A 72,089-nucleotide genomic window follows, 5' to 3' on the forward strand; every position below is an offset into this window, starting at 1 on the left:
TTATATAATTAAGTGTTACATTAAAATACAAAAAAATGACATTTTTGAATGCCAAAGAAACTATTTATATATTTGGTTTTAATTGTATTCTTTAATTTGACTTAGAGCTAAACTAGATAATTCAACAATAGAATTATTCATTCATTGAATTCTTCAGGTCATAGATTATTTGTTAAAAAATAATTAAGTGTTACTTAAAATACAAAAAATGGCATTTTTGAACAACTCACAATAAGCTTATTTCTTGAAGAACATTTCAATTTTCGGAATTTTCTCCCCACTATGGCTAATAAATTTTCAATTGGGTTTATGTAAAGTTTTCTTATTCTGGCTGCATGTTTTGGGTCGTTAACTTGTTTGAACGTATTTTGAATCAACTGTATCGACTTGGTGTCGCGGACCAGATTCAAACCACTTTGCAATACTTTTTCCTGTTATGATGAAATAAAAAGTTATACGTTCGATATCAGAGCTAATACAGTTCAGAAGCCGGAAAAGAGTAGGCAAAAGGTACGCCTTAAGACATTTTTTCAGTCTGATCATCAGATTTTAAAAGGGGATTATAACACACAAAAGAATTGTATTTTGCATTCAATTCCTTCATCCCTTTTATTTAATATAAATATTGTCAACTAAATATTAATTTTTAACTAAAACAACGAAATTGTTATCTCTGACGGTGTCTGAAGACGTTAGCAACATCAATGTTCGTGTCACGGCCCTCTTGCAGAATGGGAAACTTGTTTTATTAAACTTGAAGGGATTAGTGGCTAAACCTATCCAATTACAATGATACATGGAATAATTTTAACATGAAGTTAATTTTTAATTATATCGTTAAGCAGCTCGTACACATGAATTTTTTAATTCCAAGTTCAAATTGTTCCGCTCAGTTAATGGCTGGATTTAATTATTAAAACTTTCATCGTAAATAAATGATGTGATTCTCCGTACGATGGGAATATGTTTGTATTCATAATTTAATCCTTTTTCACTTTTAAGATATTGAACAATATTTGAGTGGGATTTTCAATCAAAATAGAAACTCATATTGAAGAGGTCAATTTGATCGATAATTAACACAAACACTTAAGCCATAATAATTACACTTGAAAAACGTCTTTAGTGTACCAAATTAAGCGAGAACAGAAATTCATGAGTTTTTAATAAAAAATTATTTTCTTATGAAGGTTTGAAAGAAATGTGTGGTGATTAGTGACCGTTAATCGATAATTATTCAGAAATCGTGAGATGCGGTCTGGTGTGATGTAGGTTTCAGAAAAACATTTTCTTTATCGTNACACACACACACACACACACACACACACACACACACACACACACACACACACACACACACACACACACACACACACAATCAGCCAATCACGTATATCTTGTCTTTTCAAAAATTCAGTTCAAGTTATTTCGAGTTTATGACGAATCGGCATCAATTGAAATTCTGCTAAATAAACTTAGATTCCACTTTTTCTATATTCAATGATTTTTGACTAAATAATTAAATTCTTATGTATAAAAAAAAATTATTAACAGAAAAAATTAACTTATCGGGTACAGTTTGTCTGCACAACCTGTATCTATATTTATATAATTAAAAAGGTAATAAGGTATAAATGTATTTTCCTGCTTACGTTTAACACTCAATTAAGGGCGCATTTCGTTTGAAAATGAAAGTAACAACAGCATCCCAAAATGCTTTGGGATTTACTACGGTTGATATAGTTGTCTTTCGTAGAGTAGTTCTTTTCTTTGTAATAGGCCTAATAAATTTCCACCTGAAAGACAGTGGCATATTGCCTAACGCTTATATGAGTTCTATTCCTTATATTATATGAATTCCTTAATTCCACAGATACTATTCCGGACCTACACTGGTCTTAGAGCCATCTGTATATCTATCTTCAAATTATGCAAATTGGTGAAACCTTGTTTTATCAGAATTTGTAAACGGGGGGGGGGCACTCCCCGATATGTGGTCTCTAGGGTCTATACCTCTGGGAAGTTCACCTACCCGGTTATGTGGCCGGTCGCTACTATAAGCCAGTTGTCCAAGAGATCATCGCTTCCCAACCAACGGGAGATTAGGCAACAGCAGGGGCTGTACAAAAAGCCAGATTATTTCAGCCCAAACGCATGCAAACTAAAATCTAGCCTAATACATACTAAATAAATTCGGTAAGACAACCGCACAATTAAATACATTCATTCATTGCCTTCATTCTAGTCGGTATTAAAATCCTCCATCAACCTACACACGGTATTAATAATCTAATCTAAATTAGGGTTGATAGGGTACTTTTATAAATATTTCACATAGACCCTAAACACACACACACGCTGCTGGAGGGGAGATAATAACGGTATGTTGCACCATCATCCCTCACCACTCACATTAATAAATACACGCCCTCAAACGAAATATATAATCACAAAACACATAAAACATTTATATACAATAAAAAACCAACCTCCAAAAAGCGGAACATGGGACCCAGACATTCGCTACCATGTCCGAAAACAATTTCTTAAATTCGTTGGCATGCCTACACGCTCTCTGTAAGCAACCAAGGCATAACAAGCTTCTATTATATGGGACACAGTGAACCGTGTAGGAAATTAAATTTAATCACTATGAAGAGTAGTTCAAATCAGAGCCTATAAAGCCATATTTATAAAATGTATATATAAATGTATTATACCTATTTTAGTTTCTTTTAATCCTATTTAAGACTTAATTGGCTTTACAAAGGTTTAAGGTCGTTGAAGTGGAAAATTGGTATACATAAAATTCTCATAACCATAAAAACAGTGCAAAAATTTAAAAGCTTGCAATGTTTGCGTTTAAAAAATAAAAGTCAGATTTAATCTGAGGTTTTGTTTCGGCCTTTTAATTAACCGAAAGTTTACAGGAAGCGACGTTGTTCAAGACGGGGGGACCTCGTAAACTTCGTTCATCTCCGTACAGGGGCAATTCATAAAACTCACTTTGAAGACAATTTTTATATGAACTTTGCCAACTTTTTGATATATACCAACTTTTCGTAAAGCAATTTATCATTTTGGATTTGTCCCGCCCTTTTTATCATTCGAAGTAAAAATACTTTCTTGAAGCTCAGGTAAGACAATGCCTAATATAAATGGAATAAAGAAAATGATAAATATTCAAAGTTTAACATAACGTTTTTAATAAGAAAAAAGTAAGTCATCTATTTACTTTTTAATCAATATTATGACTTTATCATTATCTATCATTATCTTTATTGATAATTTTTTTGTTTGTTGATAATATAAGATGGGTTTTTATATATGTCTGGGCTCTAAAATTTTACACAGAACGATGTAGACTGAGGTAAACTGGGAAGTGGGTCTACGTTTTATTTTTTCTTCTCAAGTTCTCTGGTGTCCACGCGACGGTAGCCTCCCTTTCTTCCACTGCGACCCAGAAACCGTACTGAATTGACCCTTCTTTATATCCATAAAGTGCACGTATTTGAGCACTTTCCGGGGTTCCTCTTATAGTTTATTTCTCTTGGAGTTAGTGTCGCCTTTAATGAATTTTTTGTATCATTTCCGGGCTAACGCTTTGCAGACACATAAGAAATGTTGCATTGTCTCTTCTGTTTCATTGCAGTCGGCAGGGTTATATCTCTGTTTTTCTAAGATGGTAATTAAATAGGCCAAAGGCTAGTATAAAGGTCTAGTGTCTTCCCTTTTTCCTGCCTAGAAAATTTTGGTTTTCCTGGTTTAGCAATAGAGAAATATAAATATTATTTAGCACACGGTGAACTCATCCGATGTGACTTTTTTTTCTCCGTTTATTCACTACCTGTTTTAGCATGCTATGGTGTTCCGATTTGTGATTCAGATCGAAAAAGTTGTTCGAGGGCTGTTCCTCCTTTTGCTATTTTGTCAGAATGCTGATTTTCTTTATTCCCCTCCTGTCTTCCAACATCCACAATAGAATTGCCTGACTGTGTTTTAGCCAGGAGTTTAAGATAAGTGAGGCATTCTCAGAACAGTTTGAGTTGGAGGTGGAGAAGTCTCGAACCATCAGTGTTACTTTTTGTGTTATGTTATTTTGGAGCTATTGAGCGCTGTGGAATTTCGTGCAGCTTTCAAGTAAGTCGGTTGTCGAGTTAGCGATGAGTACGATTCATTACTGCTGTTAAAGGACTCTGCTGCTTGTGGCTGGTGTTAGCGGTTTACTTCTTTAGTGTAGAGATCTCTTCGACGAATTTGGATGCTCCCTAGTTCCTAAATATTACCAGAGGAACGCTACATGTTCATTGGTGGCTGCTTGGAAGATGGAAGTATTGTTGAATTGATGGTGCCACGTGAAAATTTGACTAATTATGCAGTTTCCCCGAGCTATTAGGAAAATCTTTAAAAAGGAAGAATGTAAACTCCAGCAAATGGCTTTTTGCGATGATTGTATTTTTTGCAAATAGATTTCGTAAACTATCATTTTTGTTATTTTTTCTTGTTTATCTTCACCACGTTTCCAATATCATTACTTAACAATTTAACACGTTACTAAGGGTTTTGATCATAACATAACTTGTTCAACTAAGTTGGGAGTCTCATTAAAATTTCAGCTCAAAGAGGTCGAGAGACGAAGTACTTCCGAGGGGGGCTAAAATCCAGCAACATGCAAACGTCGTGTTCTCGCCTAATAAAACAACAGGCAATAAAACAAACAACGTAAATATAAGGCCCGTTTTTTACCATTCAGCCTAAATTGGAAAAAGTCGATTTGGCAGGAGTGACGGTTTATTGCCGCACAGTTCATTTCAAACGAGCTTTTAAAATTCACAAATCATGACATTTCTCTTTGGACCTAAATAAAAAGTTTATATTCGTTAGAAAAACACGAGATTAGCCCAAGATATCACAATTCTTCAATAATCGATTGAAGTAAAGCAATATAAATAATTCGTTTGATATTACAAAACATCTGCAGCAGCCACATATATTACAGAATACCTCAAAATTGAGAAAAAACGTTTGGGAGTTGAATTTTGAAGTCAAAATTATTCATATATAAGAAAGCAGAGGAACATCGGACATGATCTTTAGAAAAAAAAATTTAAATATTCCATTGCATAGCTGCAACTGAGTTTACATGTCTCTGTTCTGTAATTAATGCTGTGTTTATCTCTGTTGATGTAAACCATTTCTAAAAAGTTACGTTTATGTTTGTTTTGTTCTGTGTAATATTTTTGGATTGTTGAAGTCGAAATGGTGCTTGTGTTCAAAATGGTGAGTAGCCAGTGCTGTAGAATTTTGCTTCGGTTTTTTGCAATCACAGATATGTTGCTTTACTCTCTTATCCAGATATTGGGATGTGATACCAATGTAAGTTGCCGAACAATTTGAACATTTGATTTTGTAAATTATGTCAGATTTATTTGTTAATCCTTTCACCTCAAAGAAGCCGACTCCTCATATGAAAATATCTTTCTATACCGAATTCCTTTCCCACCCCTTCAAAATCCAACGTATATAAACATAAAACAGCAATATCTCACTGGCACTCTCAACACGATACATAAGAATGGCACAATTACACAGAAAACAAACACTTTGAGTGAGTAAAAATACTTTGATTGGATATAAAAAATATATTTTTTTGCATTGTATAAATTCACTTTTTTCCACATCCTACATGTGTTCGTTAAATTTAAACAATGGTTGTAAATCCCAGGCCCTGAAGAGGATTTCAATGTAGATAAAAACGTTGGCACGATAAAGAAAATGTTTGTCTAAAATCTACGTCACACCAGACCGCAACCCACGATTTTTGAATAATTATTTAATTAATTTTAATCTATCAATAAATGATTTTCTGGTGTTTTGGTTAATTGACTTTCAATCCATCATAAATAAATTTTTGTTATCATAACAATGAACAATGAATTTATGATTAATTTGGTTTACATTAAAATATATTAAGTATTTTGTAAATAATATAAAGAAAAAATATATACATAACAAGAGTCTAATTTTTTCTTTGAGTCTATATTAAGAAACTTAAAACCGGCTGATTTTAGGCTTCCAAAAATAAGATGTAAACAAAAAAATTATTTGGGTTAATTAACGGAAAGCACTATGCAACTTGGATACAAATATAAATTTAGTAAATAGCTGGGAACAAATTTTAAATGAACTGACTTTCAGGACACGGTTAGAGGAAAATCGAAATGAAGATATAAAATCTAGAAACGGACTTTTCTCTAGAATGTTGCTTACTTAAATTCCAGGTCATTTAATGTAGTTAAGCTAATAATGAAAGCAAGGTGAAAAGCTAAATTTAAAATTTTCAGATTTGTGACATAATTTTTAATTATCTAACATTTAATTGAAGATACCAGTATCAGTACAAAAAGACACTATTATGCCCTATTTTAAAGTCATATGGAATAAAATATTTATAAAAAGTAAATTGGTAAATCGTATGCTGAACTAATATATTATTATTGAATATTTAAACACCAGAAATTGGGATTTATAATTTAACTAATTTAAAAAGTTATTCTTTTGTTACATTGAATAGAAATAAATTGAATTAAATTCTTTCTTAAATTGAAGATCAGTATCACTACAAAAAAATACCGGTATGCCTTATTTTAAAATAGTATGGAATAAAATATTTTAAGAAAAGTAAATTATCATATAATATCATATATATTATTGAATATTTAAACAACAGAAACTGGGATTTATAATTTTACTAATTTAAAAAGTTCTTCTTTTCATTTTTATATATATATATTTTTTTATTAAGGAAAGTTTATTTGTTATAACGGAAAATAAAAAAAAGCAGAAATTTTATATTGTAACTCTGCTAATGGATTAGTATTTCAAGCAAGAAATGTTTTCTTTGTAATATTTTGTTTTATTTTGTAAATAATCATATCAATAAATATTACTTTTATTATTAATGATACTAAATTATATATGAAGCATATTTAAGGAGAGCAGAGAAATGTTTAGTTATAACAAAAATAGTTCACCCTTAGCAACAGGACATTTACAAAATTATAACGGGCAAATTACTCAGCATATAATTAATTTTATGCTATTTATTTTAATTAATTTATAATTAATTATAAATAACTATATTTGCAATGAAAGTTGGCTTAATATTTGTTGGTACAAGTGCGAAAAACTAGGTTGCAGTGTAACAATCTTAGTAAATTGGGAGGTTATTCTACTGTTATACAACAATGTTTTGTTTTAGTTTCTTTTTATTTAAATAATTAGTATGAAATATTCAAACGATTTGCCACAAATGGAAGATCAGGTATGGTCAGACCTGATCAATCTGCCAGCAGATCCTCCGGAAATGAGGGACATCTGTTCGGGCTGCAGGTAAAAATAATAAAATCTATTTTTTTTTATTTTCCACCTAATCATTTTTGTCTTGTGATATTTTGACAGAAGACCTTTCGTTGTATGTTGGTGCGCTTCGTGCCCTTCGCCACCGCTCTCCCCCAAATGCAGAGTTGTCATACTACAGCATCCTGCCGAAGAGAAGCGGTGCCTCAGGACTGCGCCAATGCTCATGAAAGGCCTGCAGGAGGGCAAGTGCCTTCTCTACAAGGGGAAAAAGTTTCCCCAGCTTAAGTAAGCCATAAATATTAAATTGTATTGAACTAAAACAATTTTCAATTGAGTATCGAAGTATCGACCAGCTTTACTGACAAAAACTCTTGTTCAAGGTATGGTCTTGAAGAAAAAAGCAAATTCAGATGTTATTGCCAAGCTTTTGACTTATCTTAAGGTCATCATCAGGGCAAAATAATCTCAAATATATCGACAATGATTATTTAAGTTTTTTTTACAAGTTTTTACAAGTGATCTCAAATTTCCTTAAAGACCGACTCAGTCCTAATGTTGCCAAAGACTGAGTCAGTCGAAATTTGAGATCGCCTGTAAAAAAGTTAAAAATGTCTAACTGTATACATATTTAAGATTGTTTTGCCCTATTGAAAGCTTGGCAGTAACAACTGAAATTGCTTTTTTTCTTCAAAACCAAAACTTGATACAGACAGTACATGAAAAACTTAATTTTCAATGGTGGTTGAAATCCAAAATGATATTGTTTTTATTTTATTTGTTTTTTTAGGCATATAGGTCTAGCAGATATAATTACTGACACGAATACAATTCTCCTGTACCCTTCCAAGGATTCAGTTGATATCAATTGCCTTCCAAAAGTTGATGACATAGAATCATATTATAACTTGATTTTAATTGATGGAACTTGGCCTCAAGCAAAAGGCATGTACAACAGCACTCCCCTACTTCATAAAATAAAACAGGTAATTACAGCAAAATTTGGAAACATTTTCAATTTAACAGTTACACATTTTCCAGGTGAAATTGACCCATCATACCAAAAGTGAGTATGTGATACGGACTCAACCGACAGACGGATGTCTTTCAACTTTGGAAACTGCTGCAGAAGCCTTGTCCATACTTGAAAACCAAAATTACAGAGATGCGTTGCTCCAGCCTCTTAAAAAGCTGTGTGAATACCAGTTGAATCATGGTGCAGTTATCCATGACAGCACTGAATACAAGGTTAAAAGCAGTACCTACCCAAAAAGGATAGGGAAGAGGTTAAATAAATTTTTAAAAGTCTTTGATGAAGTTTGATGTGTTTTGTTGTCTATCTTTTTTTTTAAACTAATAATCAAAATGTAAAAATTAATACATTATGTTAAAGGACATTATGTTAATATGTTCAATGTTAAAGGTGCATTAAGCCTTTCAGATTATTAAATTTATGCTGTTATCGTTCCTATCTGCATATAAATCAAATATATAACAAATATATATGTTAAATAATAAATTAACACGCTGACTACAAACTTTCTGCCAATTTTTTCGTCTTTTTTTTCTAGAGAATCTATAAATAAATTATTTGTTATTTACAGAGGATCCGTAAAATCAGAAGGTACGTCAAATCTGAATAGTTATCAGTTAGTCGACAGAAAAATATTCAGTTGGCAAACTGTTGTTTTTGTTTTTTTATAGTTAAGTTTAAAAGGTATCAATAGTTGGTTATTTTGGCTTTGCCCCTTCCAAACTTATGATGAACTGTTGAATTGAAAAGGCTGCGAAGTGTACGTGTATTTGGTCCTTTCTGAACAATTTGGTCTGTCAGGTGCGTTTAAGTTTGTCGTCATCTTCAGAGTTCGGTTTTTACGAAAATTCTTATACAACAATAAAGATGGCAGCAGCCAAAAAGCATCTGATAGAATGAAACCGCGGATTAAAATGATTAGATTACCCTCATCCAGTATTTCAAAACTTCCAGCTTATTTTTCAAAGTAAAAGTATTTGACATGTTTTGCTAATGCGAATTTTTACTAATCTGAGGAGAGCTTGGTTCCAGTTGATTTGGAACATTGGGACTCTCCTGTATTCACAATCTATTGATGTTTTGAGTTTTTTTATTTATAACATCAAGAATATAATTTTATGTACAAATAAAGCAATGATTCCATCCAAATATTACTTTTTCACGCCAAATATTGCAAATTATATTTTTTTTCCACAAATGCCCCTAATCTAAAATCCTAACCTAGGTAACCTTCCTCTGCTCCCATCCCACAATCCTTCCTGCTTTGTCTAGTCCTGTTTGCTGCCCGTTCGCTTCCAAACACTCCACTAGTTAATTAGCCTCCAATAATTATCCAATTACTTCTTCTTTTTTTTCCAAGAAGAATTTCATTTTTACATATTGAGAATTATCGTATCCAAAACGATCCTTAATACAACACATCATCAAGGGTTTGGACAGAGCCCCGAAGGTAATTAATCGACTAGGATCGGCGGGTTCACTCTTCAGTTCATGTCGAGTGACATGATTGTACCATTCAAACTCTTTCAACTTGATGCTGAACTTTAAGCTTGAAATGCGGAAAATTGGAAACAACAAACTGTGAGTAAGAACTATATTTTAAAATGATTAAACAACATACTCATCCACCTTTATCATTTCTATGTTGTTTGTGTGTGTTGCAAAATATGGCAACTATTTAGTATTCATAATTGTATGGTAAAATCAAAGAAAATACATTATCTATGATAGAAAAGAACTTACAAAGGTTTCTGCAGACTTGTTGAATGTTATGGGAGAATCAAACACTAAATGCGCTTTAGTAACATATTAAATTACTTTTAAAACAAATTGCTGTATATCATCTTGAACCGGTACTGGGTCTGTCTCCATTGCGCCATCTGCAGTAAGGAAGTAGGAACAGATTATATAAAGTGCCTTCTAGATTATTACTACTAATACATTATACACCATGCAATGACAGATTTTCCTTTGCTTGATGTTTCTCTTGTCTTGCCTTAAAATAATAACTCAACTTTTGTGATATTTTATTATTATAGTTTATTAGTTCATTTTAACTAATTAAGTGGAATGTTGAATATTTTACATCAATAGCTTTTTATTTATTATTATTTTTAGTTAGTAGTAATTATTAGTTTTCTTTTGCTTAAGGTAAAACAAAACTGTCTGTTTGACTTTGTTATAAAACCTGAAATTAATTTTTTTTAACCAGTATACATCACAGATCAGGTCCGATGCTCCTCTGCTTTCTTACTTTTGCTTTCTATATATATATATATATATATATATATATATCACACAACAGTCTTCAGTAGCATCATGCAGCTTGTTCTTCAGTAGTCATCTCTAACATGTGTTGAAGGTCCTAATTCAATAAATATCATATTAAAATGTATATATATATATATATATATATATATGTATAGGGGAGTAAAAGAAACTTATTCTAAACCTAACCTAACTATACTCCCCCTCCAACCCGTCCAAATGCACCCATGCTAACAAATTAGCATCTTACAAGTAGATGGTTAGGGTACAAGTAGATGGTATCTAATCCCGACTTAAATCCTATCGAACACCTTTGGGACAAATTGTCAAAGAGGGTAAAAGTCACCCAATGACACCAGATAATTTGCAGAAATTATGAATGGCACTGTTGGAGGAGTAAGAAAATATTCCAAATCACTACATTCAAAACTTCATAAAATCGATTCCATGTCAAATGCAAGCATTGATCAATGCAAGAGGAGGAAAAACTCCGTACTGAATTGAATATTTTCTTCATTGTTTCCATAGCAAATTTTTGGTAAAATTATTTTACTCAATTTAATTTTTTATTTAGCTATCTTATATTTTTCATTAAAAATATCCAGTAAACAAAAAAAATTATAACAATCGCAAGTATTTACTTAAAAATAAATAAATACAATACAAATAAATACAAGACAGCAAATTAAAGGTGTTGTTTACTTCAGTACAGTTAATTATTAAAACTTTATCTCTCTGTAATTGCGAAGAAGAAGTACGTGGTACAAGTACCACTCGCAAAGCTGCAAAAAGTTATCTTAGTAACAGTGAAAAAAGAAATTTTGTAAACTTTGGACTTAGTGTTGTAAACCTCATTGGGTGAACTGATTTAAATATGCTAAAACAAAAAATACAAAAATAATAAACAACAGCAAATAAACGCAGATAATGGTTTTTATTTTCATTATTTACATTTTGAAAATAATAAAATTACATTATTTTACAGTGTACATCTCGTTGCTACCATGTCAAACTATGATATGTGAAAAAAAAACTTTCTTTAACAGTAAATCTTAAATAAATTAAAAAATCTCAATTCCAAAATGCATAGGACATTTATAAGAATGGTTGTTTTCAAGATTCACTACTAAAAGCCTTTTTTATTCTTCTGAAAAGTACTAACTTTCAAATTCAATAGTTTGATGATACAACGCAAAATTTGTCATATTCTTGATTCCGACTATAATATTTCAGAATGTGTGATATTACTAGTATTTTTTTCATATTTGCATTTTTAATCATGTTTTTTTTTCTGAATAGTAGAAAATTTAGTTTCGACTTGAAAGACTTTATCGGAAATAAGTGTGTTCTTCCTAATAAATAATTTCTTCAGCAATTGGACATCGATTTCATCCTTTTGGTACTCAAGGATTTCCAATGTTTTCAATATATTCTACAAATCACCCAATGGAAAGAATTAAATGAAAATTATCATATGACAAGATATAAATTTTTACCTCGACTTCCATCAAAACAGTTTCATTCCCCTCAACTTTGAGGTTCAAAGACAGGAGTTGTATTATGGCCAATTTCAATTGGTAGCATATGTGGATTTCATTGCATTTTATTTCAATAAACGAGTCTTTCAGCTCAACAGAAGCGATTTTCCCACCAACTGCCAGCTCTAGGAGATTTGCAGTGCCTAAAAGGTGGGGAAAAACTGGAATTAAATTTGTAACTAATATTTGAATATTAAAATTATGATGATTGCAGTTACAATTACAGTGTTGCACCGTATAATAAACAAATAACAACTTCACTTCTATGCTGACATGGCATGTAATCCAAGCAATAATTACTTTGTATTTGTATGCTTCACTAATTATATATTGAATAGCCCAGATTATGGGTCTATAGAGAAAACACTATGGATGGCTAAGTTTACCGACTGAATCCCACTCGGCTGCTCTCCACAATGATTTTGAATTATTTACTAATTGTATCAAAATTTCTGATTTCAACTTGCTCTTCTTAATTGGCACTCGAACTGTACAAAAGCTCTGATTTTGTTCTTCCTGATGTTCTTTGGAATCTGTGTTTTCCTTGGATTTCAATGAGTTCAAAAAATCTTTTATACTGACATTTTTAGACAAGTGCAACCTGTGAAATGGAATTGTCGATACCGACTGTAAAAAATATGTGATATTGAGATTCCTCTAAAAATAAAGATTATAAATTAAAGAAAAGAATAATGTAGTAACTATAGGGTTTTGTTTTTGTAAAATATACCTTCCCAATATAAATTGTTGGCCTGTATTTTCCAGCAGAGAGAAATGATGTGAGGGAGGCATCTATTTCCAAAAAACGATCATTCCCATGAATTGATACATTGCATAATTGTTCAAGCGGCTTTTCTTTAGAAAAATCTGATTGAAGTTCCTGTACCAAAGATTCGTTTATGTCGGACGATGATACAGATAAAGCCAAATGCCAGACAGTGGCTGGAAACTTTATGCCTGGGGTTTCTGTCTCAATAAGTACTCTGAATGTGTGTAAATTTCCTGCAACTAAGACACCATTTGTAATGATTTTGATAATAGTTACAAATTATAAAATTATGTATTTACTTGAAACTGTTTGAACGCTTATATAAAATTTAAAATTTTGACAATTTGCACTGTATGCCATCGCGTTAATATATCTGTCATGGCATCCAATATCTTCAGAGAGTTGTTCAAGATATTCAGCAGATTGTAACAGCTGGTCGAAAATTGATAAGTGGGGCATTTTAAATTTTTTCACTTCCTTGTTAATCGCGGGGTTGAAGTTGTAAAGTGCCCTATGCCTCGTGGAAATAAGGATGTTGTTTGAATTTGGTATTTTGCAAAACCCAACCGCACCTTATTAAATAGAAAATGTTAATTAAATATGTTTTGTACAGAAATGATGGTTTACACCTTTGATAGGGATCATAACACCTTCACACTTCTTAGACAAGGTGGTTGTGTAACAATCACAGAAGTTAGTACTGAAAAGATTCGTTTTGAAGATGTAAACGTTTTTGACGTTATTAAGTGGGTAATGCAACGTGTGCTCTCCATATGGCCCCAAAGCAGCAATACTTCCACCAACAAATGAAATAACAAGATATCGTGAAGATTCACCACCTAAATAAAATAATTTAACACATTAAGAATCATTTTTTTAACCGTTAATAGATTTAATATCGATTTTAACATGCATCTCAGCAAAACGATAGTTGTTGCCTAGGTACTCAGACACATAGGTCTGCAGGGTAAGGAAAAGGCGGATGAGTTGTTGTCTGGGTCCCCTGTTACAATTCTTGGAGGAAACAAGGTTGTTTTATTGTATATAGTTTAGTTAGCTGATAGTTTTATGCCCTAGTGTGTTTTTAGAGGGAATGTATTTAGTGGAGTGAATGTGAAAAGTGTATGTAAAAGTGTAAAGTTTGTAATAGGTATAAAGGGATGGGGGAATATAGAGTATCACCCAAACTGATTGAATAGGAAAGAATGTATTTAAGAGTGAGTGAATGGGTTTGGATTTAGGAACTGATTGCATTTGGGGATGAACTGACCTAGTTGTTGATAGCCCCCAGAGCCCAACTTCATCGGCTGGATCGATAATCTTACATATACAATTATAAATACAACAAATAAAATAAAACTTGACCTTGTAGTGTTAAACTAGTCCAAGCCATATGCACTGCCTGAAATGGCCAGCTAAAGAAAAAATATGGTTTTAAGACATGTCCATTTAGGAAAAGTGAGCAGGTGATCGTCTCAGGGAGGGTAATAATGAGAACACTTCCTGAAACATAGCTGTTCTCTGGAAGCCAATGTCTTAAAAAGTCAACCCTCACATTTTCTTCATCTATAAAAGTAATATGAGTACCCTTTGGCAAAAAATTTTCTAGAGTTAAAAAAGAATTAAATTTAAAAATAAAATATGTTTACCTGATGTCTTTTAATCAACGGTCCATTGTACTTGTGTATTGTAACTTCTTTTTGAGCGTTTTGATCATTTAGATAGTGTACTTTTAATATAACATTATTATCTTCTTGGACAACTAACGCAATGCCATTATTGATCTGGCAACATGCCAAGATCTCCCCTTTGTCAATTAATTTACGAATCGTTTGAAGTTCCCAGTGCAAAAGGTATTTGGGCGAATCTCCAAATAGATCATCGTCATAATCATCTCTAAAAATGAGTGTGTTCATTAAAATTTGACAAGCAATAATTGGCCTGCATGTGGAGGTCGGGGATTTGTTATTTGCAGTAATGGATAAAGTTACGATTTTCTAAATGAAATTTTTGACGAGGTATGTAAGATGAAAAAGATGTAATTTGGTCATTCCAATCATTGTAGCTGGCTTGGTTGACATCTCACTGAAGATGGTGAAAAGCCTAAAATGTCCCTGGTTAGACTGAACCAGCAACAATTTTTTTAAATTAATTTTTTTTTTTGGGGGGGGAGGTCAATGATTCCAACTTTTTCCCAACTGTGACCTATATAACTAGTCTTGCAGTAAGTTCTGTCACAACCTTTGGATTTCTAGATTTAAAAAAAAACACCTTACAAATACCACGTTTAACCCTGCAGCAGGCACATGAAAATTATAGGGCAAATGTCTACATTCTGAGCATGCTAAAGATGACTTCTGCATTTGATATGGCCCAACAATACGATTTTGACTAGGTCTTCATTTTGGGGATCATTACGTTATCTTGATTGAAACAAAGATATATCATTCGGAAGATTTTTATATTGGCTCTCTCTTGTAACTGATTCTTAAGCAAACGTAAGCCAATATATTTGAAAATTCTCTTTTTAGGGCTGTATTTGTAGGGTTATTGCTTTTAAAAATAGCATGAACATTGATTCAGTGAAGGCAAGAATTCTAAAAAAATGAAAGTGGCCTCCTTCTCTTTAACAGCTCGATAGCAACTGAGATAAAGAAAACTAAAAAATGACACATGTCGCTCCCCTTTCTTAAAACATAAAGAAAAAACTTCCAACTAGTCCCTTACTCACGTCATCTTTCTACATATTAAGGTATATGCATCTTATTTGAGAAAGCCAATCAAATTTTCCCTTTATAAGTTTTACCAGGTCATCAGCATTCTATGGTATAAAATGTTAAGCTTTGTGATTATATCATCTACAACTAACAAACAGTTTTGTTCTTTGGGGGTTTTGTTTCCATTTCTTGGGTAAACCAACAAGAATAGGCAGACAATTATCGGAAAAGACCAAGTTATAAGTTTATCACCCTACAGATTAATGGAAAAATTTCACAACTAAACTTTAAGTATGATATTACAAAATTTAAACAATTACTGGACTCTATCCTTTTTTAAGCTGTATAGAACTCCTTCGCTGTCAACAGCATGCCATATGTTGTCAAAACAGAACAGGCCCTTTATGCATCCTGAAGCCACCAGTTGCTGCAAAAGACACACACTATTTTTTTTTTTTAATTTTACAACTGCATACAACGTAACAAGCAAAAATTATGCTTTTAACAAGGACACACATATACATGTATGCATACCGAATATTTTATGCACATTTACTTGTCTGGTATGATTGATTTGAACTATTACACAATTCATTGGCCATTATGGTGTGGGTCAACAGCAGACCCATTGTTGCTGAAGTTACACAATCAGATGGTTATAAGGTCACCTGCGCTTCAGTTTTCTTTGAGGGTTGGAGAGAAGGGTTGAACTGAACTGGTCGCAAATTAATAGACTGCCACAAGAGGATAGTTTAGACTGAATGTCATTGCAGCAGGAGTGGGCTGCATAGGGTATGTTGTGATCGAAATGGATAGTATGATTGGTGACTTAGAATGTAGCATCTACTATTATGTGAAGGATTATGAACTGGAGGGATTGGATTTTGATAAGATTGGAACACTTGGCTGCCCTGTACAGTTCAAGCATGAAGGTCCAAATTGGGGCGATTAGTGTGTAGTATATAATAAATTTATTTATGTGTCAGTTTAGATCTTTTGTCAAATAGTCCTTTCAGGTTACATGCGTTCCCGATTTACTCATCGTCAACAAGACAAGAGGATCTTTAACGTCCGCACCTAGCCTATTCGGCCTTATCGGACGCTTTGATTCTCAAGATGAGAGCTGACGCACTTCTGCATACGACAGAAAAGTGTTACCGCCGCAGCATTGGTGTAGTGGTGTCCCGGCCCCTAAGGGTCAGTAGCCACGCTCTCCGCTTGTCCACTCCGAATGGTCGGGCCCGCATTGTGCGTCGGGTCGTACACCGCACGCGAGGGGCTAACGGGCCGAAATACATCAGCCCATCCCCCCCCCTCGTGTACTCCCTAGATGGAGAAGGCGACTCTATCTCTCTGAGTGTAGAGGCTCCCCTAGCGTAGAAACTTTCGGGAACACCCCGACAGCGTTTCGGATTATAAAGTGGGGTTGCTACCCACCCCCTAGATGAGCACTGTCTACGGACAAAGGTCTCTTATCGAGCTCAGCCTACACCTGCTGCACGTAATCGAGGGATGCCATAGGTCTAGCCTAGGTGGTCCGATCCTTCGCTTCCCAAGGGTACCACGCCGGTCATACGCACAACAATGCAAGGCATACTTGTCAGAAACCGCCGATATCACTACCCTTTTCCAGTCGCTTACTTACGCATTCGAGGGACTGTCGCATGATCATGACGTCCTCAACGCTTACATGCTGTCGTCCGGTCGCAACGTCTCCCGTGAGGACCAGGTTTAATACATTGGCCATGCGCAAGCTTCACGAAAGGTCCCAGGTAGAAGACAGCCTCTGTCTAAGTTCCCGCCAGGGGCGTCACCACAAGCCACCACGAATCCGTTCCCAATGTGACAGAGGGCCGGATTCTGGAACATTTCTGTCACCCCGTGGTAGAGATGGCCATACCTTTCAGGTTACAGTCCATTAACTTTAGTCGTAGATTCTGGGTAATTCTATTGTCAAAAAAATCCAAGATATGTACTATTCACTGAAGGAATTGGGGAGCCATAGACAGGTAGGAGAGTTTTGTGATTAAGAGTGAAAATTATATTTGATTATTTACCTTGATTCTCCAATCGAAACCTGTGTTCAAGCACATAAAGGTAGCATTGGAGATTGTGGGCAGTAATACGATCAATGTTTGTAGAGAGGAATGCCATGTCATTGGTGTATGGGAATGTTAAGGTGTTGGAATGCAATGGGAGGTTAGCCGTAAAGAAGTAAAGAAAGGGAGAAAGCGTCATCACATACAGTGCAATAGCATGGGCTGATAAAGTAGAACAGTTAACAAAACAAAGTTTTTTTAAGGTACAATCTGGTATGCCACATGGTTGCATGCTAAGCTCATTATTAGAAGTGCTGATATTAGATGACATTCCTCGGATTCTTGAATGTGGAATTTGCATGAATTGTACAATTATTAAAATATTAAGATATGGGGATGACATAGTTATTTTAGCAGAGACTTCTTTGGAGCTTAAGAGGAATATTAAAATTTTCATGGCTATCATGAACAATGGAATCTGTCAGTTAATTTACAAAAATCAAAAATTATTGTAATCAGAAAGGGGGTAGGCTTAGCACCTCAGGTTGCTTTTACAAGAGGGTGAACGTATAGAGGTAGTAAAGGAATACAAATATTTAGGAGTTATATTTACCCCACAACTTTCTTGGTTGAAATATTTATCAAGGAAGACATCAGCAGTGGAAAGGGCTATAACAAAACCTCGTCCGCTATTATTGCACAAGAATATGTCCCTATTAAAGCAAAATTGAGTGTGTTTAATGCTGCTTCTCGCCTGGTGATGTGTTGGCTGCCAGATTTGGGGGTATCAGAGGTTTGAAGCAATAGAAAAAGTGAAACATTACTTCACTTGTAAATTATTTATGTTGCCCTCTGATATCCCCAACTAATTTCAGTATTTGAAAACAGCAACAGACTTTATGCTTGTTTACACACTCAAACTTCATTTCTCTTTCATAATTAAAATGATGCTTTCTTTGGTTTCCAAGAATCACAGCAGTGGAAATAAATATTCAATTTCCATTGGTTTACTCATTGGAAAATTTTATCTAATAAATACAATTGAAAACGCCTGTAATTGGCATGTTCATTTTCAGCTCTCCTCTCCAAGATTGCCTTTTAGCATTGGGAAGATTGCTTATTACGGGTTTAAATATCTACACACTTGTCTCTTTACAAGGAATTAGAAGCTTCATCTATCCTTGATTTCCAGAAGCCTAATTTTGACGGTCTTTCCTTGCATAAACTAAGATGGGCATTTAAGCTGAGATGTGAGGTTTTACGTGTAAATTCAGCTGTGTGGAATAGGGGTAACTTGCAATTTTTATTATGTTGAGACTGTGTTTCACTTTTTGGAAGAGTGCTCCATGACCATAATGCTTTTATTCTTCAATTTAACAGAAACAAGCTTTAATTTTGTTTTTATAAAACCATTATTATTACCATTTGAACATCTCAATCTGGTTACTGATTATCTAGGTTTATATTTATACGTCAATATACTATAATGCAAGCCTCTCATTGTACTTCAGGTTGTCAGCTACAGAATAGACATAAAACATACAATACATATATGTACATCAACATCGATACAACCATATTCTTTTCACCTTCAGTCCTCGATATTCCTGGGGGCGTGTTGGAACCCACTCCATTTTTCTTAAAACTTACTTTTACCCTCACGTACACTTTTACATCACACACACTCACCCCAAATACTCCTTATGGCAGGGTTAAAACAGCTAATACATTACAGTCATTCCAATAAATTTACATAAACACATCACAAATACTACATTACAATTAAAAATTCCTATAGCCCTGAGGTACCAAAACAGTGATCTGTGCCCACTGCCATGTCCCAAGACTATGCACCAGTCCAATGATATTCCGAAATAATGCCAATAAGAGTGAAGCTTTCAACAATAATTAAAGCTCTCCAAATAATCAATAATTAAAGAGGTGCTCAACCGTTCTTTCATCCTTGCATAACAAGGCACCTACCTGGTCGCTTCCCTGCTAGAAGGTGTCTGTGCATTATTCTTGTATGACCTATGCACAGTCTTGTCAGAATGGTCTTTTCCCTTTTTGAACCATTCTCTGTGGACCAGGGACTGACGTCTTTCTTAACCATGGTTTGCTAACATTATTTCTATTTTTCCAAGCCAAGAGGTTTTGCTGTAATTCTTTTACAACATTGGAAACTAATAGCTATAAATCCGCTGGGCGTAGAATAATTTATTATTAATTGATTAGTATTTATATATTATTAATTATAATTATTAATTGATATAATTATAATTATTTTATTATTATAACTCACGTCGAAAGTGCATAACGGATTAGACGGTCCAGCTGTCCCGTTGACCTGCTCGTCCGGCAAAACTGAAATGTAGATATGCTGGTCCTTCCAGCCAATTAACTGGAGCCCTTCCAGCACCCTGCATGACAGCAGTCGTTCCGAGACGGGAAAATTTGACGCGACGACGGAAAATCTTTTATCGTCCGTCATCCTATTTACGGCGGATTTTATCCGTCCGTGGTAGGAAAAATATCACATACCTTTGTCTTCTCAATTATTTGTCAAAAGGCAAGTTTGAAAACAAGTTGGCAATCAACAGGTTTGATAACAGCTCTTGAAACCTTCGTGCGATAAGAAACCGCGGGAAAAATCACATGTCCTAATCCGTGTCGTCATCCAACCATAAGAGAAATGGTGAGTTAAGTTGCAAGTACTTAAAACATTATGTAAAAATTAGACCAAAAGACTTATTAGTGTTTCCTATTAAAAAAATAATGAAATGAAACCTAAACTCATGCTGATACTGTTGCTAGTCTGACTACATTATTATTATTACTGGCCATACAAGCCTATGGAAAATCTTTAAATTATGGAACAAAAATTCGAAATTCTAATTAAAGAACAGGAATAAATTTTACAATTTAAAATGGATTTTTACATTGGCCTTCCGTATTAAGTATTTTAAAAGGTATATTACCCTAAGGAATGTAGAGGGTAGCTATACCGAAGATGCAAAATAAAAAGCAATGCTCCTTCTAAGTACACATTTTACAGGCAGCACTTATAAACCCAAGAAAGAAAATTGGAAGAAAACTGCTGAAATAGAAACAGATTCTCTGGGTGATTAATATTTTCAGCCAGTATAATGCGCTAGGAACGCATGGGATTTTTCCCATCCTGCTACAAAAAGGAGCGGAAATAATATTTCCAACACGAATATATAGAAACAGCCAGTCATACCGAAAATAGGGAAAAGAGACCCTAAGCTACCCAAATCCTACAGACCAATCAGCCTAACATCCTTTCTAGTGAAAGCACTTGAAAGCTGATAGTCAACCAAATAAGAATGACAGCGCTGATAGATAAGCCACTGCATCACTGCCAACGTGCATACAGAGCAGGAAGATCAACAGAAACTGCTCTGTACAAGTTAACTAGTGACCTAAGGGAAACAGCAATCTGCGCGTTCCTCAACATTGAAGGAGCCTTCGACAGTGCATCTTACGCATTCATAAAAGTCTCCTTCGAGAAAAAACACGCAGACCAGACCACATCTAGATGGATCGAAGAAATGTTAAGAACTAGAACAGCTGAAACAAATATAGGAACAGACACTATACAAGTCAGCACAACCAAAGGATGTCCTCAAGGAGGGTTCGTGACACCTCTTCTATGGAACCTAACAGATCGAAACCCTGGACCGAAAGGGCTATGCGGATAACATAGTCCTGACCGCCAGGGTAAAATTCAAGGAAACTCTTTCATATAATCCAAGAAGGGCTAGAAATCAACCCTAATAAAACAACCATAGACGCTTTTACAGGGAAAAGAAAACTTGATCACATGAGGAAATAACACTCAATAACCCTGTGATAGAAATAAAAAAAGAGGTCAAATATCTGAGCGTCACACTAGGTAAAACATTGACATTTAGAAACACATCGGCTCCACCATTATGAAGGCGAGCTTTTGATGGTGAGCTTTGATGGTGTGCAGAAGAATAGGGGGGAAAACTGAGGATGTAGACTGGAAACCCTGCTTTGGGTATACACCATGATGGTAAGACCTATTCTTACATATGGAGCCATAGCCTTGGTCGATAAAGCAGAACAAGTAACAAAAAGAAAAGAACTGGCAAAAGTACAGACTTGCGTGCATCTGTATAACGGGAGCAATGAGAACATGTCCCATGGTTGCTATAGAAAAAATACTGGGATTAATCCCTCTACACCGCATGATAATGAGGACAACACAGAAAACTATTATTTGTATCATTAAAGAGAAACCTCCAATAGGAATAAAATTAAAATGGAGAGACAGCAACAAAATAATGAAGGACCATCCGATACTCATGGCTCCAAGGGCCGACATGGACAGGATGTTTGAATTTAATCAAAACTTCCAAATAAATCTAGGTACCAAAAAAGAATAGAACGAAAGGAATACATCTCCTTTAAGAATGGAACCATCTTTTGGTACACGGATGGATCTAGTACACAAGAAGGTACAGGGGTATGGGTATTCGGTCCTGGAAAAAATACTCAGAACCCAAGGGAAAACACACCCGTATCTTCCAAGCTGAAGCCCACGCAATCGAGAGATGTACTCAATTCAACTTGACAAAGGGTACAAAAACAAGAACATAGCTATCATGTCAGATAGCCAAGCAGCCATCAAAGTACTAAGCTCAAATATCATTAGTTCAAAGATGGTGTTGAACTACAAAACCAAATTAAACTTGGTTCTCAGAACAAAGTCAGCCTCTACTGGGTCCCAGGACACATGTAGTAGAATGCAACGAGAAAGCACACCCTTGCAAGGAAAGAGGCTTTATGACATGAAACCCACACTAACAGGCAGGATAAAAAGAAAATGAAGGAACAATGGAATTCATTCATTGGACACAAACAATCCAAGAAACTCCTAACAAACTTCTGAAGGAAAAAGGGCCAGAATGTATCAAAGGAAGCAAGAAAAAACTGCGAATCCTAACAGGATTCTTAACAGTACACAGCAAGCTAAATGTACATTTAAAGATTGAAGAAAGGAGATTGCAATAATCCAAGACGGCACATGTAAATTCTGCAAAGAGGCACAGGATACACCAACACACCTATTAACAAACTGTGGTGCTACACTTGCCCGCAGGCGGAAGTGCTTTGGGATGTGCAATGTGACTGTAGAAGAGATTCACTGAAACCGGGCCTCCTAAACAAATTCCTTGATGAAATAGGACTCACCGGTGTGCTATATGCACAGAACCGGGGATACAATAGCTCTTAAAGGGCGTAGTATATTACACCCCGACCAATACATCCACATCTACACGGGTAAAAGCTTTGGATGGCAATAGGATAGATTAGTTTATGAGTTTGTAGTCAGCATTATAGCACTTGGAAGGGATATAGCTAACTAAGATTAAATGATTTAAAAGTTAAATTAATTAACTAAGTTCAAATGTAGGGCGTGAAATGACTTTAGCCGTTAGTTAAAACGCCTTTAAAAATTAATAATAATAACAATAAATACTTTATTGCAAAATATGTTATAAAACTTAGATAAGGCATCATGAATGAATGAATTTTATTGTTAATTATATACACTACAAAAGGAACAAATCAATAAATATTTTAAAAAAATCATGGCTGTTGGCCGTTTATACATATTACAGACTGTGCAGTTTTGGGCCACTTGACCCTTTTGTACAGCAATAAAATAAATTTAAAAGAAGTGAAGCTCTCCCACGGTCGATCGTAGGACGAGCATCTGACTTGTAGAAGAATTAAGGATAGGCCATGCGAGTTTGGTACAGGGACATTTAGTTTTGCGTCACAATCAGCGTATGTGTCCGGTACGCAGAGAAAGGTGCTCGATGGTACAGGATTTTAGCTGGACACAACTACAAAATAAAATTCACTTAATTCCGATGTGTATTTTATTAATATACATTAATAATATAATTATTATTCATTCAAAGTATATTTTAGTTATTTTAGTTCAACAATCTCTGTTTTATAGATACAACAAGTAATTATTATACTTTAAAACAATTTATTTAGTCCAAAATAATTGTTTACCTAATCAAGCAAAACATGTAAAATTTTCTCTTTGGATCTGCGGGGTGATGAATCAGTAGTTTAGCAGTTTTTCGATCATTTTGTAAGTGACTCCAGGCTAAGATATGATTTATAATTAATACAGGACCTGACTAGGCCGATATACGGATACACCAATGAACATGGCGAGAAGCCAAGATCCGCTTGCATTACCAATTTGGTACAGCGATGATAAGGATCGGAAACTACATGCTCATCCCCGTATACCATTTTCAATTCAATTCTTTCTAGTAGCAACATTATTTCTAGTATTTGATGTAGAAATTACCATTATCATTCCTATAATTATTACATTTAAAATATCTTCCACAAAAACATGACATAACCGGCATGTAGGGAAAGGTTGCTCGATGTGGTTCAATTCCTTGGTTCCATATAGAGAGCGCTTAGGAATGTCTCCCGTTTTGAGAATTGTACATAAGAACCCCAGCGAGTATTTGGGTCCCCTGTTCCAATTCTTGGAGGACACGGAGATATTTATTGTATATAGTTCTGTGTCCATAGCATGTGTTGAGAGTAATGTATTTATTAGCGTGGACGTATAATGTGAGAGGGCCTATGGCGGAATACTGAGTACCCCATCGACCCGCAGTTAGGTTAGTTATATAATAAGTGATTGTTTTGTTGTATATACACGGAGAGTAAAAAAATGTGGTCACTTAATATTTATAATTAACTCTTAGACAATCTTCCATTGATTATCTTACAATAATTTGGTCCGTTTTAATGGATTATAAGTAGATAAAACACAGATAAAATCTTCCACTTGTGTTTACAATTTGATTGTGTAAATAAATCATTGAATAGTCACTCTCTTCTTTGTTGGTATCCTTCTGCAACATTTTCACTCCGAAGAGGACATATGGAGGTGGTAGTGCTACCTATGGTTTGGGCAGGCATTTCAATGGAAGGTCTCGCAAACTTATCTTCTCTACGGTTCCCTAAAAACACTCAGAGGATCGGCGTTGACCTCAGCTGCTAGTCGGCCCCTAAACTTCTCGTATTATCAATTTAAATAAAATTTTCTGCCTAACTCTTAATATATTTTTACACCATATTATTTGTTTTGTAATTACAAAGTACTTTCTCCAGAAAATTTGTCAACTGGTTTACGGGTTGATTTAGTATTTTTTAAATGTAATTTATGTGATGTAAAACATAGTCAGATGTATTTTTCCGGAGAGAGAATAATTTTTTTTAAATGAAATATTTCTGTAGCTTCTCAATTTCTTGCAAATTTTCGAATCCCCAAACGTATGATCCACAATATTGCAATACATTAATCTTTTTATCAAATGAAATATTAGTGTCCAATATTATTTTTTTGTAAACAATGTAGACTGTAAATTTAGCCACAGAAGTTTTGTCTTTAATATTTAATTTAAACTTAAATGAAGGATTGGTGTGGGTCCCCAAAAATTTATACCTATTTTTTATTTATTTATACCTATATTTTAAAAATTTATATCTTCTACACATTGAACCCTTTTTCTGTTTAAAAAAAAAACTTTCATTCTTCCCCATTCCTTACCCCCTTCTACATAACTGTTATTTATTTAAGCCTTAATTTTCCTTTTTTATAATATTGCTCTAAATCTCTTACCATAAGGTTAAAGTAATTTTCGGCTTAAGTAAGTTTAACGCTTTTACTATTGTTATTAATTATAAAAATAATTTTCACTATGACATTTGTTGGTCTGCGGGGTTATGAACCTGAAGAAAGAAACATAGAAACTAACAAATCTGTTAAAAAAAAAAATCCATACCTAACCATCCCTAACCAACTACAAAACTACTACGACAAAATAAGACTAAAGTTGGAGTTTCTGTCGACCTGCAGGAATTAAATTGTTATACTTTTAATATCTTCATAAGGTCTTAGCGTTGACTAGCTTACAAATTTGAGTCGATCCCATTCTTGGTCTCCTCGACCGCCTGTTCGTTGTCCTCCAGACCTAGGTGACCCGGATAAATTTTCTATAATTATTTAATTAAGGATTATACTTTTTGACGGATTGTTCCGTTATGTTTTTAATTTTATAAAGCAACGAGACTTCCTGAAAACTGTTACAGTGATATAAATAGGTACATGAATTATAATATTGTTAGATGATAGGCGTGTTCAAATTGTCCCAGTCAATTAATTAGAAAGAAACCGTTCTCCAGCCGAATTTTCCTTTGATCATCGTTTACTGAGGGAAAATTGCTGGGAGGGTTCAAAAGCGGTAAATGGAGAAGCCCTGCGAGATACGGGGCTAATGAGAACGTTCGCTAACCGAGGAAGAGGGAGACGTTTTGCATGCATAAAACTTTTCAAAGTTAGAGCTTGATTAGCTTCCCCGGTTCCAATTTGCCTCCGACAAAGGGCCTAACAGAATTAGGAGCGGAGAGATGGTTTAGGGGCGGGTCGCCAACCCGCGTCCAAAGCAATCTCGCCTAATGTCCTTACAGGAATTCTCAAAGAACTTATACATATCTTTTTCATTTGATCCGAATCACAATACCGCGCTTTCAAAGCTGGCGCTCAACTCGATTATGGAATCATTTTGTAAAAACAACAGTTATATTGAAATATTTAAGTCTACGGCCAGCGACAGGGGAAGGACAGGAGGATAATGGTAACGCTTTTATTCTCACGCTATTGTTTTGTCGAAACCCTAACTTCCTTGAGAAAGACCTACCCTAAAGAAATTGCCATAAAATATTAGGATATTCATTTTTCAAAATATTTAGAGACATGTTCAAAGTCGAAAAAGTGAAGAACACGTCAGAAATAACGGTTATTATCAATAAAATGATGACCTTATAACTGTAGTTTACTGTAATAACCGTAGATGTCATATGAAATTGAAGCAATTTGAAGAATTTTCCAAGTTACCACAACGGTAGTAACCCTAGATGTCAATAAGAAATTGAAGCAGTTTAAAGAATTTTCCAAGTTACCACAACGGTCATAACTCTAGATGCCAATAAGAAATTGAAGCAGCTTGAAGAATTTTCCAAGTTACCACAACGGTAGTAACCCTAGATGTCAATAAGAAATTGAAGCAATTTGAAGAATTTTCCAAGTTACCACAGCGGTAGTAACCCTAGATGTCAATAAGAAATTGAAGCAGCTTGAAGAATTTTCCAAGCTTCCACAACGGTCATGTCCGTAGATGTAAATAAGAAATTGAATCAGCTTGAAGAATTTTCCAAGTTACCACACGGTAATAGCTCTAGATGTCAATAAAAAATTCAAGCAGTTTAAAGAATTTCCAAGTTTCCACAACGGTCATAACCCTAGATGTCAATAAGAAATTGAAGCAACGTAAAGAATTTTTCAAATTTCTACAACGGTCATAACCCTAGGTACCAATAAAAATTGAAGCAGCTTGAAGAATTTTCCAAGTACGTATTATCTAGTCATCTTAAAACATTTAAAGATGTGCATTCAATACTCTGTTTAAGAGGTTGATGATATCAGGGTAAGTTGAATATCATTCATAAGGTTGACTTGTGGCCTGATACCATCAAACTTCTAAACAGAGAATTAAAGTTGAGGACCACAACATGCCGCCGCTATATCGTACTATAAATGCATTCTCACAATTCAACTGTTGTTCAACGTTAGCTCCTCAAATGTTGTTTGAACCACTAAATTTTTTGTTACACTTCCTACATTTGTTCATATCTGAATCAGTCATTTCAAGTTGAAACATCACTTGAAATGTGTACAACATCTGGGTTAAATATTTCCTGTTCATAACCATTGTTTTTTTATGATGGGTATTGGTCTGTGAGTCGGTGAACTCATGTTGAACCGGCACAGGGTTACTTACATACTGTGTCTTTCTCAACTCGCGTGTTATTTGAGTTCTAAATTTTTTATATCTTATTAAAATATATAATAGTTAAAAATGAAAAATGAGCCTAAAATGAACTTGAAGTGTTATGCTAAAATTATTATAATTGTATGCCATTACGTTTGCTTTTTCCCTCGGATTATCAGGAAATGCATGTCTTTGCACAAAAGTTTCCGACCTGAATGCCGCAACTTAATGAATTTTTTAACGATCTTAGGTTTTCCATGTTAGGCAGGGAACGATCACGATGATGCGTTGTTGATTTACATTTTTGGTAGGAATGGAGCGTGAAACAAACTCCTAGAGGCGACGGTGGGAATCGAAGCCACTACTGCGGGTGTACGAGCCATGAATCTACATGCTACCGCGATCCCCGAAATGTGTTGAGTTCTTATCCTAAAAGATATTAAAATTGCCGGACTTACGATTGCTGATTAGAAAACCTAAGACGGTTAAAACCATGAATAAGAAAGAATATACAATGATTTGCATACAAAAGTTAATTAATACTCTGTTTGGGTTAATCAATTTGTTGAGTGTAAATACATTCTGTTTTAAGTCGCTTTCAACTTTTGTTGATCAACTAATTTTTCGGAGATGCCAATCAGAAATTGAAGCAGCTTGAAGAAAATTCCTGGTTTCCACACGGACGGTGTCCATTACCCTTTTTTAGAAGATAGTTCCTACTCACAGTAAGTTGTTTTCCAGCGATCCGGATTTCAACCTGATGATGAGCTAAAAGCTCGAAATCCGGATCGCTGGAAAACAACTTACTGTGAGTAGGAACTATCTTTTTAAAAAGGATTGAACACCTCACTCACTCCACCATTCATCATTTCGGTGTCAATTATTGTCACTAAAGTAAGGTTAAACTGTAGTGCTGCGTATTATTTAGTCATATTTTCCAACATTAAGAGATGACTTGCCATGAGATGAGATGAGATGCCGCCCGAAAAGAGAAGAACATGTCCTAAATGACGGTTATTCGTTATCAGTTTACCATTAAAACCGTACTTCTGGAGATAATCTTGCTATAGCTGATTTTAGACATGTCAATTAGAAATGAAAGTAGCTTGAAGAATTTTCTTGTTTCCACAATAGTCTATATTAACTAAAATCACTGTGACTCAAGTACAAAGGTGATGTTCGGATTATAACGTAAATTTTTCAAAAAGTCATCAAAGAGTCGTGTCTAATATATACTTAAGTCGGGGAACTGCGGGGGCCGAGTCGTTAATTTTAAGAAATGGGGAGTTAAAAGTCCAACTACCCCTAGGTGCTGCAGACGAGGGTCAGAAACACTTTACTATCCTTTCTGTCTTCCTTTTAAGTCCAAGGGCATGGGCTAAAGTCGAAACTAGAGTTCAAATCATGCATCGCCCCGTGTATATCACATCTCATTTCCTTTTTTATTCGTTTTTCAATAGTATTCAGGATGTACTTGAATGTACTTTTCCCCATCCGGAAATAGTTGAAGAAATATTGGGGGAAGCGCACAATTTTTATTCAAGTGAGACCACTCCCAATTCTTTCCGTTTCTCAAAAATATCGTTGATTCACTCTGCTCTTCTTTTTGTCTGATCTTCGTCTCATTAGTGAAGGGGGCATAAAGGTCGACGGATTCGCTTGGAAAGGGCATAATTGGTGTACTTAAAAAAAGACAAAAACCACCCACACACGCCATATGCTACTTGCGGAGTGTTGGCTGCTTCGCACGACCTCCTTTTAGTGGAGGTGGATTCGTCACGCGATCACGTCGCTTGGGATATTCCACGCTCATCGCGAGATCCTTTTTCGCGCGATATGGTTCTAACGTGCCTAAAGCGATGTATCTATTTCTTGCATTTGTCTTGTAGGGGCTGATCTTCCAATTGGCGGTTATTACTCGTCACGTCAAAGAAATGATACGGACACTGACACGGGTGAGTCACAATGTGGAGGGATTACCATGTCTTACTTCGTTTTAAAAATGATTTTGAAAGTTTTGTTGCACATATAAGGCTAAACAATATTCAAATTTAAAGCCGGAGATAAAAAGAAAATGGCTCTATATTTTAATTCAAGATTAATTGAGAATAAATAAAACTCCAATCCCGACATAGTTCCACGGATTCTCAACGCGAGGAATGGCTTATTTGTTACCTATAACGAAAAAAAATTAAGAACGTACTGTGGGACCCATGGGATTTCCATAAGATTAAAAACTACACGCATGGAGGAACTGAAATCCTGGCTGAAGAGTGCAAAAAGAAGATGGAATGTTAGCAGCTCTTCGGAAAGAAAAAAAGACGAACAAGAACTAAGTACATGGATGAAGAAAAGATAATTCTGATTTTAGTATATGTACTATTGATACTCGTTGCATGATACGTATCAATGAGTGACGCATGAGGTGATATGACGGCGATTCGCAACTGGCCAAAGCAAGTGGATATTTACCTTTAAATTTCCTCAACGGTCGTTTCAGTTACGGTCACGGGGGCTGTAGTGAAATTATAGTTCTGTCTAGTTATCGACGTTTTCAAAGATGTCAAATGTTACTAAAGCCGTATGAAAAAGGAAGAAAGCGTCGCAAATAACGGTTAGTCTTTTTAAAAAGATAGTTGTTCCTACTCCCGGTTTGTTTGAAGTTTTTGTTTGTACTCTCTCCGCCTTTATTTATAAAATATTGAAGAATTTTCCAAGTTTCCTCAACGGTCTTTGTCAGTTACGGTCACAGGAATTGTACTGAAACTGTAGTGCTGTGGAATGTCTAGTTATCAACATATTTATTGAATCATGTCCGATGTTAACTAAAGCCGTATAAAAACGAACGCGTCCCAAATGACGGTTAGTCTTTTTAAAAATATAGCTCCTTCTCACAGTTTGACCCATTCCGCCTTATCATTCCTACTAATTTGCTAGTCAAAGCATGTAACACAATTGAAAACACTACCTCCACTTACTTAAAATGAGCCAGTAAACACGAACTTTTAAAACTTTATTATAAATTAAGACTTTCATGCTCGAAAACCAACAAATCAATGTTTCAATACCCAATGCTTGAAATTAAACCTAAAACAAAAATTCGTTCTTGCTAAATTAAATACAAAAAACTGCTCTACTCTCTTACAATGTAAATGCCGTAAAACCATATTAAATAATGAATTACATCATTTGTATAGTCAGAAAGGTACATACCGTTTCTACCAATACAATCTGTTAGTAGGAACTATCTTTTTAAAAAGATGAAATCAAACGTACTCACTCCACCTTTACCATTTCAAATAACGGTTAGTGTCATCATACTCTTGAGGACATCTTGTCATCATGGTTTATCTTCCAAGATGTCAAATAAAAATTACCGGAGATTGAAGAATTTTCCAAGTTTCCTCAACGGTCTGTGTCAATTACAATCACAGGTACTGTAGTGAAACTGTAGTACAGAGAAATGTGTAGTTATCAACATTTTGAAAGATGTCCGATATTAACTTACGTACTTAAATAACATGGTTAATCTTCCAAGATGTCAAATAAAAATTAACGGAGATTGAAGAATTTTTCGAAACGGTCAAGGTCAGTTACACTCACCTGTACACTAGTGCCGAAAATTTGAAGAAGCTGTTCATTTCTTCATGAGTTGTACGGCATTTTAGTGACTGACCTATGATCTATATTAAAAACAACGATATCAGCTGGAATCAAGAAGAAAAAGTAAAAGACAGGCCGTCTATACACGGAGCACTCAAAATAAACGGAACTGTTGTTTGATTGGTATTCATTAGAAGCCACCATGTACCCGGAGTCTCCATTTATTTCATAAGTTGTAGCTTTATCGGTAGGATGCTGCCATAGTTGGCCTGGTTTCAATCTTGATCACATGAAATGCCGTGTCCAGTTAAAATTTGCGTTATAAACGATTCAGGTCTGAAGTAGTTCAAATGAAGGCAGCCAGCTATTGTCGGGAAGAATTTTGTTAACTTCCGCTTTAAAGACTTATTCCAGTTCTCCTCCCACTTTACCGTGACTTTAAAGGTGCGTCAAAGGAATATAGTGATAGCTTATTTCGTCTTTGGATAAGTTTTCGCCAGAGCTACTGCCAGCTCATTGCCATGGATTGAGACTGAAGTGAAATAAGCATCTAATTATCTGTTCAATTAATGGAAGATCAATACCAGCGATTTGTAATGAGGCTGTCTGTAGCTATTTTAATTTTTTGATCAACACATATTTTCGGCGAAGTCAGAGCCATGTGGGGGTAGCAAATTAATTGCTCAGACAAGTTGTATGAGTAGTGGCCTTCAGTCTAAATTTATTTTAGGCTATTGCCATCTCGTCTTTTATCACAGCGAATGCAGAACCCCATTCTCCCCATCGTTACTTCCGTCTGTATATACTGCATAGTCATAGTCTATGTCCAGGTCCTCGTTCATAGGTTCATAGCCTGCACCAAAGCCAGTCATCCACCTCGCTCACTATCTTTCCTGTTTTAATTACGTCGAACGACATCATGTCTTGCGCTTGCAGGTAGATAGGTTACATGCGGCATCGAACGATATGGTTCCTAACATTTAATAAGCCGGAGTAGGAATAGTTTCTGGATTCTATCTATTTTAATGCGATTTCTCCTGTCCACAAGGCAGATCGTCAAATTGGCACTCGGCATTCGGCAGAATCGCAATCTTGTGTATAACTTTTAGAGCCTCACTTCTGAGCACCCCAGTGAACTTTGGTAATTCTTGACAAAACATTAACTAGTTGCCAGCTCTTTTTACTTTCGTAGTCCACATGTTGGACTCACTGCACCCTCCTTTCCAATAACACACCAAGATATTTTAGGTTGTCCATCTGTTCTAATTTATATCTGCTATATTTTTAGTTCTAATTTATTTATATCTGTGCTAATTTATATCTATAATAAAAACGCTAATTCTTCTAAGTCTGATCTTGCTCTACTAACAATATCTCAGATTTGGATTTGTTGAATTTTTGATTGTTTTCTTTTGCTCATTCTTCAACCTTTTACACGAACCTGCTACCATCAATACTAAGGGCCAACTCAGACTGCCCTTTTATTGCTATCAACAAATCATCTGCAAACACAAACACTTCACTTCGACCCGGAAAAGAAGTTGCAGCACTTATCGTTGACCAACAATGTGTATGTGTGTGTGCGTGGGTTTATTATGCTGTTTGAAGTATAAGCAAATAAATTCATTTTCCCCTGTCAAAATATTTAATCCTAGTTCTCTACCAGATTTTCATGGGAAGTGCCAAAACTGATTTTTTAAGGGTTTTTGTTCCTTTTCCAGGGAATGTTCAAATCTCGAAGAGGATTTTACCGCATTTTGGCAGAAAGGTATAACGGTGAACGGACTCACTTGTTCCTTACTATCGATTGTCGGCTGTGCAGCTGGTTTTGTTTGCACACTAAATCACCGATCGTTTTGATCCGCACTTTATCTAAGTTTACCCTTCTGATTATTGCTTCCGCTCTCTTATTAGCCTCGGGGCCTAACTACCCGCCTATAAAAGTAAATTACTTGCAGGAAGGATAAACAAAACTATAAAATGTTTATGAACAGCCCTTTGGAGTTGGCGCTTGGTATTTTTTCCAATTAACTTCCGAACCGCCTGCTAAAATCTTCGAACCACTCGTGGTCCAACCCGTAAAGACACTATTTATAACGCGCGAGCATTAAAAGTATTTATATTAAAAAAATAAACTAATATCACTACTTGGGCTTGATCAGTTGGATCATTTCGTTCAATTGTTATCTCCGAGAATGTAAGTTATCTAAAACATAATGGCACACCCTTGGGAAACCAAAGAGAAATTAGTTTAACCGCAATTTAGCCCATGAAAAATAGACGTAGAAAGAGTGCAGATAAGCTTTTTCAAAGCCTTCACACCCAAAACAGTCATGGATCACACGGAATAGAAATGTTGAAACGTGTCCTGACTGCACGTGGACCTGAAAGGCGAAAAAGTGGACATTATTCATTATTACTTTCAACAATGAGCAAATTAATAAGTTCTTAATTTTTATCCACTTCAATGTGTTATCAGTTGAATAATTTTTCAGAAATGTTGGGTATTTTTAATTCAAAACAGTAGGTTCATAATTTTGTAACCCTACCCGCTAAATAATTCGCTATATTTTCTATCGGGTTGTCCGGAAAATAATGCAGGATTTTAAGTTTTCATTAAAAAAAATCTATATAAAATATTCTGTTTACGTTTACAGGATTACTCATTNGGGAAATTATTTTGATTAAAGAACATTGCTTTAAAGTAACTAGTTTCTTTTTTTTTGTTTAATACCAAAATCCTGCATTATTTTCCGGACAACCCAATAATTTAAGCTGGTACGCCATGAAATCTATATTATAGTTATGTAATAAACGTCGCACGTTTCTTCTACAATAGCCAATTTATTTTAATACACTCAAAATACACAAAAAATACATTAAAAACCTCCGAAGGTCTTGATAATAGAGCCTATCGAAACAAGGTTGAGCACAACAACGAGTCAAACATTGTTAGAAGGATCCATTAGGTTTTGTGGTCCGATTGACCAAATAACTTCATTCGATTAATGTATGTAAGGTATTGGTTGAAATAAAAAAGCCAGTGTCACGAGGGGGATTCGAACATACGAACTTCGACTAAATACGCTGCTGCTCTACCACTTGAGCTATCGTAACTTCGATTCAATACCTTACATAAAGATTAATTAATTGAAAGAAATTATTTGGTCAATCAGACCATGAAATATAATGGATTTAATAAGTAAAATGAAGTACATCTTTACTAAAGCTCTCCGTGGACATTTCATTTATCGCCGAGAATCGAAGAAATTACGCGATTTGAAAAATGGCAAAAATGATGGAAAATTCGAAAGGTGGGGTTGAGATGGGAGGTTAGTGTCCGAGTGGATCGAAGTGGTAGAGCAACGGCGTATTTAGCCGAAGGTCGTGGGTTCGAATCCCGCTCGTGACTGGCTGTTTTATTTCAACCAATGCCTTACATAAAGATTAATCAATTAATTGGAAAAAGATTTTTAGAAGGGTCTCCCGGTCCGCTTCTCACCTGAAGCGACACGAACTTTAATAGTGTTATGGGGTACGGGCCTACCCAGGCTTTTAACCCCTCGGGTCCTGGTCGCCCGCCCTGCGTAATACATAATAGTGTTATCAGTTTTCTTACCTTCACATTGACGGCGTCAATGTGTGGCTGCCATATTTATTTCTGATCAAACGTGAGGCCCCTCATGCAGAGATGCGGAGGGCTGTAGGTTTTTCTCAGTAGTACACGAACACGGTATTAGGCGCACAGAAGTGAAATGTGATTTCCTCGACTCTTCCAGCAGCAAAGTTGATCGCTGACTGCATCACACCTCTTACCGTTGTTCATTCCCCGAAAGGTAAAAGGGTAGGTCGTCATACAGACATCGTAAGTTTCGTAGTGGGACACCAACTATGATCTCACCTTTGGGGATTCAACTGTCCTGAAAGAAATCTCCGAAGAGCAAGGTCCCCAATCTCACACAAACGTTTGTGGCATGTCACATGTTGGCAAGCCTCGTGGAAGCAAAGTAATTTGGCTCTAAATCCGATGTCCCGACATTTCCGAAGTATCGCAACACTCCACGTCGTATCATACGCCTTCTGGAGGTCAAAGAACAGCTCGAGCGTGCTGTCAGAAAGCTGCATTCAGAAACGCATTCTGATATCACATTCGGGGAGGCAAGAATGATCGATTTCAGAACGATGCCCATGGAATTCTGCCTGATACTGGTCGTAAACCCCTTTCGTCTTAATAAACCCGGTCAAATGACCATTTATCATGGGCTCCAGGATTTTGCCCTGACTTTGTTTTACTTGTACGGAAGCTGTTGGAACCGCACATTTCTCAACAACATCCGACACTCATTCACTTTCCATTGCTCCGTATACAATGTAAGCACCGAAGGAGTTTTATTTCGGCCAGACAGGACCCTAATTCTTCGCCAGGCTTCCTCAATCGAAGTACGACATTGATATTTTCCCCGCACTTCGCCAGGATCTCCCTTTTAGCTTGGGAAAGTATGCGCCTCCCCCAGGTTCAAATCAAGTGATCCACCACATGGTGTCTTCCGAAGCGCTGAAAAGCCCGCGATAGCCCCATGAATATGGTTTTCTCATTTAGTCGGAGATCCCTATTGACATCTCCTATGAGAGTCGGAAACGTCAATGATGCGGAGAAAAGCTTTGCTTGAACTCCTCAAGACTATCGGGACGTGGTCACACAGGTGGGGTTAACCTAAGAGCCCACTCTATCATTGTTACCAGGGAAGGTGAGCTATCATCCATAGTTGAGTAAAATTATATACTTTATTATTACAGAGTAACAAATTTAAATTTAAAAAGTATAACTAATGTCAAACTTCTCCTATTGTATAAGTTTTGTAAATTTACTTTAATAAATAAATTCAATTCAAATCAATTAGGAATTTCCAACTACTTTTCCCCGAATTTCTATTTGGTTTTCATGTGTTCTTTGTATAAATCATTAATAATTATTTTATACAAATCAATTATCTATCCTTCTATAAACTGAATTATTTACCTACGTACTAGTCTATATCTGTTTTATTCGTTATGTACCTGTTTATCTGATATAGTTATCTATCAAATTATATATTAAAAATATGTATCTCGATATAATTAAAATTTCGAATACAATAATATTTCGTAGTAAAAAATTAAGAATAAGGTCATACTATTAATCATTAATAAGGTTACATTATTATGAACGAGTACTTACGATACTAATTTTTATGATTTAGTAATATTATTTAATCTTTTTTTTTTTGCCTGGGGCTTCCGTCATCTAGGTCATTTCAAAAAATTAAATTAAATAAATACATTCATACACATGAATACCATGAATACATCCATGCTGTACACTCATTCCGTTTGGTCGGTGGAGTACTTGATATATAACCACCAAACTAATCTAGATTGGGGTCGGTGGAGTACTATTATAAATATTTCGCCATCGACCCCGAACACACACTCTTACGTTTGAGGGGCGATGATGACGTTATATTTCACCCTCACCCCTCGCCATTCACGGTAATAAATACATGCACTTAGACAACACATAAGACATATTATAAACAATAAAAAAAACCAATTTCCCCTAAAAAGCGGAACAGGGGGCTGAAACTCGCTACCGTGTTCGAGAACTCTTCTTAAGACCGGCGGCATGCCTACACGCTCTCTGTATGGAGCCAAGGCATGACACGCCTCTATTATGTGGTACACATCGAGCAACCTTTCTCTGCATAAGGGGCACCTGCGCGGGCTTTGGCCCATAAGCAGGTGCTCATGTGACAACCGTGTATGGCCAATCCTCAGTCGTGTGAGGACGATCCCTCGTCTCCTGCTCAGGTTCTCTGAGGGCCATCTACCGGTCGTGCTCTTGACTCGCAAGAGCATCTCCGACTTTAATCTAATTAAATAACAGTTTTTTTTTCTTTCTTTTTAAGGGCCTTACCCCTAATTTTTTAACAAAAATTTTCTACTATCTCTTATGTATATCTTATACTGAACTTATATACTAAACTCTCTGTGTATTTTTCTACTCTCTTACTTATCAAATAGACTGTGTTTCAGTCTGCTTATTAGCATTACATTTATCAAATTATTTACCGATCTATATATTTTATAGATCTATCTATAACTATTTATCTATCCATTTATTTTTTTCTTGTTTATGTACATATTTATCTATTTTCGTAGCAACTTAAAAAAATCAAAGGTAAATAGCCCGTAGTTTTGATATTATTATTGTGAAAGTATTTATATGGTTTATATAATATATTCGTCTGAAGATCAATCTATCCTATATCTTTCTACTAGGGAAAGAATAATAAAAATGATTATTTTAGCCACTATATTGAGTGTTTTTAATGCAAAAAAATTCCAGTATTAGAAGAAAAGGCAACAATCGATTATTTTAAAAGCCTGTGCATAAAGAAATTAATAAAACAGATAGAAGTAAATTTTTGTGATATATGGTTGTTCGAAAATAAATGCTGGATTTACGTAAAACAATAATTAATGTTTGATTCTTAAAGAACTCACTACTTAACTTTAATTGACAATTTGTGTACCATTGTGTTCACACTCAAAATGTTTATATTCCCCCTCAGTCCCATTAATTTCCTCAGTAATTTCATTTCCAATAAAGATTTCCTGGCAAGGTAGTTAGGAATCAGAACGAAAGTGATTGGTTTTGTTGACAATGTAGGGTGCTAGCTGACTTCCCCCGGCGTATAAGCTCTGGTCAAACAGATAAACAGCAACATGGGGAATCTATCACGCTCCTTTCCATGTAAACAAGAACATTTTCCCTTAGTTGCTAACAGGTCGAATCTTGAAAATTTCTTACTTTTTTTCACCATGTCAAAACAGTGCTGAATCAGTTTTGGAACTATTGATGAAGGGAGAGCTTTCCCTTTCCCACGAGGGGACAACACTATGTCAAGGACAGAACGGAAAGTAAAACCAGGTCAGTGAAGACCGTGATTTACAGCTGCAGTAAATTTGGACGTAAAATGTTAAAGTGAATAAAAAAAAGTCTTCGGTAGCAGACCATACCAACTTGGGTAGAAGGCCGTGATTTGCATTTCTCTTTTTCGAAGGGCAAAAAAGGGGAAGCGTGCTGGCACCGAGGGAAGGGGGAATTGGTAAAGGATTTTTTTCACTTTTAAAGTATTTTTAAAAAGTCGGGTGGTAATTGGAGATATTTATTCTAAAACCCCGGGCCATACTGTTAAATACAGCGAGAGGCAAAAAAAATCCACCCAGGTGTTTTTAAAAGTAAATACTTGCAATCGTTATAATTTTTATATTTTGTTGTTTACTGAATATTTTTAAAGAAAAATATAAAATATAGCTAAACAAAAAAATTCCTGTGGAAACAATGAAGAAAATAATCAATTCGGTACGGCATATTTCCTCCTCTAGCATCACCGCTTGCATTCGACGTGGCATCATTTTTAGGAGTTTTGAATGTAGTGCTGTGGAATATTTTCCTACTCCTCCAACAAGGCCTTTCTTAATTCCTGCAAATTCTCTGGGATCAATTGGCGTCTTTTACCCTCTTTGATAACTCGTCCCAAAGGTGTTCGGTAGGGTTCAACACATTGAATTGAAGCCATTTCCAAGTAGTCACCAACGATCCTAGTGGTGAGGGGCCTTGTATACATAAAATCACAAAATAAAACCTTCGACAATTAGTGTGATATAAGGAACAACTTCTTCTGATAACACTTCTTGTCAATGTATCGCCAGCTGTGGGAACCCTCGATGAACATCGAGTACCGCTTCTCCGGAGTGAAAATGTTGCGGGGATATACCGCTCTCTTGTACTTCTCCAAACACTCTCTCGGCCGTCAGAAGACCTCAAACAAAACCTTACTCGATACAGTCCTTGGCAACGTTAGGTCCGTCTTCAAGAAAAGTTTTGCCTGTAACAAACTTGAATATGTCAACCTGTCGACATATTCAAGATTGTTTTGCCCTGATGATGATCAGAAAATAGGTCGAAATCTTGGCAGTAACAATTGAATTTGCTTTTTTCTTCAAGACCATACCTTGATCCAGAGTGTTTGTGAGTGAAAAACAACGATACTTCTAATACTGAAAACAGTAATTTTTATTGTGTTATAGTCATTTGACCTGGCTGGCTGGTGGTTTTAGTTTTTATCGATATTCACATGTTAATAATTAAATAATAATAAGTAATACCGAGTAAGCTAAATTAGTTATAATTTCAAGAACAAGAATAATGGCACGATAGCTCAAGTGGTTAGAGCAGCGGCGTATTGAGCCGAAGATCTCGGGTTCGAATCCCGATCGTGACACTAACTTTTTCATATCAAAGACCTTATATAAAAAATAATTAATTGAAAGAGGTAATTTGGTCAATTAGACCACTAAACATAATGGAAAAAGAATAATGTTAAATTAAAATAATATTTCCACTAACAAATCATTTCTTGAAAATGCCACATGTTGCTGCACTTGGTACGATTGATCAATTCTTTACGATACCATGGAAATAACAAAAAAATATTGTTATAAAATTCGTATTTAAAGGCTTAAAGGATGCTTAAGACAAAATTACATACTCGAACAAAAAACAAAGCACAAAGTGGTACAACATGTACACAATAAATATAGACCAAAGGACAAATATACAGGAAAGAGACGTACAAAACATTTAATAAAGCGAGAATAGTCAAAATCAAAAACGAAAAATGATTAAAATTATAATTACAAATATTTTGATTTTTAGCTCATATTAATATATATTTTAATTGCATTGTTTGTAAAGTGGAGTTCCATAGACAGTTTGGGTTTAACTTTGCTTTTACGGAGCAAGACAATCAGCTTTAGTTTAGCAAACCTCGTTTAGACAGTGTAAAAAAAGCATGGAATTGAAATTTACTACCCTTCTAACAGGCGTGTAGGTTGTTTTGTACACAAAGAAGGCACCTTAAATCGGACAGGGTCTTTTTCAATCGAAACGCCTCCCAAGCAGTGTTCACTGGAACTTGCCCTTGAGCCTAATTGAAAGGAAAGTGAACATAAAAGTGTAAGTCCTCCTGACCTACATTGGCCGAACAGTAAAAACGTCAGGGCGTGTTTGGCCTGGCCAGTATATAGTCGATCCGATACGGTAGCTGTGGTGAACATTTTCACACTGTCACTTTCTAGAAATTTGAAAAACGAAACCAACGGTACATCTGAAACGGCCGCCGACTGGATCACGTAGAGGAAATGCAGATTATCGTGAGAATGTTTAAATCGTGGGACGATCTCGGTATTAGTTTTCTGTTTCGTGGCAGGGAGAAAGTACTCCTTTTGGTGCATGATTCTGAATATTATCTGAAACAGTTCGCCTAAAAATGAATTTGAGAGAGGGGAGAGATATTGAGCAATAAGCTGAAAAGAAACCTGATCCTTTGGACCGCTTTTCCGCCAACTGAAAAAAAAATATACATATATATAATGTTATATATAATAATATTATATATATATATATACATTATTACATTATTTACTTGTCACCGACGAGAGTGGGAGAGAGTGTACGTGTGTGTGTGTGAGAGAGAGAGAGAGAGAGAGAAGAGAGAGAGAGAGAGAGAGAGAGAGAGAGACATAAATCCAATTTAAGATGTAGATAACATTCTGGAGCAATTCCTCTGTTCACAGGACATAACACATAGACAACTAGACAACAGCTGTGAGTGAAAGAATGAGAGATGATAGGATGATACAGATAGATGGAGAGAGAGAGAGAGAGAGAGAGAGAGAGAGAGAGAGAGAGTGAGAGAGAGAAATATCTATTCTTTCCTGCCAACTTTATCATTTGCTTTCCAGTTTTAACCATTTTGGTATTATAGAATTTAAAATTGAGATGTCGATTGTGGTCCATTGAATATAATTTGTTAAATAATGAGAGACTGTTTTGCTTGGAATTTATTATAAAACCTCGAAATCTTGTTCGATTATATGGATAGAAGTCATGATTTTCCCTTGGTTTATTTTTATAACTCGTTATAAACACCTGTTGGTTAATTCTCCACTGTTGTATTTCTAGAAATAGAAAAATTTCAAATCATAAAATTTCACCTTGCGTAATAATAACTGGAAATGCAAATAGGGCTGTCTATGTATTTAGTTCAGACCTAAAAGCACTCTTCACGGTTCAGCATTCGGTTAGCAGGTTAGGTAGGTTTATTTGTTTCTCAACAGTTTCTATCGAGACCCAGCAACAAGTCTGATAAGATGATATCCTTCGTACCGCGGGGGTGTACCGCCTCGGGCCCAGCAGATGTACCTCTCGCAGGTGTCTTGTCAGCAGATGGGGAACCGCCGTCGAGACGGAAAATTGGGTACAAACCACGTGCTACCTGCGGGCACACGCATATCCAAGTAGTGCACCGACTCATTATGCATGAGGGGATAAATCATGATAATAATTTACAGACCCTCGGTCCGTAGGTACCCTCAGAAGCCGAAATATATAACGAACGGGTAAAACTGGCTACGACACGAACCTATAATGCATTGTTATTAAGGGGTTAGCCGATTATTACAACGCCGGGTGCAATTGTAACATTTTACAGACCCTTACAGATGTTCGAGAAAATCCAACCACCTAAAAAATAAGTAAATTGCCTCGTGCGATCTATCACTGCGCAAAATACTCTCTGAATCACAAAATGCTACCATATTTACGACGAAGTAAATTAATTGTTTGACCTTCCTTGTTGAGAGCACATTGAACATTTGCTAATTCTAAAGTTAAAGTTCCCAGTTTTTCTAATGAATTTAACTGTAAGTGAATTAATTAAAAATCCGTCTGTAATATATATATTCTTAAAATTATTCCAAAAATTTGAATTTGTACTTCTTTTAATAAAATTCATCAAGCACTGGTTAATAAATAAATATGTTGAATCTTATCAGAATGGTAACACTATGTTAATGCTAATGCTTTCATGATTTTCATTTTATGGACGTTCAATTAATTACATCTGTCCTTCAAACGCCCTTATATAACTAATATTCTAACCTTTCTGTCTGTCAGTTTTGAAGATTAAGTTGCCTTATATTAGACCCAAAAATATTTAAATTGGAATTGTTTATTTCTGTGTGCCCATCTCTCTTTCTCTCTCTCTCTCTCTCTCTCTCTCTCTTTTTCTTTCTTTCTTTCTCCGGCTCTCTCACTCGCTCCTTCTATTTGCTTCATTCCATTCCTTTCGCAATTTTTTCCACTCATTACTCTGATATATGTAATATTAACCTATTTGTCTGACATTTTCGAAGATTAGGTTACTTTTTATCTTACCCAATAATAATAAAATTGGGGTTGTCTAGCCCTCTCAATCACTCTCTCTCTCTCTCTCTCTCTCTCTCTCTCTCTCTCTTTTACACAGTCATTTCTATCCATCTATTTATTTATACATTTTCTCTCTCTATCCCACTCTCTCACGTTATCTATTTCTGTCTAGATAACCTAATTTTTTGGGAAATCACCTAAATTAATGCAAGAATAATAATAAAAATGTAATTATAGTTATGCAGTTTTGAAACATGATTACTATAAATAAAAACGTCACTGACTTTTTAATTATAGTTTTCGCGCATTATTAATACAGAGGGTCATTTAATTTTTAATATTTGGTATATCGTCTGATTTTGAGTTCTCCTTGTGTAACTTTCTTAATTATATTAGATTTAATGATAAACATGACTCAATGAATTCTCCTCACCAAGATATCTGTATCGTTAACCCATGGAAATGAGACATTTTCCTATATGATGTAGGGTGTTATTCTATATTGTAAATCGTACATATGCTAAAAATGACACATGACATTTTCTGAAGCCGAATCCTTGACAGGTTGAAGCCAACTTACTATTAACTAACCGTATTATTTTTTAGGCATAGAATGGGAGAACAAATGTGAGGTAGGTGGAGCATTGATCTCCTACAAATCTGACTGAGAGTGCAAAAGGAGAAGCTGATGCCCGATACATGTAGCCTTTATTAAACATGCCCCCCAAATTAGCCAAAATGGCGATTCTGCCCTGTTTAACGTTCGCCACTGAGTCAGAGAACATATTTTCACAGTATTCTTCGATGAGAAGACTTTCAGTTAAAATTGTCAGTTGTAGTGTCATAGGTTTTATTGGAGAGTTCTAGCAGTCTGGCGTAGCAAATTCTGAGCAGTTTACCAGATTTCATCAAAATTATTTTATACCATCACTGACTTGACTATGAGGTAGATTAGGTCAAGCTACAAAAAGATCCATCAATGTTAATCGTTCTAAATACATTTCTAAACCGTTCTAAAATATCAAAGTTCTGGAGACCCCCTGGAAGTTTGGGTGGTAAAGGTCACGCAAGCTGAGATAGTCCATGATATTATTAACAATCAATAACCTAAAGAACAGATGATAAATGTCTTTGTGAGATCCACGGTCGCGATGAACCTGATTTTTGTCGTTCCTGATTTTTTTTTTTTTTTTTGGTATGTTTATCTCTGCTGCTTTGGTTTGACGCGTTTCGGTATTTCATCAGTGATGCGTTTATGCTTTATTTTTGTTTTTAGAATGTGCTGCAAATAAGAATAATAAAAAAAAGACAAACACTGAACAAGAATCCGAAAAGCAGGCAGAATGGTTGAGAATGATTTGTAGGCAGGGAAAACCGTTATTCACAGAGTAAATTATCATACTGATGAAACACGTACGAAGTGGCATGATAAATACTAATCAGACAACGCCGATAAAGGCGACTCGGTTTTCGCATTACCGAACAGATGGTTTTGTCAATATTCGATTTAATGAAAAGGGATTTCTAGCCACCTGAACGTCCGTTGTCCGACTGATAACAATTGATTAAATTACTTTTATTGAACTACCTTGCGCCCGCTACCGATTATCTTCATTATTGGAAACTGTCAAACTGCTGTGAGTGACAGTATCTGATGTCAATAAAGATTAAAAAAGTAAAACCTACCTCGATAATATTGGTGTTGAACGATGATAACTCGAAACTCACCTTACGACCTTAGACGTAGGAGGTCTAACATTTACGATTCAAAGTTTCGAAATTTCCTCAGATAAAATATTTTAATTGTTCGTAGCAACTTTTCTTTTTCATATTTGCGTGTAACATGACGGACTTTTTCGGCTCTTGGCCTGTGTGTAATCTAGAGGAAGCGCTAAGCTGGCACTTGAGCCCTGGGAAAAGTGACAGTCTGGGCATGAGAGCCACTCAATGATTTGATATGTTTAAGGGCCGACGAGCAGGAGGAGGCCAGGGCATTTTCTAACCAAAATAAATAGAGAAAGGGTCAAGGGTAATTTATGATTTACGTGCCACGTTCATCTGCTTTTTTTATAAGTGGACTAGACAAATCTGGAAAGCTCTTACACTACCCCTTTAACGTCAAATATTTTTTAAATTAAATAATCATAATTAATAAACTAAAGAAGTGATTTTTTATTGAATATCCTAAAAAAATGTATAACCGGGAAAATAAATAAGTTTTCACACACACATATCCTCCCTTTTTTCCTCCCGCCAGTAAACCTTTATTTGTTGCTCGGCAACTACAGTCTACTATTTACTTCAGTCAATATCTGATATTTCACAGTTGTTAATTAATTTATATTGTATTGTATTCTTTTTATGTAAGGTCTTGGTTGAGTTGAAAAAGCTAGTGACACGAGCGGGATTCGAACTCACGAAGGCTCGTGAAACTAGCTTTTTCGTCAAAACTTACATCATCTTCATCAACCTTACATAAAAAGAATAATTTATTGATATAATTAATATGGTCAATTGGACTACTAAATATAAATAGATTATATTGTATTTTTAAGAGTGACAGTCTTTTGTTTATTTTACAATGAAAATTTTGGCCAAATTCACATGCATTTTGTTCTCATTTTTCAAATAAATAAGTTATATACAACATAGATTTTAACCTTGCAATTAAATTAACAAACCATGTAATCATATAAATAGCAGGCAATCCAAAAATTCGTCTTAAATATAGTTAAATCTCACAGTCGAATTCCAACAAAACACAAGTACTCCTATCAGTCATTATTTAAAGGATAGCGTTAATCTTCATTCGAACAAATGGATTCCACAAATTTCAGAAAATCTTCCTTGAACCAGTGAATCATTATTTGCTCACTTGTTGGCCATCTTTCTCCATTGTGATCCATTTTTTGATCAGAGTTGCATGCTTGCTCTCGAACATATGACATCTATAAATAAGGGGTCTCCATATTTGCTGTTCATCACAGTTGCAGAGAGGGTTGTTAATTATTATGACCTTTTGTGATAGACTTTATGTTCTCCGTGTTCAGTTAGAGCCATTGTTAATCTGCCTCTCTGCTTAATTTTTATTCCCATTCTGGAGGAAATTTTTGTAAAAAGTTTCCTCTTTAAATATTAAAGATTTTTGAGATGTCACCTTCTTTCATCCCTCTCTCATCCTCTCTCTACATTTATCTATCTATCTATTACCCTCATCTACTCTCTCTCTCTCTCTCTCTCTCTCTCTCTCTCTCTCTCTCTCTCTCTCTCTCTTTCTTTCACTCCCTCCCTCTCCATTTATATATCTATCTCCCTCCATCACTCTCTCTAACAATTCATTCATTCTTTCTCGGGATTTTTCACTGATGGCTTACATCAATTGTGCGTTATCAAAAAGATTTATTACATAACTAAATGGAAGTTTTATTTAATTATGCTTCAATAGTTAACGTTAATATTTTTCAATGTATACACACAATTTTTAAAATTTATAATTAACTAAGTCCAGTTCTTTAGATGATGATTGATGATAATCTGAGAACATCGAATTAAAAATGAAGCGATTGTTGGGGATTAAAGGGATTAATAGATCTATTATCCAACCTCTTTACTACATTTCTCATATGTCAGATGAGAGTATGTCAATCAGAGAAATTTGGTTTGCTATGATATAAATTACTTTATAAAACAATTGTTTACAAATAAATTATTAAGCTATTCATTGATTTGGGCTAAGCCATTATGCATAAATTTTATTTTAGTTATTGAATCATTAATCATAGGGAAATCTCATAACCTGTAACCTTTCACAAGTTATTTTGGTATGCTAGTTGTAACGTTATTAAGTGTGAATATACACTTTGCTAGCTAAATTTTTAAAAAAGTTTTTAGATAGTTATAATATGGCATATAAACGTATTCAATAGGTTTAAATTTATTTTTATGATTAAATTAATCCATATATGCTTAGTGGTCCTGGCACAGGTGATACATGACACACTGGACTGGTTCTGATGGACAATACCCCATTAAGTTTGATTAAGGTTATGACGGCACTGATTTTTCGCCTTGTGACGTCACTGCAAGGAGCTACTAGAAAACGCGACGCAGTCTGATGGGATTGTGATGTCACTGTGCAAGGAGCTTCTGGCACACATGACGAATTGTCTAAACTTTTGCAAAGAGCTTATAGCACAGGTGACGTCCACTGGAAAGAGCTATTGGTGTATGTGAGAAAAGGCTCAGCTGATATCACATTGGGCATACAATAACATATACAAGAGAATTGGAAAATTTTTATTGTATATACAAGTTGTTATGTGTATTGTGTTTCTGTGCCTTGTATGAGTGAATGTATTTATTAGTGTGAATGGGGAGGGGCTGATGGCGAAGTAGCTTCACCATCGCCTCTCAGGTTCTATGTATGTGAGTTTTACCCCAAAAGTACCCCATCGACCCCAAATTAGATTAGTTTATTATAGGGAACAGGTAGATGGAGATGTACTCCATCTACCAAACAGTATGAGTGCGATCAATGTATGTTGGTGTGAAAGTATTTACTGGTGTGATTGTGTACCGAGTGTGTAGCGGTATTTTGTTAGTGCTTCGGTGCTGAAATGACCAAGCTGTCGGATGCACCTGTTAAAAAAATAATAATAATAAAAAATAAAAATAAAATAAAGCATATACAGGAAGAAAGTAGCCCATGTGAAGGTCTACTTGTCCGGGTGACGTCACATCGTACATATCTAAGCTTGGTAGACATTGCAAATGATTAATTTCATCTTATTTCTCAGTTCTACTCCAGAAGTGTAATTGGTCACAGAGACAAGAAAATAAGTATTTTTAAATATGTTTTTGCGCTAATTAATAGGAATAGATAATATACATCACTTTTACACGTAAGTATCCCAGTTTAATTTTTTACTTATTCATTAATTCATTGTTTATTATCATCTGCGCCAGGACCATCCTATTCTCCCTACTTGTATAATATTATTACAATTTTAAATTTATTTACCACATTTTGAATAAAGAAATTATATAAAAGGTAAATAAATAACTTCACGACAAACTATTTAATTAGAGGATAAAAAGAAATCTGGGAAGGAAGTATACACTTAACTATCTATCTTCATCCCAACTGATTTGTACTAACTTAACTTCGCACTCATTATATCCATCATTGAGATTTATGTCTTCTCTTTTTAGAGGAAGGATTCAAGTACCAGCCGATTTAAAATGCTGATACAAGAATATTCAACAAGGCAGTTGTCACTGTCGACAATCTAATAAATAAATTTACCTGAAGATCCCTTTTCAGTCTGTTGACATGCATTGAAATTGAAATCCGGATAGTTGCCAGAAACAATTTGTTATTAGAATTGCCCTTTACAGCTATTGAATTGATATTCTCACTTCAACATAACCATGTTATATGGTAATGGTATTTGTGTCTAATTTTGCACTTGGTATGTATGTACTATGTTAAAGTATTTTTCTTCAATCCATAAGTTCCAAAATTGTGAATATTTGTTCATATTTGTTATTGGATGATTTACAAATATGTTTAGAGCAAGGCTCGTTCCACATCACTGCTATACTAGAATCGGAGTAGTTTTACATAACAAGTTAATTGATACTGAATTTTTTTAAAGTGTTTAGGCAAAAAAGTTAAACATTTCCTCATTGCAGGTTTGGTATAGCAAATTATCCTCATCTTTAAACTTGTAGGCCGTATACTCAGCGGGAGTTTTCCGTTGAAACGGGAGTGACATTCACCAGGGGATCCCATTTATTACAGCATAAACTTGATTAGTGCAGGAGTCGTAGGAAGATGGCGGAGAGAAGCAAGATGGCCGACCTGCGCACTCCCCCTTATCGGATTTACATCAAACCTGCTCCCCAGGGTCTGCAAATTACCCGTCTTTCAACAATAGCATTCTCCGAGGATAGATGAAAAAGAATAACAATAAATAATTTATTAAAAGGATATTTAAAAAAATACGTTTTGCATTTTCAAACAGGCCTGGAAAATCTTACATAGTTTCAATGTATGGATTTCAAAACAAAAAAGTTTACTATTGCAGTCTATTCGTTGAATCTCTAATTTTACAAGATACTTTTCAAGTTCCTGACTAACCGATGTTCTGTTGTCAACCCTTTCAGCAACTCAGCCAATTACTCAATTATACGAGGAGGAATCTGCTGCTTATTGGGACCTAATCCGTTTGTGATGCACAAAGCGGCCCAATTACGAGAAAATTATCATAGGTAACATGATCAAGAGATTCAACAATAGCAAGACAAGAATTGAGATTTGGCAGCAAATGCTATTTAGGAGATTTATATTAGATAATCACTAAGGACACTATTTGGACGTTGTTATATATATGTACGTTTTACGAAATGACCTGTTAAAGGGGAAGAAAGGAAGGTTTAAACATTTTTGCTGAAGACAGATATATTTTTAACTAAGCCATGAACTTGTGCTGTGGCAATACCGTAATCAATGAAGTTCTTCTGGGATGCGATTATTGCTAGTCGAAAACTATAACCATGACGTGCCGAACTTAATATGTAAATGTAATTGTAATTGCTTATTTCTCAACTATCCTTTAAATACTCGACGCCCATTTTATGCAGAAATTAAAAACATACACAAATATTAATATTAAAATAAATCGAATGGTTACAATGTATAACCACTAAATATTTACTTCCAACTTGTCAAATTTACCATCAACCTGACTATATTTACTACAGTCCACTATGCAATTCTTGCGGCATAATCAATGCTCGCATATGTTGTGGGGCAATCAGCCGTTTCATCCCCTTAAACAGCCATTATGATTTCAAACACTTTCATTATTTGAGAATGTTTCGTCCTTCTGACTAGGAAGCTTCGCGTTCGCCGTCCCAACGCTCAAGGTTGACGGTACTTCGTCATTTCTCAAAAGTTGGCCAATTGTGTCACAAAGTGTCGTGACTTAGCTGAAAGTTCAATGAAAGATCAGTGGTCATCACGATGGTAATGGTCAAAACCAAGAACATCGTTTTAAACAAAGACCCCATTTTTATTTTGCTTTCCGGAAATTAGAACGTTTGCAATTTTTGGCATAAGGCTGAAGGATGCTCGGCAAAAGACAAAAACTTCTGTAAAACAAGCAATTTAATCTTTGAAGGCCTATCCAAATGTACCTTCCTTAATGTTATAATTGAAAATGTTTATAATATTGGATTCGTTACAATATGACAATAATTTAAGTTATCTTATTTATTTATAAAACGTTTATTAATTTACATAACTTTACGTGGAAAATTGTGACCATTTATTTTCAGTCAGCAATGTATAGCATATTTATAGTAATCTATGTGTTTACAAATTAAATAAGGTAGGTTATGGTTTTTTAAAAATATATAAGGCTACAAAAACATAAATAAATTTAAAATATAATACAATGTATAAAACAAAGTTCTTTTAAGGGAGTCTCACTCAAAACCTTTAAGAAATACGTTTTTGCTTAAAACATTTATTAATCGATTCTGGTTTTGCTGCTACAAATTAAAATATTAGAAGAACTAAAAAATACTAACAAAAAGTGGCGAAAAGTTATGATGGATTGTTTTATTTTATTTCTGAGTCCGTTAAAGATTTTTACAAAAACAAATTTAGAAACATAAAAACATCGCACAAAACCGAGTAGTTTAGGTATTATTATTATTATTTTTTTTTTTTTGCTTCATTAAGTAAAAGTGTTCCTAATAATCTCAGTAGCTACCTCTGGGTATAAGTGCCATACAGTCTCCATACATTTTTACGTTTTTTCATTATTAGAAACGACAAATGGTTTTGAGAAAAAGAAAAAAAGAACGACTTAATATGCACTTTTGAAGGAAAGATATAGGAATATAAAAGGGACTTTTTAAGAACTCCCCCCCCACAATAAATCAAATTGATATAAATTGACTAAGGACTTAGGAGCACAGATTTTAATAAACTACGTACAGAATAAATTACAACTATAAAGGCAGTAATACGTTGATAAATATGTTAGAAATGAACCTTGTGCGAACCTTGTGGGGTGTCTGAGGAAGCAATAAAAGGAAAAGAGTGATGAAATTTTATTTTGCCCAAGTTTTCTATCGCCAATGTTAGAAAGAGAACTTATTGAAAGATTGCCATAGGAATCATGATCAGTCCGTTTGACTAACAGAAATGAGTGGCTAACTTAGTAGAATGCTTTCGAGAGTCAGCTTAAATGGCACCAACTTGATACTTCTGTGCGAAGGACTTGTAATCCCGGGTAAGAAAGCGGTTCGTAGTTGTAGATTTTCATCTAGGGAAGTAATTTTGTTGTTCTATTGTATCGCTTTGTACATAAGGGACTATAGTGGTATTGCAAACAATGATAAACATAGTATCCATGGGTTTTAATCTAATATAAAAAATGAGGTAGTTTAACGGTAAATCAAAATAAATGAGTTCAACATGTCCTCATCATGTCACATACGAACCAATACCACCACATGAAAAAGTAAAGCAGTATCACAATGAAAGATAACGTTACCTAATAAATGTTGAAAGCTAGGCTAGACATCGTCTACTCGCGTTGGAGAACTGCTGATAACAGATTCATTCTTTTTATGACTCGGTTGCCTAACAGTTTTTTTTTCTTTGGAATTATATTTGCATTTTTTACTCCTAAAGAAAAACATGAAGTGGTTTTATCTGATGTGCTGAACTTACGAGGTGGTGTAATGTTTCCAAAACGGACAGAGAATCCGACCGTTAGTTCTTTCGGCCTAAAATTGTGTAGAGATTTATTATTTTCACTATTAGTTAAGTTGAAAATTAAAGAGAATAGGCACTTCTGTTTAAACTTTACTTCTGGATTTGAGTTGCTCATACGATCTGGAGAAACTTAGGCCGACATTTTAAGCTTTTTGATGCTCCTGTCTTCAACGAAAAAGTTTAAACCTTCCCTTCTTCCCCCTTTATAAGGTCATTTTCTAAAACGAACAAATTACGGGCTAAAGGAGTTTTCAACACTTCTCATCCCTAAGCGCCACCCTCCTAATGAACCGTGGAGGGTGAGCATCGGGCGGATTTACGTGACAGAAAGACATTTGTTTGTTTTCCTTTTCTCTCGATTTCCAAGGCGAGCGGGGAGAAGATTTGTCTAGACGAGGATGATGTGCGAGCCGTTTTTACCGAACCTCCTCCTGAAATACGATGGCACTCTGACACGGGTTGCCTTTCAAACTTGCTCGCCCATGACACCGTTTGTATACAGAACTAAGTTTATTACTCATAATTAACCCTCTTTGGAAAAAATTAGATCCAGTTGGCTCTTTCCCTTGCTTGAAACTTGAAGATCTTTGCTTGATCAGCACTTACCATTATTAAAAAGACACAGTTTTTAAACTGACTATAGTAATATAAGTAATAAATCGAGATAATAATAATATTTGATTTGCCAACAAAACTTTTCGAAAAGAAACTAGAATAGTTTGCGAAAGTAAAATATCAAGAATCAATGAAAGCGCGGCCATGCCACATGACCAAAAGATCCCGGCCAATCTAACAGACATAAAAAATGGAACAAATGAAAAATATTTGAAACACTGACACAAATGCTGGACGATCAGGACCGTAAAGAACACCCCGGTTTTAACCATTAGCCAAATGAAACAATTAATTACTGACACCTGTGGATAGGTTATAAGCAATTAAGAACGGACCGCGACCAATATTGGACTATTTTGCGTATCAATTATTATCAATCATTATTTAGAGCTTTTTATTCAACTTTTTAGTAGATCCCATAGGTTTTATTAAGAGGTGTCGGGTGTATCCTTCAGGACATGTTCCGCAGTTTATATTTTGGCACCCTACGCTAGTCTTTTTGTATTACTCCTAGGCTAGAACATATTGACTCAGGAGACTTCACTATCCAGTTAACACTCCTATTATCATTCCATTCCTCACACTTCCTTGGTTTAGGAGTTCTGCCTGATAGTTTCTGCGACGGTTGGCTCATAAACTTTGCCTCCTGCCTCTGTCTTAGAATATAATCCCACTGGATCGAGGTCATTCAAAGGTCTCCAAGTTTATGGCCAGATCAAGCAATATCTGTCATAGGGTATCAGACAACATAAATACGCCTGCAATATCGAGGCACAGTTTTTACTGCCAAGCTTTCCTCGTCAAGAGTGTTCGTGAGTGAAAAAGTGGTTAATACTTCTAACACTGAAAACAGAAACTTTCAAAGGTAACGAAGGTGATGGCCATTTGAAGCCATATTTATCAAGTTTATGAACCTTCAGTCCATAAACAGTTCAAACAAAAAATAAATAAATAGTTTAGGGTTTTTTTTTCAATTTTAAATATGAAAATGAAACCTAAGATTGGAATTTGAAAAAGTGTAATAATGTAAAAATAATGTCCCATATCGTTTTTAGGATTAAGGGGCAATGATCATGTAGATGGGCCGTTTCTGGTCATATTTGGTCCCCCTAATTATTACCCTGTCAGATGCGTTTTGGCAAAAACCAAGGACGCTCCCACATGCAAATTGCAAAAATTAAAAAAAAAAAAACAATCAGCAGCTACACTTTCATAACGCTGTCAAGAAATGAACAAATACACAAATAATTTGTACAAGGAAAAAGCTTTAAAAAATTCGACGGACAAAATAACATGAAAAATCACCGCTGAAGACCTCGAAAAGCCGAAATGCGCCAGACAGAGCAAAACAGCGAGGATAGATGAACAATTGCAAAATACCTTACTGGTACCTACGATGGTGATATTGGATGAACATAATTGAGCACTGCGGAGGTAGGTCTTCTTAAATAAATCATGTCTATTCATTACATCAAAAGCATTAATTTCTGTACAACAGTCCGAATATTTATGTAATACCACGATTAAACTCGAAATACAGTTATATAGGATAATTATATTAAAAATGAGAGTAATACCGTAGTTAGGCACAGATTTCCGCAAGGTTAGGGTTTTATTTAAGCAGTTTATTTGGCATCTATTCATTCCGCGAATGTCGTCTCTTTTTGTCTTGAAAATGGAAATGGCATTGAAGATGTTCAGAAGAAAAAAGAAGAACGTTCAGAAACGCTTAAGAAAAATCCATTTTGAATTAACATGGATCAAGGGCGACAAGAAGCTTATCGGCTTCGAGGTGAAAAGCAGAACTCACTACCTTTAAAAGTGGTTAAATGTCAACACTAAGGTTTTCCTAGTATGTTAGTTTAGTATCGTGACCACCTTAAAGTTCAACAGTAAGGTCAGTCCATGTCACAGGGTAAATATTAAATTTCGACACCACACATTAAGCTGAAAATTGAAAATACAAAGGTTACAAATGTAAGAACAAGTAATTAAATTCAATGTAAATACTAATAGTAATCATAAAAAGACAGGTCAATTATAAATATTAATGAAGTTTTATTACATTGTTTTATTACTTTCAACGACAAACTCCACAATTTTTGAGAAGTTTCTGATCAACCATTCTCGAGCAGGATGATAGCACGATTTATTTACGGCTTATCATGATCCGTAATCCATGATTAACTGGATAAAATTTTATTGCCGAATGACGCTTTTCCTCTTGATATCATTTGCAGATGGATCGTTTATTGTGTTAAAATAGGCAGGAAATAATTTAAATTTCAAGTTATCTCTATTTCTCCATTAGCGTTAAAACCGAAATTCTTCTCTACATTAAAAGATAGTTCTTTCTGTGTGGTGATTAGTGACCGTTAGTCGATGATTATTCAGAAATCGTGAGATGCGGTCTGGTGTGATGTAGGTTTCAGAAAAACGTTTTCTTTATCGGGCCAACGTTTCGATCTTTCGTTTGATGATCGTTTCGAGATCATCTTCAGGGCCTGGGATTTACAAACATTGTTAAAATTTAAATTAATTGGACAAAGTGAATGGAACTTGAAACTTAATTGGACACACAATGGAAAAAAGTGAATTTATACAATGCAAACATTTTTTTAAATTTATTTATGTTTTTATATATTCAATCAAAGAATAAAAATATTTTGATTGAATTAAAAAAAAAATATTGTTTGCATTGTATAAATTCACTTTTTCCACATCCTACATGTTTTTGTTAAATTTAAACAATATTTGTAAATCCCAGGCCCTGAAGATGATCTCAATAAAGATAGAAACGCACTATAAAGAAAATGTTTTTCTGAAACCTAAATCAGACCAGACCGCATCTCACGATTTCTGAATAATCACAGTTCTTACTCACAGTTCGTTGTTTTCAATTATCCGGAATTCAATCATTATTAAACGCTCATCATGAAGGAATTATGAACATGTTTCTCGACATGGAAGAGTGAGCCTGCCGATCTAGATATTTTTTATGCCGCTCAATTTTGAACGTGCGCAAAACGTGAATTACAACACAACTATATATTATCAATAATTACATTAAAAAAACAGTTCTAAATTACTGATTAATTTGTATATCAAATATTAATTAGGTAAATGTTTAAAATAGGGGGTAAAACAAAATCGATTATATTATTTATGCATTTATCTCCATTTTTAATTTTACATTTTTTATTTCAAATTTTCCAACCAATTTAGATTCCTCCCTTTGGTGAAACTCTAATACCGTAATATTTAAATTTAAAGGTAAATTGTGTTTTGTTTCATTTAGATGGTCCTTAAATCTAAAACAAATTGTTCGATTTACCAAAGTGTTCTTTAACTTTCGTTATATTTTCTCTGCCGCTTTCTCTGTCCAAATATTGTTATATCACAATCATTTCAATTAAGTTTCTAAACCCGCTTTTTGTCAAGTTGTCAACCTTGTCTTTAGGTTTGTAGAGGGTCTTTCTAAGTGCACACGAACCTGTCCAATTGTTGCTTCCTTAAATTTAATTTTCTATTTTTTATTAACATCGATAAACATTTCTGATATCCATGGTTTTTAGCCAATGTTTTGTTTGTTATTCTTTTTTATAATTACAAACTATATAACCTTTATATAATTATAACCTAATTAAATATAATAACGGAGAGGTCGTCAGTATACCATATACCTTGTACAATAGTGCCGCTGGATCCGTTGACCTGGCCTAAACAGAAGGCTTCTGAAGAATTTTGATGAAATTTGAGTCAAAACTAATTCTTTCTAAAATTGCAATTTTCAGACAATTACTTTTTTTATAATATAAGACTTACTTTCATACCAGATTTCCCGTTTCTATACCTATGCTGCTAGCGCCTTATAATTTTGTTGATAAGACTACCCCCTCCCCTCTAAAGCTGCATTAATTTTGAGAAAATTGCAATTTTTAGATTCTTACCTTTACCTATAATGTAAGACCGACATTTGTACTAAATATCATATTTTTGCTTATACGGGAAGTGCCTTAAATTTTGATGATGAGACTGCACCCTCCTCCCCTAAAGTGATAGTAATTTTTGCAAAATTTAATTTTTTAGGTGCTTACTTTTTTAAAAAATATAAGACCTACCTTTGAACCAAATTTCATGTTTGTACTATACGGGAAGTGCCTTATAATTTTGATGGTGAGACTACACGCTTCCAACCTAAAGCGGCTCTAATTCTGAGAAAATGGCAATTTTCAGTTACTTGCTATATAATACCTTTATTACCAAATTACACTTTTCTAGTTTCTCGGGAAGTACTTTACTTTATAATTTTGATGATCAGTGAGTCAGTGAGTAGCAAAAATGCGAATTTTATTCAGAAATCGTGAGATGCGGTCTGGTGTGATGTAGGTATCAGAAAAACATTTTCTTTATCGTGCCAACGTTTCGTTCTGTATTGAGATCATCTTCAGGACCTGGGATTTACAAACATTGTTTACATTTAACAAATACATTTAGGATGTGGAAAAGTGAATTTATACAATGCAAAATATATTTTTTATATATTCAATCAAAGTATTTCTACTCACTCAAAGTGATTGTCTTCTGTGTAATTGTGCCATTCTTGCGTGTCGTGTTGAGAGTGCCAGTGAGATTTTGCTATTTTGTGTTTATATACGTTGGATTTTGAAGGAGTGGGGAAGAAAGTTGATATAGAAAAGACATGTTTGTATAAGGCGTCGGCTTCATTGAGGTGAAAAGGCCCTGAAGATGATCTCAATAAAGATCGAAACGTTGGCACGATAAAGAAAATGTTTTTCTGAAACCTACATCATACCAGACCGCATCTCACGATTTCTAAATAAATATCGATTAACGGTCACTAATCACCACACATTTCTAACGAACTATTCTAAATGGTATATCTATCTATGTATCTAAAATAAAACAATATTCAGTCAGTTTAGTCTCATTTTACAAATTGAATGTATAGATTGCATACCATTGATATCTTTTTAGGTTGGCTAATTATAATCGTTACTCAAATCAAAGGATCTTCAAAATGAAGAGGTTTTTGTCCTCAAAATTTGTGTAAGAGGTGATAAAAACATGTTGTCACTAAATAACATTACGCCCTTCTATATTTAGAAGGCGACTTCTTAAAATCTTTACAACTCCAGGCCCACACACAAATACAGAAGTATTATCAAACAAGAGGAGAAAATTGCGGCAGTAAAACGGGCTGAAACAAATCCGGGAATGGTACGTTATGTCATTAGGTGGCATATATAGTTACATAAAGCTGTGTGTACTTCAATGAGGAAATCTCTGTGCGATTAGGGAGTTTGAGCGATGTCGTTCGCTGTGTACATATTATCTAAATGGGTTTGTAAATCAAAGTGCTCGGATAAACCGAATGTTTACCCACCTTTCATCTGGTCCCGACAAGGAGCTCGTCGAGTTGCTCTCTTTATCTAAATAGTATTTGAACAGTAGTTAGCTAAGGAGAAACATTTAGCACCGGCCTTGATAACGGCTATCGCCGGCCTGAGGCTCAACTTATTTACGAAAGACAAAAGGCCGAAATGTGACAGACTGGCAGTCAGTTCTTAATAACCCCACCATCCAAACCCGACATTTATATATATATATACACACACACACTAAATTGTACTTCATTATCTGTTATAACAAATGTATATATATGGTTAATCCTGATCCTTGCAATTTCATATGTACTAAACATTTATAATATATTACAATTAATTAAGGTTTTTTGATTAGATAAAAAAGTCAATGGCACGCGCGGGACTAGAATCCACGATCTTCGGCTAGATACGCCGCTGCTCTACCATCCGAGCTATCATGACCTCGATCCACTCGAAAACTAACTTCCCATCTCAACCCCACCTTTTGAATTTTCCCTCCTTTTTGCCATTTTTCAAAATTAAATTGTAACATATTAATTGGTCAAGCGGACCACGAAATTAGTGAATTTAATGATTTAAAATGAAGTATACTTCACTAAAGCTCTCCGTGGCCATTTTATTTGTAGTCGAGAATCCAATCCGATTACACGACGAAAAAAAGGCAAAAAGGAGGGAAAATTCAAAAGATGGGGTTAAGATGGGAAGTTAGTGTCCGAGTGGATCGAGGTCACGATAGCTCAAGTGGTACAGGAGCGGCGTATTTAGCCGAAGATCGTGGGTTCGAGTCCCGCTCGTGCCATTGACTTTTTTATCTCAACCAAAAAACCTTAATTAATTGTAACATATTAATTGGTCAAGCGGACCACGAAATTAGTGAATTTATAATATAGACCATTATTTGGGTCATCTTCAAGGCATAAAGTGTGCTGCTATTCTCGTGGTATCATATTGGTGTTGTGTGAAATTACACCAATATGACGCCACAAGAATAGCACCATACTTTATGCCTTGAAGGTGACCCGAATAAAGCTCGAAACGTCGGCAGAAAACATGAAAAAGGAGTTTTTCTAAACTACCTCATTCTTTACCGCTCCTCACGAATCCAACGAATTATTTCGTCAAATATTGATCACTCTTACTTTCAAAGGCATAATGTGTGTTTCAAAGTAAATGACATGAGAGAGGGAGATAAAGAAAGAAGAGAGAAGGAAAGAAACAGAAATAATTAAGATAACCACGTACAACCAAATGAGGATATTATAAAGATATTTACTTTCTTGACCAGAGTTGGGGGCAAAAAGAATCTTAAAAAAGTGGTAAAAAATAGACACAAATAAATAATATTGAATGTACAGAAAAAATAGAGGTCAGTGAAAGAAAGAGTGGAAAAAGAAGGGCAGTTATAAACGTGGAGTGGCAGATAGGGGGTGAATGATATATTTAGGTAGATAGGCAGATGTATAGACAAGCAGATATTGAGATAGAGAGAAAGAAAGGCAAATATCGATAGTTGGGTAAAGTTAAAAAAAAGGAAAATGTCAGATGAAGAGGCAAATAGCAAGAGATAAGAGAGTAAAGACTTGAGAAATCTCAAGAACGTAAGACAGGGAAATCAGAGAACGAGAGAGAGAGAGAGAGAGAGAGAGAGAGAGTGAATAGAAGGAATAAGAATGATATTGAAAGAGGTAGAGTAAATTATAGAGACAAACCAACGACACAGTCATAGAGACATAATATGCTGAAAGGTAGATAGTTATAGGGAAGTAAATGTGAGAGAGAGAAAAAGAGAGAGGGTGTGAGAGAGAGAGAGAATACGAGTGAAGAGGGTACAAGTAGAACGAGAAAATATTAAACCGACTTTTTAAAAAAAATGGAACGAAAGAGAAACCAGAGGACATAGAAATTCATCAACATAAAAATTGTAATGGAAATAGAAAAAATGAAAGAGCAAGGAAAATAGAGCGTATGACAGTTAGGGAACTTACTAGCCTTAAACTATGGACCGAGGCAAGATTGTTCTCATTAATTCTGATCCGCCTATTTTCTTCCCTATGTAGAAACAGAATATTTTCTTTTATATGTCAAAAGCAACAGAATAACTGTGGAAATCTAAAGGTAGAAATTGCCTCAAACTCTAGGAGACGATGCAAAATAAAAACATGTACGACATTTCACCGAAGTAAATGCTTTCGTGTCGCAATAATGTAGAATAATAAGCAATTCCCCTCTCCAATTATAAAGTGTCAACATTATAAAAAGAGCTACTGAGCAGTTAATTTATTCAGGATTTTCCTAGCGCCTGACTGATACGAGTACTGGGCTTTGATCAACCGTACCGACTTTTTATCAAGACTATAACAGCCTTGTTGAGGGCAGATAACAAATCTGAAACGACGCCACTGTATCAGTGTAATATTCCAAATTGTTCTTTACATATAAGAAGGTTTCTTTTCTATTAATTCTCGTCTGACCGCAATTTTGAAGATTAAAAAAAATTTAATGAATGAAAGTCCTATTTGAATACTGACCTAGATGTGTTATGAGACATCTAGTTTTAAGTTTACCCTTGCTTATAAATATTAAGTTTCATTCAACGGTTAATAGCAACAAATGGAAATATCCACCTCTTAATGTAAGAGTAATACTGTTGATTCAATTAAAATAAATACACAAAATCCTTAAACATTTGGAGTGGAAAAATTGATTCGTGCTATTGACCTAATAATACTTAATTTGGCAGATTCATTTTACAGTCAAACTTTTCATTTTTCAACGTGGTAAAATATCAATTTAAAAACTATTCCATATGTGTACTTAGTCATAATTGATCGTATTATTTATATTTTTTATCTATGGCTTTGGTTAAGATAAAAAAGCTATTGTCACGAGCGGGATACGAACCGACGACCTTCGGCTCAATAGGCCGTTGCTCTAACCACTTGAACCTTATCTTGACTTCCATCCACTCGGGCACCAACTCACCGAAAATCGTTTCGATCCCGCTCGTGAAACTAGATTTTTCTTAAAGCATAATTAATGAAAATTATTCTAATTGTTCGTAATAAAAACAAAGTTTGTAAAAAAATAATAATTGTTGATAAATTTCCCTTATATTTGATTTTAAAAATTATAATGGAATGTCAAGGATATAAGTAGCATTTATTTTCATCGTTGCCGCGTTACGTTCTACTCCAGCTGTTAAACAATTAGGGAGGCTAGGGAACAAAAAGTTCATGAAGAATGTGATCAAGAGCTTGAACGAAATCATTTATGGTGTTAACTCAGGGCGTTACATATGAAAGCATAAAATAATCAGGAGATGATTATACGGAGATCATGAGATGCGGTCTGGTGTGACGTACGTTTTAGAAAAACATTTTCTTTATGGTGTCACGTTTCGATCTTTATTGAGATCATCTTCAGGGCCTGGGATTTACAAACATTGTTTAAATTTAACAAATACATGTAGGATGTTGAAAAAAATCACCTCACAAAAGTATCAGGAGGGTTAAAATGGGAAATAGAATCAATTTGATTTTTATCGTTCGTAAAATCCAACTGTCTAATCAATTAAATTCGGGTAATTCTTGTATATAAAAATAATAATATAAGTTGAAGGAAATAAATATGTTAATAATTTTTTTCCTATTATGGTATTTATTATTTGACTAAAAAGTAACACATTTCTTTCACATCGTCACAAAATAACGAACATTATGGTTATCTTGGGGATATTCAAAGGCGTTGCCGGCCGACAAGAGTGTTTTCGTGTGAAGCACGTAAACAGAAAACACAAGTAAATCCGTGTTTGTTTTTATACCTGGACGATTCGCAAAAGGGGACAAATTCACTTTCGAGTTGGATGGGATTAGCAGGACGACTTTTACAGTAGTGGGTGCCCTTTCTGGGAGAGAGAAAAAACGCCGATTGAAGGATTGCTTTAACGGCAAGTGGAGGACACTATTGTGTCGCAGGTAGCTACTGCACGGCTTTCTCCTGCCCTTTCAAGTTGGCCGGCCGACCTTAAAAGGACCTTGTCAAATTTCGGTAGCAGGGATATATTTATGATATGGGAACGTTCTCACAGTAGCCGAGGTCCAAATAACTATTTTCTTAGATAAAAAATATTTTCGGTGTCACATTCCTTGATGAAATCCTTAAATGCAGATTCATGAAATAAAATTGGTAAAAATCTCAGAAATTAATGTTTTTTTTTGCAGACACATATTTACATAATAATACATTTTATTGACTATTTTGCAAAAACCTTTCTCTAGAACATTTCAATTGACTTTTAAATTTTTTATAACTTCCTATCATTTTTGTCTCCCTATCCTTGCTGTTTTGGGCTCTAACGCGTTTTGGTTTCTTCCTATCTGTACTGCAGGGTCAGTAGCTTACTGTACAAAATACACACTTGAAGGGCTATTGAAATCAGAAAAGTCAAGACAAATTCAGATGATTTCGTTTACAAATTGAACTGATCGTATTGTTTTCATTATCAGAGTATTGTTGATAGACCCCGATTATATTTATTGGAGTGAGAATAAAGAGAGAGAGAGAGAGAGAGAGAGAGAGAGAGAGAGAGAGAGAGAGAGAGAGAGAGAGAGGAAGAAATAGAAGATTGCAGAGAGAGAAAGGCTGATGAGTGAGATTGAGGGAGAAAGAAAGAGGATGAAAGTTATAGACTGATAGATTCAGTGAAAGAGATACTGGAGAGAGAGAGAGAGAGAAACAGACAGNGAGAGAGAGAGAGAGAGAGAGAGAGAGAGAGAGAGAGAGAGAGAGAGAGAATGAATGAATATTGTTTTATATAAACGCAGAAAACAAATACTTTGAGTGAATAGAAATACTTTGATTAAATATAAAAAATATTTTTTGTATTGTCTAAATTCTCTTTTTTCCACATCCTACATGTATTTGTTAAGTTTAAACAATGTTTGTAAATCTCAGGCCCTGAAGATGATCTCAATAAAGATCGAAACGTTGGCACGATAAAGAAAATGTTTTTCTGAAACTTACATCACACCAGACAGCATCTCACGATTTCCGAAAAACCATCGATTAACCGTCACTAATCAATACACACACGTTTATATATAAAAAGCTCGCAAATTTAGATGGCAAACGACCTCTCTTACAATTAAGAAGAGAAAGAGAGAGAGGGAGTGAGGTGGAAGGGAGTGATAGATCGGTAGATAGAGAGAGAGTGTGTAATTGAGTGAGCGGTGGTAGAGGAGGGAAGTGATGGAGAGGAAGTATGAGAGAAAAAATGAGAGTAACAGGGAAGTAAGAGGGAGAAGAAAATATTAAATGAGTGATAAAAAGAGAAAAATAGAGCGGAAATCAGAAAAAGGTGGGAAATGAAAGTGAAAACAAGTACAGAGACAAGCAGATGGTAATATAGAATGTGTACTATATTCAAATTACTATACAATATTCTATACTGAATACTATATTCAAATCCATTATATTTCATGATCCGATTGACCAAATAACTTCTTTCAATTAACTACCCATCCAAAACTATTGTATATTCAAACTCAAACGTCTTTTGTTAATCTTATCAATGGAAACCAATCATCACACAGCCCATTAATGTATCAAACTGTCGTAATATTAACATGTTGCCTATTATTTTGTTAACGATTGATTAAATACAAAATCAATTTATTTTTGATTGATGATTAGATAAAAAAGAGTCTTTTTAATTAATATTTCATCCAATAAGGATGCGCTCTAACAGTAAATGTAACCTCCTTACAGTTGATCCTATAAGGGTATTGGTCCATTTTTTGTCATCATGATGGCAAAGGTTGATTTTACGCTCCCTAAACCCTAACTTTTACCATCTCTTCTTTTGTCGAGAGCGTGGGACTGGATCGCACATATATCAGGAAGGTCCCGTCCGGCCGCAGCCAATCCCTCATTCATCCGATGCTCGGTCAAGTGGGGCCGTGCGCCTTCACAATATCCACCGATGGCCATTCGAAAACGGAGAATAAAGTCGTAATTGTGCCGACTATTGCACGGGTGGATGAGCGCTTTTAACGTGCCGCGACCGCGTTAAATGTGGTTCTATGGATCGTCTTAATACCGGTGTTATAATACAAGAAAGATTTCTGACCACTTCAGGTCTGAATAGAAGTCATTTAAAAATGAAAGGGAACGTTATTTTCTTGAGTTCATTCTGTGTTCCCTTCAACAAAAAACTTACAGATCTATCCAAAGGCATACAAAAATCAAATCGTTACTTTGAGCGACTAATTGAACATGAAACAAACATCAATCCTTGAAATATCACAAGCTGTGAGATGTGTGAGATCAAGTTTCTAAGAAAATAATCTTTATATTAATTTGACAATTATATTTTTTGGCCTGTGAATCCAACGTGGTGATTATTGCTGACCATCAGTTGATTTTCCTTCCCAACCGTTAGATAAAAGGTCTTACTTTTTCGTCCCTCAGAGTCTAAAATATAATCTACATACTCCTGCCGTCTCTACTTTATTCCGAGAAGTTTCTTTTAAAGATTATGCATCTTAGTGGGTAAATTTTAGTAGAAGCGAGAAAGTACCAAACTGAGAATAAGCAGACCAAAATGATTGGAAACAACATAATTTTGCCCTTCAATTTATATTTCGCACATTTTTACCTTTGTTCATTATTTCTTATTTCTTAATAGTACTGGATATTATTTACAAAACAATATAAACTCCTAAATAAGAGTAAAATCTTAAATAGTAAAGTTGGCAGATATTTTCCCCTAATAATTCCCCCCCCCTTCGACGGCTCTTCTCACCTCAAAGAAGTCGACGCCTTACACAAAAATGTCTTTTCTATACCGACATCCTTCCCCACCCCTTCAATATCCAACGTATATAAACACAAAATAGCAAAATCTCATTGGCACTCTCGACACGACAAGCAAGAATGGCACAATTACACAGAAGACAAACACTTTGACACTGGGTAGATATACTTTGATTGAATATATAAAAAATATAGATAAATTCACTTTTCCACATCCAAAATGTAATTGTTGTATGTAAACAATGTTTGTAAATACCAGGCCCTGAAGATGATCTCAATAAAGATCGAAACGTTGGCACGATAAAGAAAATGTTTTTCTGAAGCCTACATCACACCAGACCGCATCTCACGATTTCTAAATAAATATCGATTAACGGTCACTAATCACCACACAAATTTAATTAAGTAGGCAAATTAACTTTTATTATAGTAGTTCAAGCAGCAAAGAAAATCTGGTGATTATGTTAACATATCAAGAAAATTAAGTTATTTATGAGAGGGGCGAAAAAGACGATGTGATGTTAGATAGAAGATCCGGTTAGTAGATGGCATGTGTGCCTTTGAGCAAGATGGATTGATAATGTTATCATGCTGTGAGATTGAGCAGTGAGCGGGTCAAAGAAGCCATGTATATGTTTATTGCAGATCAGGAGGGGCGGGACTCAAAGCGATCCCATCTGCCTTCAGACATACAACCACTTTGCATATGCCTCGCCCCCAAAACTACATCAACCACCCCCCACGAAGCTCTGCCCCCTGGCGTACGAGGCGTTATCTCTGTTATGCGCCAATTGAAACGGCTTTTCATCACTTTGACCTCGTCCTAAAAAAAATGTGTGAAAATCGAATCGGGGATTTTCGACTTTTCAAGCCGATAAATTAATCTAAGGGGATCAGCGGGATCATATCAGATCGTTTCATTTAGCACATCTTTAAATCAATCCCCTTATACTGCACATCAATGGCAACAGGTAATAGATTATAAAATTTTCTAGTTTTAAAATTTTGGAAATATGCTATACATACTTCTTTCTATCTTCTTCTTTCTCTCTCTCTCTCTCTCCCTCTCTCTCTCTCTCTCTCTCTCTATATATATATATATATATATATATATATATATATCACTCCTCCTCCCTCTCTCTATCTATCTTCTATCTAGCTATCTGTCTATTTCTCCCTCCTTCCCTATCCGTTTACCGGCCAAACCAAATATTTAAGGTAAACTAGGTCATATATATATTTTTCTTGAAGCTAATATGAAATTTCGTTTTAGAACTTCTAGAGACCCCTAAATATAAATTATTGTTTAAATTTAAATTTATCGGTTGTTTTCACCTCTAAATTTTTCCGATTTTTGAGAAGTCGTTATCAGAAAATCTGATTGATATAAGGCTATTATTCAAAAACGGCTAAAAGGATGTTAACGGCAATGAGTCCTTTGAAAGAAGTGGAACTTTCTTAACTACTTTCAATTAATTAATCTTTTTATGTAAGATTTTGATTGATATGAAAAAGTTAGTGTCACGAGCGCGATTCGAACCCACGACCTACGGGTTTGAATCCCGCTCGGGACACTAACTTTTTTAGTTCTATCAAGACCTTACATTAAAAGATTAATTAATTAAAAGAAGTCAACGTTAGGACCATTACAATATTTCTATAACAAAATTTACAAAATCGCAAAATTAACTTTTTTTTTAAATGGAACTAATAGTCAGATTTTAATATTTTTATAAAATTTCACTTGCCTATTTCTTTAAAACTAATTATCAACCATGAAAATCAGTTCACTGAGAAAAATGATGTTAGAGCCTTGCACTAGCTATATACGGCAGAAAATCATCGAAATTTTTCAGACATAAAATTAAATTACACCGATATTTGCAGTAGGGATTAAAGTTTTTATAACGCTAGAGTCACGAATCTAACAATAAGGTCAAATCCAAGTTTTGATCATTTTCTGACGTACTTTGGTTCCAAAGTATTTATAGTAGATGATGGGTTTTCTGCGAGTCGGTGAACTCATGTTGAACTGGCACACGTCCACTTACTGGGACTGTCTTCACATGCGGTTTTTTTTTTTTCTTATTGAAACGCGTTTCGGCATTGCGCCATCTTCAGTGAGGAAAGGAGACAGACCCAGTAAATGGCCGTGTGCTGGTTCAACATAGAGAATATTTTTATCTCGAATTAATTTAAAAATGTTATTTGGTCAATCGGACCACGAAATTTAATGAATTTAATACAGAATATTTGTTAAAATATGCAGAAAAAGCATTATTTTGTTGAAAAGTGAGAATAAGTAATTCTATAAATTCCCCAACTTTTAAAATAACAACGTGTTCATTATAAATAGTGGGGTTGAGATGGGAAGTTAGTGTCCGAGTGGATCGAGGCCACGATAACTCAAGTGGTAGAGCAGCGGCATATCTAGCCGAAGATCGTGGGTTCGAATCACGCTCGTGACACTGACTTTTTTATCTCAACTAAAAACCTTAATTAATTGAAAGATATTAATTGGTCAAGCGGACCACGGAAACTAGTGAATTATAAATAGACTTAAGGGAAGTCAATTTTCAACAACCTGGTCGTCCTCTTGTCAGTATTTTTATAACTGTTTTATTCACAACATTTTTTCTTTCTCTCTCTCACTCTCTCNTTCTGTGTAATTGTGCCATCCTTGCGTGTCGTGTTGAGAGTCGTTAAAACAGCAAAATCTCACTGGCACTCTCCACACGACAAGCAAGGATTGAAGTGAATTTATACAATGCAAAATATATTTTTTATATTCAATCAAAGTGTTTGTCTTCTGTGTAATTGTGCCATTCTTTCGTGCCGTGTTGAGAGTGCCAGTGAAGTATTGCTGTTTTATGTTTATATATGTTGGATTTGGAGGGGTGGGGAAGGAAGTCGATATAGAAAAGACATGTTTGTATAAGGCGTCGGCTTCTTTGAGGTGAAAAGGCCCTGAAAATGATCTCAATAAAGATCGAAACGTTGGCACGATAAAGAAAATGTTTTTCTGAAACCTACATCACACCGCATCTCACGATTTCTGAATAATTATAGATTAACGGTCACTAATCACCACACTTAATACATAAATAAAAGGGTCGAGGTCTATCGGGCCACGCGACAACGTTTCAAAACCCTAACCAGCCTAATTAGATACAGTTTACATTCGAAAAATTAAATTACGAAATGTTTAAATATTCATTAGACGGTTGATGAGAGGCATGTGTTGTGGGTGCAGGTGGATAAAGGTAGAAATTAGCCACTTCGCCCCGCACTGGCACGCCGTCAGCCCACACCAAGTTAATTACACCATTGAGCGAATATATTACCTCTCTTGAATTATATTATATACATAACGGCTAATCTTTTTTATTGAACACAATTCTATTTTGTAAAACCTGAGGAAATATTTTTAGACAATCTTTTTTCAGGTTAGCAATGAAAGAAACGGTAAAAATATCGACAAAATATAGTGAGAATGTGACAATTATGTTTGAAGTCATGGACAGCTTGAGCTTCTTTTAAATCAAAGAACAATTTTTTAAAACGTAGGAAACCCTGTATTTAATTTATTCTCATGTCTAACAATAAACTGTTTTCTTCCGAAAACATAATAGAATTAAGTAACAGACGATGTTTTATGTTGTTTCGTCATTCTATGATAACCATGGAACAAACCTGACTTATATGCTAACCGGAAAAAACCTTTGGTACGGAAATATTGGATTTTATCGTGACCAGAGATCAGTGAGCAAAAAATTACTTTCCAGCAAAGGCATAAAAGAACAATAGTATCACTTTCTCGATCTGGCTATCATCAAAATCAATGAAAACATATTCAGAAAACCCACACCAATAGATAACATCGTACTGGCAAATTCCAACCACCTACACGAACAAACGCACATTGTTTTTTAACACTACAGACGAATGGTATAGAAAATTTTTTTCAATTTGTATGAAGCTTGTTCATCCATCAAAAGATGTAACATATAATATTATATATATAAAGTAGGTATACAAGTTACAAAATTAATACGTACAAAAAAGGATATTAAACCATGAAAACTATATAAAAAGACGAGCAATCTGGAAAAAGTAAATCACCCAACTACCATCTTACATCGTTATATCGTTGGTTAATTACCTATCGGCTAAGCTTGATGGGGAGGTTCGATGTCTGTCTGTTATACCTTTTTTACGTCAAGTTAAACTTTTGTCTTGAAATTAAACCTTTTTAATTTCCAATTAATCCTTTTTTAAAGGTTTAAAAGAACTTAGGAGTTGATCTGAAATACAAGCATGTAAAGTTCTATGCTGTATATTTTAGAATTTTTTATATAAAATAATTGGGCTCTTAGAAAAAGTCACATTTAATTACAATTAAAAATTATATAAAATTAAATATAAAAAATTGGCTCTTTTTTAATATGAATTGTTTTAAATTTAAAATAATGTGGCTCTCAAATCCATGTGAAAATTATTTAAAATTAAAATTGAAAATTATATCAAATAAAACTTAAAAATAAAGTATTCGTCTTTTAATCTGGGAAATGTGCGAATTAAGCCTAATTATTGTATATTAAGAAAATCTCAAATTGAAAGAAGAATAATTTTATATAATTTTTAACTTTACATGTAGTTAATTTTTATGGGTCTTCTAAGAAACTAATTATTTTATATTTAATTTTTTCAGGAATTTACTTGCTTATATTTCATAAATAAGTTTTTATTGTTTTAAAGAATTTTTTTTAAAACTAAAAATGCTTAATTGAAAATAAAAAGGATTATTTGAAAGACAGAAATTGAATTATAAAGGGTTAATTGAACTAAAAAAAAGGTTAATTTGAAATGAAAAACGGTTAAATGAGAGTTTAAAATGGTTGATTTAAAGGGGTTAATTTAACGGAAAAAGCTATATCTAGATGGTACAGATGATCTGTATGCTAGGATATAATGGGTCGCAAGGTTGAGATAACAGATAATACGAAAGGAGAAGTGTGTGTTTGCTAATAGTTAGGGATGGATTATAATAATACTTACATAGAAAACCCAACATTTACCCTTAAATAAAGCAATCTTCTATTGAATGGAAAGAGATCTGAACTTTTAAGTACAAGTTCAACTTTCTTTGAGACAATAATTAACCCTAATAGTTTTAATTGGGACTGCTTGGGTTGTTAACACCAACCAATTATCCTAAAAGGCCAGGGTTTAAAGAAAAAAGCCAATCTCACTAATAAATGACAACGTGCCCAACGAAAAGCGACTAATTGGTAAAACTACCGGGATTTCGGGTCGTTGGAGGCGCCGGCCAATTTTTTATCAATTTTTTCAACGTCTTTCCAAATATGACGACATACAGATTAACACGATTTACCGCCTTAGATCCCGATCGCTGGGGAGAAAAGGCCACGGACGACTTGACTGGAAACAGATGACACTAATTTCCCAGGCGATCCGTCAAAAAGCTTCTCATTACGCAGAGGAAAAATTCAAAACTAATAGGACTGGGCTAATTAAAACTGTAAAATCTGTCTTGAAAACTTTATTTACTCGGTGAATGTAACAACGGATTTGATCCGATTTTATTTCATCACCGTTAAGCCGTAAACCCCGTTGTTGAGAGTGTTTAATCAGATTATCGCCTCTGCTTATTTAATTTCAACGGAAGACACGGCCTCCTTAAAGGAGACTGTCATAAAATATACAGTTATTATGTTTATAACCTGTTACGCAACTTGGTTTTGTAATGTATTTTTGAGTGGAAAAAGACATTGCATAAACTTCTAGATTTTACTTAATGACAAACAAGGTCAGGATGATTTCCTCCTAAGCCAATTTTCTTCACCAATGCCTCATCAATAAAGAGACAGTTTGGAACTGCATGGACTGTTCGTTTTGGCCCGACGAGTTTTGTCATATTTCCTTAGTATTTTAACTTTCACAGTACAAAGACACCGCCGCCAACAATGTACCAACTTCCCCTGAATTGCTTGCTTCTACTACAAAGGACACCGACCAAACAGAGGCTTCATCCTCACTTCCTCTTATTTGACTTTGACTTTCACCGGTAACTGTTGAAAATGGCTATCTGGCTGAAACGCACAGGGAGAACGGATGAAGGATAATCGAGAAAATGGATAAAATAATATCTAACTAAACTACATTTGTGTTGAACCGGCACACGGCCACTTACTAGGTTTCTCTATTTACGGGTTTTTTGTTTGAGTTATTCAAACGCGTTCGGCATTGCGCCATATTCAGTGAGGAACTGAGGAAATAAATGAATAAAAAAAATTAAAATTCTGTTCCTCACTGAAGATGGCGCAATGCCGAACGCGTTTGAATAAATCAAACAAAAACCCGCGAGTGGTGACAGACCCAGAAATGAGTTCACATGCTCGAAAATAAAACCCATCATCTGCTATAAACAACATTTGATGAAAAAGTACTAAGTAGGAAAGAACTCGAAAAGTTATTCTAAGCAATAGAATGGCGTATCTGTATACTAATGTAATCTTTATTTATTTAGAAATCGTGAGATGCGGTCTGGTGTGATGTAGGTTTCAGAAAAACATTTTCTTTATCGTGCCAACGTTTCGATCTTTATTGAGATCATCTTCAGGGCCTGGGATTTACAAACATTGTTTACATATTACAATTACATTTTGGATTGTAATATGTAAACAATGTTTGTAAATCCCAGGCCCTAAAGATGATCTCAATAAAGATTGAAACGTAGGCACGATAAAGAAAATGTTTTTCTGAAACCTACATCACACGATTTCTAAATAAATATCGATTAACGGTCACTAATCACCACACGTATTTTTATTTCTAATAAAGGATATAAATTATTGATGGTATCGAACTACAGTTGTAATGTAGTGATCGAGGTTGAGGTCAAGTTGGGTGTGTTTTTTAATTCAAAGACACTTCTGCCCAGCTTTTAACATTATCCTCAGGAATAAATTCGAATAAAGTCGAAAGTTTACAGAATGTCTTTGGAATAAAAATGCCCCCAACCTTGATCACATTCTAATCACAACATGAGTATAATAAAAGATATATTTATTTATAGAAATGTGTAAGAATAGTAATGTGGTAGCCGCCTGACCAGACAGGACAAAATGTAAGTAGTTGTTACTGGCTAGTGGCTAAAGGGGGTAGGCAGATTAGTCTAAATTATTCGATTATATAATTAATCAAGAACCGATCATTCCATTATTCAAATCTTTCAACCAAACTAGACCGCTTAACAGACCAACATAGAAATGATAGGCAGATCAAAATGGAGGTTAACGACGAAATCACCAAAATAAAAAAATTATTACCTAAAAATAAATTATTATATCTTAATTTTTTTAGACACTAGTAGTTAGTAATAATGTACTCTAAATTTTCTAGCATTGTATAAATTCATTTTTTTCAAATCCTACCTGTATTTGTATAATTTAAACAATTAATTAAGGTTTTTAGGTGAGATAAAAAAGTTAATGACACAAGCGGGATCGAGCGGACCACGAAATTAGTGAATTTAAACAATGTTTATAAATCCCAGGCCCTGTTGATCTCAATAAAGATCGAAAAGTTGGCACGATAAAGAAAATATTGTATTTTTCTAAAGCCACGTAACACCAGACCGCATCTCACTATCTATAAATAATCATTAACTAACGGTCACTAAACACCACACACTTTTATAATTATTTTTAGGCCAAATTTTTTTTCATTACACTATTTTAATGTGAAAGCAACATTGAAAGCAAATGAACAATTTCGTATCTGAAAATTTATGGCATGTTGATTAATTTACCATTTGTTAACATCCTGCAAAACTTTCATTGTTATGTATAAAATTAGCCTAAAGAT

General features: G+C 34.8%; 2 protein-coding genes and 1 pseudogene across 4 annotated transcripts; 2 read left to right on the forward strand and 1 right to left on the reverse strand.

Annotated features, from left to right (window-relative positions):
* The first annotated feature begins 7,210 nt into the window (after positions 1 to 7,210).
* On the forward strand, positions 7,211 to 8,892 carry LOC106668582 (DTW domain-containing protein 2). Its single transcript, XM_014397478.2, has 4 exons — positions 7,211 to 7,392; positions 7,462 to 7,647; positions 8,150 to 8,345; positions 8,401 to 8,892. Exons 1-4 carry the CDS (start codon positions 7,286 to 7,288, stop codon positions 8,680 to 8,682), a joined length of 771 nt encoding a protein of 256 aa, XP_014252964.1. The 5' UTR covers positions 7,211 to 7,285; the 3' UTR covers positions 8,683 to 8,892.
* A 2,726-nt stretch (positions 8,893 to 11,618) lies between these two features.
* On the reverse strand, positions 11,619 to 20,346 carry LOC106668650. 3 transcript variants are annotated; one of them, XM_024226839.1, is made up of 11 exons: positions 20,026 to 20,105; positions 19,146 to 19,924; positions 16,005 to 16,111; positions 14,617 to 14,863; positions 14,333 to 14,555; positions 13,597 to 13,806; positions 13,267 to 13,539; positions 12,929 to 13,206; positions 12,585 to 12,855; positions 12,157 to 12,341; positions 11,620 to 12,092 (listed from the first exon to the last, which is right to left on the reverse strand). In XM_024226839.1, the coding sequence occupies exons 2-11, from the start codon at positions 19,146 to 19,148 to the stop codon at positions 11,934 to 11,936; spliced, it is 1,956 nt and encodes a 651-aa protein (XP_024082607.1). In that variant the 5' UTR covers positions 19,149 to 19,924; positions 20,026 to 20,105; the 3' UTR covers positions 11,620 to 11,933. The 3 variants fall into 3 exon arrangements, with proteins under 3 accessions (XP_014253080.1, XP_024082607.1, XP_014253079.1); XM_014397594.2 differs by lacking the exon at positions 19,146 to 19,924 and having other exon boundaries at positions 11,619 to 12,092; positions 13,618 to 13,806; positions 20,026 to 20,346; XM_014397593.2 differs by lacking the exon at positions 19,146 to 19,924 and having other exon boundaries at positions 20,026 to 20,346.
* A 28,705-nt stretch (positions 20,347 to 49,051) lies between these two features.
* On the forward strand, positions 49,052 to 49,167 carry LOC112126898 (annotated as a pseudogene).
* The last annotated feature ends 22,922 nt before the right edge of the window (positions 49,168 to 72,089 follow it).

The sequence above is a fragment of the Cimex lectularius genome, unplaced genomic scaffold, assembly GCF_000648675.2.
Source record: "Cimex lectularius strain Harlan isolate CLEC.00 unplaced genomic scaffold, Clec_2.1 scaffold7, whole genome shotgun sequence".
NCBI lineage: Eukaryota > Metazoa > Arthropoda > Insecta > Hemiptera > Cimicidae > Cimex > Cimex lectularius.

Excerpts from the sequence above, each read along its gene's own strand:
- LOC106668582 (XM_014397478.2), top strand. The coding sequence starts at position 7,286 with ATGAAATATTCAAACGATTTGCCACAAATGGAAGATCAGGTATGGTCA. Across the intron at positions 7,393-7,461 it reads GACATCTGTTCGGGCTGCAG|AAGACCTTTCGTTGTATGTT; the intron begins GTAAAAATAATA and ends ATATTTTGACAG. Across the intron at positions 8,346-8,400 it reads TACTTCATAAAATAAAACAG|GTGAAATTGACCCATCATAC; the intron begins GTAATTACAGCA and ends CACATTTTCCAG.
- LOC106668650 (XM_014397593.2), bottom strand. The coding sequence starts at position 20,214 with ATGACGGACGATAAAAGATTTTCCGTCGTCGCGTCAAATTTTCCCGTC. Across the intron at positions 14,864-16,004 it reads TTAAAAAAGGATAGAGTCCA|AGATGATTATGACGATGATC; the intron begins GTAATTGTTTAA and ends ACTCATTTTTAG. Across the intron at positions 12,856-12,928 it reads CAACAATTTATATTGGGAAG|AGGAATCTCAATATCACATA; the intron begins GTATATTTTACA and ends CTTTATTTTTAG.